This window comes from Scomber japonicus, chromosome 7 (assembly GCF_027409825.1).
Source record: "Scomber japonicus isolate fScoJap1 chromosome 7, fScoJap1.pri, whole genome shotgun sequence".
NCBI classification, from domain to species: Eukaryota; Metazoa; Chordata; class Actinopteri; order Scombriformes; family Scombridae; genus Scomber; species Scomber japonicus.
Window position 1 is genome coordinate 7206550 of NC_070584.1, and position 72089 is coordinate 7278638.

At 39.0% G+C, this 72089-nt stretch overlaps 3 protein-coding genes across 6 annotated transcripts; 1 reads left to right on the plus strand and 2 right to left on the minus strand.

The window, feature by feature from the left end:
• Positions 1-28276: 28276 nt before the first annotated feature.
• lrrc8db (leucine rich repeat containing 8 VRAC subunit Db) lies at positions 28277-33205 on the minus strand. The gene is made up of 2 exons (XM_053322141.1): positions 32975-33205; positions 28277-30834 (listed from the first exon to the last, which is right to left on the minus strand). Exon 2 carries the CDS (start codon positions 30830-30832, stop codon positions 28277-28279), a length of 2556 nt encoding a protein of 851 aa, XP_053178116.1. The 5' UTR covers positions 30833-30834; positions 32975-33205.
• A 3321-nt stretch (positions 33206-36526) lies between these two features.
• lrrc8c (leucine rich repeat containing 8 VRAC subunit C) lies at positions 36527-45532 on the minus strand. The gene is made up of 3 exons (XM_053322050.1): positions 45332-45532; positions 40837-40979; positions 36527-38868 (listed from the first exon to the last, which is right to left on the minus strand). The coding sequence occupies exons 2-3, from the start codon at positions 40972-40974 to the stop codon at positions 36631-36633; spliced, it is 2376 nt and encodes a 791-aa protein (XP_053178025.1). The 5' UTR covers positions 40975-40979; positions 45332-45532; the 3' UTR covers positions 36527-36630.
• A 5310-nt stretch (positions 45533-50842) lies between these two features.
• LOC128361951 (kynurenine--oxoglutarate transaminase 3) lies at positions 50843-57877 on the plus strand. Of its 4 annotated transcripts, XM_053322546.1 has the most exons (15): positions 50848-50920; positions 51873-51913; positions 52339-52429; positions 52901-52962; positions 53875-54019; positions 54495-54644; positions 54728-54814; positions 54921-55043; positions 55166-55286; positions 55565-55641; positions 55729-55818; positions 55906-56092; positions 56998-57071; positions 57184-57270; positions 57395-57877. In XM_053322546.1, exons 3-15 carry the CDS (start codon positions 52340-52342, stop codon positions 57449-57451), a joined length of 1350 nt encoding a protein of 449 aa, XP_053178521.1. In that variant the 5' UTR covers positions 50848-50920; positions 51873-51913; position 52339; the 3' UTR covers positions 57452-57877. The 4 variants fall into 4 exon arrangements, with proteins under 4 accessions (XP_053178522.1, XP_053178521.1, XP_053178523.1 ...); XM_053322547.1 differs by lacking the exon at positions 51873-51913 and having other exon boundaries at positions 50843-50920; XM_053322548.1 differs by lacking the exons at positions 50848-50920; positions 51873-51913 and adding an exon at positions 50938-51100.
• The last annotated feature ends 14212 nt before the right edge of the window (positions 57878-72089 follow it).

Below are 72089 nucleotides of genomic sequence, written 5' to 3' on the forward strand. Positions count from 1 at the left end.
GGCGAGGAGTGACTCCCGCTCAAATTGTCAGTATTTAGAACTTGTTTAGATTTGATTAGCTTTTGAATTCATCCCAAACCAAGGTAAATCCAACCAAGGTGTTTGTAATACCAATGCGAGTCAAGGGTACAATTGTATCTACGACTTGTCGACTTGTCATTCAGCTGAGCAAAAATAAACATTTGGATACCGTGAAGCCAAGAATTGATTGTGGCTTTGGGGAGGGTAACATTGTAGCCCATGTAGCTTTGCCTGAGGCTGAAGCTTACCAGTGCTTTTATACATAGTTTATTCCTACCTGTTCTCTCTCCATGTCTTGGACCTGTATGATAGTATCTGCTTCAATTCCCTAGTCTGAGCAATCTGTTTGAATCCACAAGGTTGTGAATAAAACAAACCTGCTCTCCTGCTCAGCTTAGTGTATAATGCAGGACCTCGCCATTGGTCATGAATTGACAAAGTCCACATAGAGCTATATCCCACACCCTTACCTGCTGGAAATAGCCATACAGCAGATATACTACCGTCAAGCAATGAGGAGGGAGGAATTTTTTTTGTTGGCATGGCGGCATGGAGAAACCTTCGGTGAAGATAAGCAGAAAATGGGACATTATGTCCAGAGTTCACCCCCTGAAAACCGTGCGGTTCAAGGTGCGGAGTGGACACTGGACACTTGGAGTGCAGGGCAAGCCAGGCTAACAAAGCCACAGCCACCAGCTTGGTCTCAGGGAAGCACTAAGCCTGAATATTTCATGAATCCTCCAAGCACAAAAAGACTACAAAACTGACCCGGCTCATTTGGAGCCGCGTGATCGCTGAAGGTCAGGACCCAAAAACAGAGAGGCAAGGACAAAGATTGTACAAGAAAAAGTCCAAACATCAAACATATCTGTGGCTTAATCATATCATTTTTGTTGTTTTGCATAATGTTGTTTCTCTATTGGCGTTGATTTTAAGCTTGGAACATCTACAGTAGTACATGTATTATTGTTGAACAGTGCTTCACTTGAGACTCTGGTACTCTCCAGAGTAGATGCACTTGGTTCATTAGATTGATGTATTGTTTTTCTAGTCGTAAATGCATAAAGTTGCTCTTTATTATAGCAAGCCTTGACGAGGTGGGTGTAAAATTCACATTCACTCACTTCTCCTAACAACACGAAAGAGAAAACAATGGGGTGGTTTATACCCTGCAGACCCTAAAGGGAGGCGTTTAGCTCCTTGTGACTTTGTGTGCAAAGCAACCCAAACTCCCCACGCTGGCGCATGGCAGAGAACAACAGCGAGAACTCAAGGGCTGTCTCTGACAAAAGGGAGCAGGATGGCGGTGTCTGAAACCCTCGTGTACCTCTTCTCCTATTCCCTCCCTAATCAATATCAAAAGCAACAAAAACGCAGGCGCGAGGAAGACACACAAAAACACACGCAAAAGCAAACAAATGCCTGTTCAGTGGGGGGAGAGAATTAGAGCACGGCGCCATCTCCTCATCTTACCTGTCATTATCTTCTTTAGCTCTTAATGAGTGCTCCTCTACACTTGGTCACATCACATTTGTTTTATACAAGTCCCTTTGAACAGCTGAGAGATATTGAGTCTCCTTTGATCATGGAATCCGTCTGAATTTCAAATCAGATATGAACCCCTCCCTCACTCCACACCCCCCCCCCCCCCTCTCTTCCCCATATCTCAAGCTAGGTCGTCTCCACATTTTCAGTCACTATTTTGTTTGTTTATTCACCAGCTAAGAAAAAAAGGAGAGGGTGAAATAAAAAAAAGAAAGAAAAAAAAGAAAGAAATCAGATAAAGAAAAAGTGGGGAGATGCGAGAGCCTCGGAAAAAGGAGCGTGTGGGTTGTATAAATTGTGTTCATTAATGTTTATGGATTTAACAGAGAAATAATAAAAGAATAAAAGAGAAACATTGCCACAAGATTCTGTGGTGTGCCTGGTTTTTTTCTTCTTCTTTTTTTTCTCTTTTTTTTTTTTGAAGGCAGCCGTCTTCTAATGATGACCCTTGGCATGCTGTGGCACCTGGGACCTCCCCTAGCATGAGGGAGGCTGATGAAAATTAGCCCATTCACATTTCAAACAGAATTTGGCCTGGTCCCTGATCACAGTGCCGGGGCCCCCCTCACGGTCCTGCAGAGAGAACACGCACCACCAGAAAAGATCTCCACCCGGCCAGAGCCTCTCCCCTGGCGATCATTGCGGGAACACATGGCGACATGACTGTGGGACGTGAGGGGTCTGGATGTACTCCGGCTGTTATTCCCTGTTAAAAGATTTAAACCATTGGGGTATGATAGGTCCCTTTGATGTTTGCTAAGCATAGAGCCAGGGAACAAGGGAGAAAGGAGAAGGAGAAAGGGGGGAGAGGTGGGGCGAGGTAGTGGTGATGGTATAGCGGTGAAGTGGGGCAGAGGCTTGTTACTAGAAGGCATCCATCTTTGTGGAGCCACACCAGAGGAGGGAGGAGATGTGTTGAACCTCTGTCTCAACGCAGCCACGCCAACAAAGGGAAGATAAAAGACAGAGGTTGAAGCCGGGGCCAAGACCCGCTGTGAAGCCAAGATTACTGCCAGCACAAAGTTTTGGCACTTCTACCACTTTAGCAACTTTTACGTTCCTAATTGCCCCAATTTGTCTCTTATTTATAGAGAGGCAGGAAAGGTTGGCATACATCATACACATAGTGACATTATTTTTAATGTTAAAGGCATTCTTTCACATTTCAGGAAATATGCTTATATGGTGTCTTTCCAGGAGTGAGACAGAAAGATCTATCAATCTCAGATCTGTACGTTAAAGAAAAACTATGGCTTGTTACAACTCAGGTTTCTTTTTAGTAACTCCAGCCAAGAGTGTTAAGATAAATGGTAAGATCTCATTATGCGGCTAAAAATAGGTTCAAACATACAAAACCCCCAGGGTAGTTAAATTTATTTGGAAGAGAAAATGAAGGCAAACAGTAAAGTTGTTAACTCAACTATTTGTGAATATTCAGAACAGTTCCCTGGTTCAACTTTGATATACCATACCTGCCATAGTTATGCACTCTTACAGTTCTCCTGTGATTAGAGATTATTTAGAGACATTTCAGGTGCACTTACCTTTAGTTTTACCTCCAAATAATGTGTAGGCTAATTTGGCACAATTGTTTGGCTACAACCTGTATGATCGTCTGACTGCGCACATTTCTTGCCTTGCTAGACCTATTGTTAATGTTGTTGCCAAGTTCCAAGAAGCAGTTACTTGTTGCACTATTAGTACAAAGTTAGTGTAACTAAAAAAAAAATTAAATGCAAGCTGTAGTAGGACATGTTTAGCCTAGCTTAGCAAGTGGAAAAAGCTAGCTTGGCAATTCCCAAAGTTTGCTAATTAACACAATGTACCTAATTTGTTCAACTTGTACTGGAACTTGAAGGTCCAGTGTGTAGAATTTAGTGGCATCTAGCAGAATGGACAGAAATGGAATATAATATTCATAAGTTTGTTTTAATTAATGTACAAACCCCTGAAAATAAGAATTGTCTTGTTGTTGTTACCTTAGAATGAGTCTTTTATGTCTACATAGTGAACAGTGAAATTAAAACACTGACTCTAGTTTCGTGGCCCCAAAGATTCTCCTACACATGCAATCTGCAACGTCACCACTAGATGCCACTAAATCCTACACACTGCACCTTTAATCTAAAAATGACAACACTTGGTTTTTTGCTTTACTACTGCTTCCAGTTTTTATGCTCAGCTAGGCTAAACATGTCCTGACTGAGGCTTTACATAGAAACTTAAGACTAATATCAAGCTTTTGAACTCACTCTTTAAACAGTTAATAAGCTATTTAACAGAATAGTCCTTTAAGTCAATCACATAATATCAATTGTGTGAATTTGTTTTGGTGGTCATGCCACTTCAAATACTAAAGTATGGATAGTGTTTAACATTCAGTACATATATATGTTATTTATTTTGCATCCATATCATACCATACTGTGGTATGTCAGTGCTGTATTGGTTTTTGAAGTTGGGAGGGAATGTAAAAAGGGAGTAAACAGATGGTCATTTTCACCCGCGCTTAACTGCAGTGCTTATATGACAAGAATTAATCAGCAATAGTATCCTTTGATCTTTACTATATACGTTAATAGTGAATCAATTACAAGAGTTCAAAAATTAATGTACCACAACTTTACCCCTTTAATGAATAATTATCTGAGCCTTACATTGGCCCTGCGTGTGTGTATGTGCATGTGTGTCTGCCTGTGTGTCTGTGTGTGTGTGTATGTGTGTGTGTGTGTATGTTGCATCCCCCCTTCATGGTACAGCATTTGGGAGACAGATGGAAGAAAGTCTCAGCAAAGGGAATACTAAAGATCTGAAAGCGTTTTAGAAACAATTAAAATCTTTGATGGATTAATCTGTTCACATCAAAAGCAACAATCCCTCTGTTTGATTTTCTTTTGATGACACAGTATAAAACCGATTGAGCCAACTGTTAGCAAACACTGATGTAAAGCACAGACCGAGGCGTGCTATATACAGTGCAGTGCTATACAATCATGGGACAAAACTGTCCATATTGCTCATTTGAAATGAAAATGAGCATACGCACACAGAGTAGATCAATATTTGATGGCAAGTGCGTGCTGGAAAATAAATTCTCTTCAACATTTTAATAGCTCCAGCTGTTTTCAGGTAAAAGCTCGACTCAACAGACAACTGCATGCAAAATTAAAACGGCTAAGGATTGTAGGCCAAGTGTTTTATTTGACCTAATCTTTTGGTTAAATGTTTGGCTCTGGGGAATCACCAAAGAATTTTTAATCAGAGGACAAAAAGTCTTATCAAACTGCCTAAGAAGCATTATTCTGACCTATTTCATCGCCGTCTTTGTGCATGTTCATTAGACAGTTAATCGCAGGAGGGAGCGCTTCATAGGGGAGGGGATTAGTTGAGTCAGGGTGGCTTTTTGACATTCTGACAGTGTTCCACTGGGTCACTCCTCCTCACTTTCCCTCCAGAAACTCTTCTCTTCAGCTCAAGATGCTCTCACAGTCTGTCACTCTCTGGGGAAAGAATTCATTTACTTGTCTTCAAATTAACGATTCAAAGGGAAGATGTGCACTGCTTCCAACCTCACATCGCATGTGTTGATAGTGTAATAAAGCATGCCAGTTCTATTGTAGTCACATCGCTGTTATCAAATTGTCATTTTTTTATTTTTTTCCCCTCCACAACAGTAAAAATGGTTAAACCGGTAAAAAGTGTTTTCACAGCTATTGTTTTGAAGATTTACTTTTCATTTTTTTCTTTTCTAATTTACACATCCTTTAGTGGAAGTCAAATCACATTCCTGCCTGCTCTGCGTCTGATGACCCCAGACTACAGAGATTTGCACTTGTGCCTTGTTTACATTTGTCTAAAAGCAGTGTAAATTGAATTCTGCTGTATGTTCCCGACAGTGACTACAAGTGTAAAGTGGCGTGTACAGAGTTGTACATAAAACTCCTCTGGGGCCCAACCCTCCCTCATTGTTCCATCAAGGCTCAGAATGATGGCTCTGAGAGCGGCAGGAAAATAATCAATAACTCACATGGCATCCTGCATCCAGGAAGATGCTGCTGTAAATTAACTTGACAATGGGGATGAAAAAGGAGAGAAAGCTCCTCTGGATATCTGTTTGTCTGCTCTCTTCCTCAGATGTGGCAAGGAAAGAAGTACCAAACGGGGAGCAATTGAATGTAAAGTGCTCGTTTTCTCGCCGACTTTTCTGCAAGCGCAGCCTACCCCCCGACCCCTTGAGGCGAGACCAGCAGAAACCCGCATCAGATCAGAAGGTGACATATCAAAAAACGTGTCACAAAAAAAGGCAGTAATGGTTGCCAAAGATGTGGCAGCAGTTCTAGTTTTCTACTGGGCGCTTTCTATTGCTCCCCTGTCTATTGGGGTTGTATGGTATCAGAGGGAAACGCACTCTCAGGCCTGCCATGCAGAAGCGGGATTTGATCTTGATGGCTTTGTGACAGTTTGGGATGAGGGATAGCGGTTAGTGCTGAACAAGAGACTCGCAGCTGATCAATGGGACCTTTCAGACAGGCCTGTGTGCAGAGAAGTTATGGGATGGTACCTCTGTGCTGCTCAAAAGCTCCCCTTTCCACTTTCTCACTTAACAACCGCTCTTCTCTTTTTCTTCAGTCTCCAAAAGCACAAGCTGACAACTTGCACACACAGCAGAGGGAACTGACCTGCCGCCCACTTGCAGTATTTTGTTCAAAAATGGATTAATTAGATAGAAAAGGCACATTTTACTGCCTTGGTGGAGGGTATAGGGTAGGGATTAATCCTTCTACTATTAGAGCACTGATTTTAAAGAGGGCAATTTACAAAGCTGTAAAACCATAAAGTGAAAGTATAGGTGGTGACATTGGTGTCAGCTTCACCAGCTATAAGGTCACTAGCAAATTGAATCAGCAGTAGCCTGTTAACTTTAATTCTATGAGATGGCTCAACTACAAAATGAAACTCTCCTCATGCTAGAGCTAATTACACTCCATGTAAAAAGAAGCACTCTTCATTATCAGTTATTATTACAATACAGGGACACCTACGTACCTGTTTTGTGACTGTCACATCTGTCTCATGACTGCAAATGAGATATATGTTTATTGATGTTAATTGTCACCTTTAAAGGACCAGTGTGTAAGACTTAGTGGCATCTAGTGGTGAGGTTGCAGATTGCAACCAACTGAATACCCCTCCACTCACAACCTACGTGTGAAAAACAAAAAAGGCCCTCTCTAGAGTCAGTGTTTGGTTTGTCCGTTCTGGGCTACTGTAGAAACATTGTGGTACAACATGGCAGACTCCATGGAAGAGGACTCTCTCTCTCTATGTAGATATAAAGGGCTCATTCTAAAGTAACAAACATACAAAGATTCTTAGTTTCAGGTGATTATACTCGAATTAAAACATACTTATGAATATTACATTCTATTTCTGCTATGTTCGTTCTGCTAGTTGCCACTAAATTCTACACACTAGACCTTTAAATAAGCGAAAAAATAAAACAAATATATAAACCTTTTCATTTAAATCAAGTTGTGTCAATAGTGTAATTTCTATTATATTAAATGCTGGTATTTCCATCTCCTGGTATTTTTTCTTTATAGAATTAGCTAAACTTTCATGTAAATTAAGTTCAAGTTTTAAGTTCTTTTTTTTCCACCTACTGGTTAGATAAAAACCTTGAAAGACCTCAAGTAACTGCATAATTTCAGCTTTTAGGGTAAGCTTGATACACATTTATTTTGTGAAATGTATACAATATATAATATAATATATATATATATATATACATATATATATATATATATATATATATATATATATATATATATAATATACCACCAACAGGCCTGGAAAGATTATTCATTTAAATCACAATCATGATATGAATCAATAAATTGGAACAAAATCTTTTCCTCAAATTGTTAGGCCCAAGTGACACAACCAGCATATTCTTTGAGTTATAGTGAGGATAGTTTTCCACATTAGGGTCACAGGCTTGCTCTTAGTCTGAAGAGATAAGACAGTCTTAAAGGTCTGTCCTACTTGCTCACACAGTGTAATCAAAGAGCAGCAGACTGGGCCACAGATGAATGACTGTGGAGCGACCAAGGCACCCAACTACTGCGCCATGATGGCAGGTCCCAGAGGTGCATGGTCACCAAAAGAGGAAACGCGTTAAGGATCAAATGCCAGCAACCATGAGAAATCAAAGGCGAAGACATACAGCGAGCCACCTTTTACCATTTAGAGGCAGCTGTAGAGGAGGTGCAGGTTTCATTATGGATGTAATGGAGAGCCGGCCAAGGTCAGAAAGCAATCATCATTCTGACACCTCGCCCAGCAGGCAGCGCTGCTCCTCGGAGCACTGCCAGCGCTAGAAGAGCTGTCTTACACATAACAACAATAGGCGATAGAGGCCAAAGGCAATGTCACAGGCCACCCCTCCATCGATAATGGTGCAAAGGACCTGTAAGAGAGCTTTCTCATAGCAGAAAACACAGCCTGTCAGTGCACAAAATTCTGGGGCTTCATGTCAGAGAGCGTAGTCCTGCAAGTGATCTTGGGTGTGGATATGTGTTGACTTGACATATGTCTAAACTGGCTGGAGAAGCAGTGAGTCAAGAATAAGTGTCTCTTTTGTCGAAGCCGACCAAAGCCCAGCATATGGCGGGGCCCCATGGTGGCGTAAAGTAAAGACAGGAGGCAGAAGAGCGCGAGGCTTGTCCCAGGCATGAGCTGCCATCCCCGTAGAGGAGACCTGTAATTAGCCAGGCTAATGAAGAATAGGGCTGAGACTAATGTCCCTGCTGACCTCTCAGCCCTCTTGGCAGGGTGAGAGGGTGGACTTCAACAGAGCAGAACATGATACTATGCTATCGCCATTAACCCTGACCCAGCACTCCTCTTCAGGTTACATCTGGTGCAGGACTGGACCGGTACCAAATCTCAGTGGGCAACAAGACTGAATACCTGGGTCCACAGGTAATGAATTGTCTGATAGGCCCTATTATCTCTCGTCTACCCTAACTCACTAACTGTAGAGTTAACCTTTAGGAGACTGTGTTTTATTTTCAGGCGGTGCTTTTTTTACACGGCTGCCATTGACTTAAAAATGCAATTCAAAAGTGCATCTGAAGAGTCCTCGTTTTAAGTCTGCACACTGTAGATATTCCATCATTATAAAAACTGTTGTTGTCTGTTTTGCACAGCATGGTTCCTCACACTGTGATTACATATCGGAGGAAGACACCTGTCACATGGAGCTGTTACTCGCTGTTACTAGCTGTCAAGGCTTCCTACAGATTGGTTGCTGCTCATATGAATGCGTTGGGGGAAAAAAAGAAGACAAACATAATCTTGAAGCGTATCATTTTGTGTTTGCGTATGCCCAAAACCCAATTTGAGAAACAAAATGTTACACCCTTAAGGAGGCAAACGAATAACAGACTCTAGAAAGTGATTTTCAATCGCTGTGGAGGTATTTGGAGCTACATGTTAAATCCTTTTCATTCCAACTTGAAGTTTTTAGGTGAAGCTGTTATATTACTGCTGGAGATGAGAGACAGGAGGTCTAAAATGCTGAATGAAAGGATTGTCCTGCGGTATATATCAGCATCAATTTAGCTGTGATGACACATTTGAACACCAACAAAGCAGCATGACTGTCACCACTCACCATTATAAACAGCAGCCCCACTGATGTGTGTCAAGCTTTACATGTGGGAGAAGGAAAACACACATCAAACAATGCAAAATAATGGACATCCCAGTAGAAAGTAGCACAGAGCACGGACGGTCATTATCACAATTCATGTAACAGTCTGTCAGAAAATGTTAAATTATAACCAAATTCATAAGAGCTATTGTAATCTTTTCAGTTATCTTATAAAGGGACATCTCATGTTTTAAAAAAGCAAAAACACTATTGACACCAAATGTATGTTATTAACATGCCAGATAAAACAATTATTTCTAATCTATTTATTGTTTTCTAGTGATTACGTGTCTACAGAGTATTGTGTGAGATTAAAAAATTAAAAATTCCTGTTATACAGAAAAATATACTGTACTGTGGGGAATGTGAAAAAAGAATGAAAAAAACACACTAGCTTTGTATGTATGTCTGTTTGATTAGACCAAGTTGAGGAAAGGGACAGATAAATATTGTATAAATGAATTTATTGTGTAATGTGAGCAATCAAATTAATTAAGGGGTCCACAGCTGTTGGAGGCGAATAAGGCCATGAATTTTTCAGTGCTACCACTTCTCCCTAAGATTTTACAATAAATATTTCTGGAGGTCTTGGATGAATTTTTCATGGCTGAGTGGGGGAGATGAAAGGCGAATGAGGGATCCAGAGGACGGGAGCTCTCTGCTGCTGACACACCACAGAGAGGTGCATCGGCTCCAATCTTTATCAATGAAACCCAACCCGGCACTATTGCTTTAATTACCCTGCTTTGTCAAGCATTCCACTATCAATAAAGAAAGGCTGGGCCATGTGGTTGGCTAAAGGAGGAGGAAGGGGGGGGGGTATCATGAGTTCCATGCCCTCCCACTTTAAGAAAGGAAATGATGTAAGCGGGATCGAACATGGAGCGAGTCTAGACCACCTCGCCGTGCTACTGCAATGCAACTGCAACCTGTGTTTTGTTTTAGGAGGCTTCCTAACGGTCATCCAAATCCCAGTCCCGTCATTTTGTCAGAAACAGCAGCAATTCGAGGCTGTATCATTTATTTATCTATGATATCCTTGCAGGAGACAATTCAATAAAACATCCAATTCCTATATCCATACTTCTATACAGTATATATGTAATAAAATGCCATTGATTTGCATGCTATTGTCTCAGTATGAGGCATAGGATTGGATGAATAAATCAGAATCATGCACAACTTGTATGTTTCCCCTGATTTGGTATTCAGGGAGGATCCTGAGGTAACAAATTCAGGAGAGACATCTGTTTGATGGGCAATACACCAGCAATATTCCACCTGGAATAGCATCCATAAACAGCATCCCATCTTATTTATCTATAGTGAAATACAGGGAGCAGAGAGCAGAGGTGGTGGTGTTGGAGGTTATATGTGGTTATGTACAGGATCTGATGGTTTTAACATGGCTAATGCCAGGTTCTAAATCATAACAGAGCTCTTGAACATCTGTTTATGTAAGTAGTGGAAATTTCTTGAAGGGTGATCATAGAAAAATAAGGTTTGGGATTTATTTTAAGGGAAATATTTATGTGGTATTAATTGATTTATTTTTTGGCCACTTGGGGGCAGTGCAAGCTTTAAACACAACATTAACATATTATCACCTTTTTAAGTTGATATGGGGAAAGGGTTAGCATTTATTTGATGTCATGTTTCATGCAATCGAAGAAATTTAAATATGCGTATAATGTATACTAAAGTAAATCTGCTTTTAGCTGCGTGTTTTCATAACTTCTAAGGAAAATATCTAGCTCTTTAGCTGGTAAATGCTCCACTATGTTCACCAGCTAGTTGCTAAGTGTGTCTATTTGGTTATGCGCAAGTAGTGTAAAGAGATTTTTGGCTGAAAAAAACAGCTGCTGGAAGTAAGGTTAATGATGGCAGTGAAAGGTAACCACAACAGTAAAGGTTTGGGCCAAAACAATGCTGAAAGACGTTAAAAATCCTAAGTTGTTAAGAGTTCAGCACCTTTCATGTTACACGTAGTGATTTGATCCAAAATACTGATTGGTGCAGCTTCAATATCACAGTATACAATGGTATTTTAGGCAATAGTGTGTTCCAAACTTTGTGGCAACAACTTGGGAAGCGTTGTACCACATGTGTACACAGCAAGCTCTGTAAATAAATGGGATTTTTAAAGCTTGATATAGATCAGGCATGTCCAAACTATTCCATAGAGGGCCGTGTGCCTGCAGGTTGTTGCTCCAACCAATCAAGAACACACGATATGGCCAATCAACTGTCTGAAGACTGAGATCAGTTGTTTAAATGATTCAAGTCCGGTGTTCTCCTGCTTGGTTGGAATGAAAACCTGCAGCCACATGAACCCTTTATGGAACAGTTTGGTCACCTCTGGTATAGAGGAACTAAATTACATTGATACTGGACATTTCCACACTTCATGATTCATGTCCAGTGCAGAAAATAGCACCCTTTATGATGTAGCAGTGTGGAGGTTGAGATGGTGGAAGACTGCGTAGTATGCTAGACTTCTATATATGTCTACATTTAACCTATATGCCTTAGTTTATTTATTTAAATCTTTCCCTGAGCTTTACTATATATCATGAATACCATTTATGGATATGGTAGAAAAGAATCGACACTGAAAGCTTAAAACCTTCGTCATTGAAGATAATCCACGTCATTCAGTTTCAACACCCAGCCTCTAGAGTAATCTGTCAATATAGTAATCTGTGTTCTACTACTGCTGCTGTATTGTTATCTATTAATAGAAAGGAAGGCAGGCTTACAATAACAGACAGCTCCACTCAGCACTTAGGAGGACCGATTGTTTAATTCTGTTATATTCTCTCCAATCAATGCGTTCACTTCAAAGCGATGGGAACCGCTTGCATCCAAAGTAGATTGATCAGTTCTAATACAAGTCATTAACATACAAGTTGTTAACAAGTGAGGCCTCTGTACTGTATCTAGGAATCAAGAGAGTCATCGATAAAGCCATTTTAAGACTTTTAATGTCTTAAAACCTTGAGTACACAGTCCTCCACTCCAGAACGGGATCAACCACTGTTAAACCGTTTTTCTCTCCTTCATTCTCTCTCTCTCTCTCTCTCTGTGTTTTTTTTCCCCCTTTCTTTCTCCTTCTTTCGTTCACTCACTCGGTCGCCCTAGCCACTTAGCTTGAAGCCTGTACTAAGGCATGAGACCACTAGTATACTTTACTGATGATAAATTTATAAGCCAAACTGAGGGGAAAGTATTAAACAACCTCGTGAATAGCCGGGGCTTGCTTTAACCGAGGCGGCGTATCCTTTTCATCAACAAAAATAACTCTTCAAAGGCAGTAAAAGCATGCTTAGAAAGTAAAAGGCCATTTTAGCAGACGAGGGCCAACAGTGGGAGTGGGAAGAAAAGGGGGGGTGAAAACAGAAAACAGTCCAGCCTCTGATAGCTCACAACTCCCCACCACCACCACCACCACCACCACCACCACCACCACACTCCTCCTCTTCCTCCCCTCCCTACTATCCCCAACCCCTGGCCACATCACTACCAGCATTGCACACATCCCACCCCTTAAGAAAGCTAAATCAAGGCTTTGAAAAACTTACAGTGTCTTTAATAATTCAAGCATTGGTGGGTTTGAATAGCCTCTTTAGCGTAGAAATATACAGTCTCCTGATATAAGATCAGTCCCTCAGGGCGCTCCCTCACCATCCTACTGCAGCATGCCCTTTCTTAACTGCACTATGGGCAACTACCTGCATGATTATATTAAGCAGAAAAATGGAATGTATACAGGATTGTGTAGGGTGCAGTTTCCAGAATATATATATTTTTAATAGATGGACTTTTTTTTTTGTACAGAAAAGCGCTCTGAACTTGTACAACACTCCATGAATCTGTGAATCAAGTGCAAAGTTTTGCAGTAAAGCAATTATTGCAGTTGACTAGCATCTTTACTGGGGTTGTGGACTAACACAGGATTGTAAATATTTAACTATCTTTGCACCCAATGCACATTCATATTTCATCAGGTTTCTTGCAGTTTATTCTCAAAGCAAAGTGTTGGACTGCATAATTATTTCAGTTTAGCATTTTTTCCCAACCTATTACTTCCATAAATACAGGAATTTGAGTTATAGCTCCTCAGAGGGCTAATTTAAGAAAAGCATGCATTAATTAATACAACCTAGATGGAAAGGAAGAAATCCCTAAGTAAGTAAGCTGTTGGCAGATATCAAGGATGATTTTCGCCTTCAAAGGAAATGGGGATGGATTTGAGAGGATGCAGCGGTTTAATCAATACTGTTGACTCCTGAGGTTGGCAGGTGTGGTGCGTACCTCTCAGTAGAAGCATTTCCATCATTCAGGAAGAAAAACTCACAGCGGCCACTCTGGAAATCTACTCCCCAACTTTCCAAGGCCCTTTAGTTGTCATTGGAAGTGTTTAATCGTAGTTAATTTCCTTCTTTGCCTTTAAAAATATATGGCAACCCCGTTGAAATATTCATCCCGGTGCGTCTCTTTGTCTATACTTGAGCCAGTTCGGCATACAGTATGTGACTTTTAAACCTTTTGTTGTACGCTTCCATTTGTGTGTATGTCCATTCTCACATCCGATGTGTGGAATAATGAAATAAATATCGAAGCGTTAAATATTTTAGTGCATTCTAGGAGTAAAGTGGAAGTGTTTTTCTGACAGACCTTGTCTTTTTTCACCACCCTCACCCTCCCACCGCCCCCTCTCTCCCTCTCTTTCTCTCTCTCTCTCTCTCTCTCTCTTCACAAATGCATTGTGTGCACTGGCCGGCCCAATCCATCACTCGGCGTCTGGCGGGAGAAAAAGCACTTTCCCAGGGTGGGTGTTTTTTAGCTCTGCCAGCGCTGCTGTTTCAGTGGGCACCCGTGAGACCTCGCTGATGGACACTCTGGTCATCACTGGTAGGGAGCTTTGGGACTCTCTTCAACCTCCCTCCTCCCCTCCCTCTCTCTCGCCACCTCAGCCTGTTCCACTCACCTCGTGTTTTCACCACCACCTTCCTTTGTCCCAGTAGTGTTGTGCACTCCTTTTTGACAATGATGACTGCTGTACCTGCCTGCATTCTCCCTTGCAAAGTGGCTCGGCCTTCAGAGACCAGCCACACTCCGTTCCGGGGCTTGGGCCTCTTAGGGTGTTTTGAGACTTGAACAGAAGCATGCAGCTTGGAAACTAAAAGAGTATTTTACTGGCAGGTGGCAGATAACAGGAGAGGACACAGATTTAAGATGATAATGTTGGTATTTTTGGTTGATATGTAAGTGAAGGATTACATTTGTCATTCTGGAGGGATTCTCAAATGGTACAGCCAGGGAGGGGCACCGAGACATACGTAGTAGTTCTCACAGTGGCTCCCCGTTCAACCCTATTTTGCATCACAACCATGCAAAAGCGCAAGAAGAAGAAGAAGTAGGGGGTTCGTCGCATGTATGTAATGTGCTCAGAACAATTAGCGTAGAAACAATGTAGAAATAAATCTATTCAAATTGAAGTCTGCTCCAGTTTTTACGCCGACAAACTGAGATTTGATTTCCAAAATGCTCGCTCGTCTCTTCTACACAAAGAAGCCGGCGGGGAAGAGGGTGCAGTCGCTGGAGAGAAGTGGGCTGGAAGGCAAATCTAGGTGATGCGTATGTTCTTAGAGTGCCCCTGGGTCTTCCATGGGTAGGTAGGATCTGACAAAAGAGATCTGTACAGCAAAAAAATCCTCCACTCTGCTTGAGCATGGGAAATTAAGCCCAGATAAAGATTCTCTCTTAAACATACTCCCTTCTCTCTTTTCATCCCTCTTTTTTTTCCCTCCCTCTGCAGTGGCAGAAGAAATTACCCATTGTACCATTAGATAAACCCAAACAGCCCTCTCCGTAAGACCTCCAGTTCCTCGTGCAGTCCCAGCTTGGCGTCCCTCGGGTGTTTGTTCAAAAGGAAAACTCTGCGGTGCCTCCGGGGGATGTTTAACTCATTGCAATGGCAAGTATTTAGAGAAAACTCAACAAGTTCGAGGCTGTCAAAGCTAGAATCCAACTGTCAAGCAGAATTATGTCTCCAAGGCATCTGATGCGAGGTAATGACCAATTGCATCATTTTGACAAACCCACCATCGATGAGAACTAGGGCAGACGGCGATTGCTTTTACACAAGTGTTTCATTTGAATTTGAAACAGTGCGGCTAAGTGCATTAAATGATGCTGATTAACTAAGATTATAGCTGCGGCAGGGATGTGATTTCTGTTTTGATACGGAGCATACGGAGGCAGAGCAAACAGTTTTTTTTCCTGTTTTTCTTTTTTTGAGTGGCTGATGAATAATTGAGAGTCAGCAGAGGGTACATCAATAAAGTGGTAATGAAGCATATTTGTGTGAAATTTTCTAATTCTCAAACTCTGTCACTCTTTTAGCAGTCTGTAACATCTGCTGTTGTGATTAAGCTCATTGCATGTCAATTTGCTCCTTGTTATTAAATGGATACTTTTTACATATGGCCACAAATGATTTAAACCATGAAACTGGAAAATAACAATACTGTTAATACCACTATAACTAATCATGACTTATTATTATTATAATAATATCATTATTATTATAATAATATCATTATTATATTATTATATTAATATTAGTACTACTAGTAGTAGTAGTAGTAGTAGTAGTAGTAGTACTAGTATTATCACCATAATCATCATCATCATTATTTTTATCATCATCATCATCATCATCATCATCATCATCATCATTATTATTATTATTATTATATATTATCACAGCTATCAGTGTTATTATTATTATTATTATTATCACAGCTATCATCACCATCATCATCATCATCAACATCATCATCATCAGTATTATTATTATTATCATTATTATTATTATTATTGTTGTTGTTATTACATTTTGCTATTTAATATTATTCCCTTATTTTGTCAAATTATGTATGTAAGTTCAAAAAAAAAAAGTTCTTCACCTTTGACCATGACCCTAACTTTGACTCTAAACCTGACCCTGAACCTGACCCTGAACCTGACCCTGTATAGTCTAAAATTACAAAAATACACAAAACACTTCCCATCCTCTATGTTGACGTTTGAAAAGCAGTCCTTCCAAAACTGAGCCTTTGGTGCCCTCTATCTTCAAGTTGAAGCACTTCAAATCTTGTCTAGATGTAAACTGATCAACTCTTCCCTGACGTATTCATACATTTGCAGTCATTTGTAGTTGCAGTGAGTTTTCTGAATCTAATTTTTACGGCACACGGCCACAAATGTGTGATTGGCATCGGAGTAAACATGAGAATATTCTGCCAACAGAGACATCCTTACAATATGTATGACTCCATGCTGAGATTGTAAGCGATGCTGAATGATTCCATTTGTGAAATTTAAAAAAGAAGAAAAAAAACAACACACAAAAGCATCACTTTGATTTTTTATTTACAACAGTGTCTACGGGTCACTTTCTTTTGGAGTAAAACTGCTCCTTTGTTCTGCCTTTTTCTAACACAGTTGTGGCATGTTGTGTCCACCTGGAGTACTGTTGACCTTCTGCGAGGCAGCTACCTAGTTAAAGAAGTCCATTTTCAAGGCTGCTCCTGCTCAAATCAAAACTCCATTATAGATTTTACCTCCAGGGGAACCTAGGGCTCACAAGGTCCTTGGCAATTTTACCTGAGGAAGAAGCTAAAAGGATTTGAATCTCAGAGGATGGGCGAAGAGAGGGAGGGTGTGAGGACGAGAGAGAGAGGGTGGGATACGCACCCCAGGACCCGAGCCCCCTAATCTTTCTCTGCCAAGCAGGGAGCAAAGCAGAGCAAAAATGGAGATTTAGAGATAGTTCAGTGGCACTGAACCCTGAACATCAGGGCCTGCAGAACTGGTGGAGGAAAGAAAAAAAAACACAAAAAAAACAAGAAAAAAAAAACACAAGAGGTGGAAAAGAAGAAGAGCTTGAGAGATTGTTGTGGAGAGAGGATTGCCATGGGGAGCTAGTTTCAGCTCCCAGAAACAGGAGCTTCCAATACATTTAACATATATGAAAGAACAACAGCTCTCTCTCCTCACACCATCCTTAACTATGTGTACTAACAAGACAGATGGAGGCCAAAGATGCAGACAGATCACATCAGGACATCTGTCACTTCGTGGCAACAGCCTCCTTAATAAGTGACAAGGCTTCCTCACCCGTGGGCACAGGATGGGGGGAGGTGGGGGGGGGGGGGGGGGGGGGTGTAGGGGAGGTTAGTGTCTTGGAGCAGTGGCTGTGCAAAGCAGCCGTCAAAGTCATGTGGTGCCCTTTTTTTTTTTTTTTTTTGAAACAACTTGTCCCAATTACAGCCAATCACATGCGATCCGTGCCCTTGATTATCATCCTGGGCAGTAGACATCAAAGCTGCCTTCTATGGGTGCTGACACGGAGGCTGTGCAGTAATTAACGGACTTTCGCTGAAGAGAGTTTCATCACCAAATGTTTTCAAAATACTGAACATCTTAATTTGCGAGGGGGGGGGGGATGTGTGTGTGTGTGTGGGGAGGAGGGGGGATTCAAGTCAGGAGAGAATGATGCCCTACAGAAATAATTAAAACATAATTACAGCTCATCAGCTGTGCAAGTGCTCACAAAGTGCTGTCGCTGAAGATCTGCCACTTTCCTCGGGGCATCCGCGGAGTAACGGGCCACATACGCACATATCCAAAAAAAAAAAAAGAAATCACAGCACAGTCGAGCTCACACCAAATAAATGCTCATGTCTTCTTCTCAGATATACCACCATAAGAACAGAAAATTAGCCACAACATTCCAAACTTGTGAATCTCTCTTTCTCTCTTGCTGGTATTACTTTCTGGATATTACATGAACGCTTATTATCCTCCATAAACACCTGCATTTGTTAAAAAATATGTTGTCTGCCAAGGACAAACCAGGCAGTGCTCATCAAACCGGAGAGAGAGAGAGCAGAATGCACAGCAGGTCGTTAAAACAATAACTTGTCTCCTCACTTGATGTGTCAAATTGTGCAGTGTGTAAAAAAAAAAGAGAGAGATGCACAGATTGAGGAGTCAGTCAACCTTTTTTTGAAATTGACATCGTGTTAGCTCTAGTCCACCCCCCCCAACTCCACCCCCCCTATCTCACCCCCCAGGTCGCAATATGGGTTGATGGCCATTGGTTTCTGTGATGACCACTTCATACAAACATGGCTGGCAGTGTAAAGTCCTGCAAGAGGGGGGAAGGGGGGGGGGGGGGCCCGGAAGAGAAGAGCATGCTAAGTGTTTGTGACGAGTGCTAAGGCCATTGCTTGATCCCAAGGAAGTAATGAAGGCTGGACTGTAGGCAGTGTGTTTTCTTCATCCACCTGATGGCAGACTTCTAACAACCCACAGTGTCAGGCCAGCTTAAAGTCAGACCTCCTCTCCGCTGCTCCTCCAGAGTTATCACGACATGTGTTTACCCCTCCCAGCCCGCCACTGTGGAGACAAATGGCACAATAGTCACAATCAAGAGCCTGGTTTGATGATGTGTGTCCTGTATGGAATTCACAAAACACATCACATGTTTACATTAGTGTATGCTAAGCACAATGTAGACTAAAGGTATGCTGGTTCAAGATGCAACGTAATAAGAGTACATGGTTATGTTGGTATAGTTTGGAGCACAGTTTAATGCTTTACACCAGAATATGGTGTCTATAGTAAGTCAACAGTGGTAATGTGAGATTCCATCTTAAAGGTAGGGTTGGTAATGTTGGAAAGCTAGCAAGAGAGCTAGCAAGATTTGAAAATAGCACCTCCTCCTGCCTCCTCTAAACTCAACCCCGCTGCTCCCCCTCCCGTCAGTGAGTCCGTCCAAGCCACGCCCCCACAAACTGGAACGCGCACACTGCTGCAGGAAGAAGGAGCGCTGCCTTAGAAGGACTTTGGCGCTACGAGCTAGCCATTTCCAAGTATTTTGGACAACAACCAAACAGTCTCATGTCTCATTTACCTGTAAGTAAACTGTATTATTATGTTTTTTGTTTGTTTTATAGCACATCAGTCTGTGCAGATTCAGATCCGGGACCCGGGTCTGAATCTGCTGAATCTCCCCAAGGATACGGCTGGATTCAGACCCATCAGCTAAATTACATTGTAATAATTGTTACGTGTTTTTCACTGACAAACGTGTATTTTATGTTTTTATTAGTCACGTAGCATATCTGCTATGTTTTTTATTGACAATTATACAGGGTGATGCAGAAGTGTTAGGAAAGTAAATTTGGGCCAATATCTCAATTTTACTATAAAACTTAGACACTTATGCTACTAGGCTAACGCTATGTTTGTTGTTTCATTGTTAGAGTTTACACGATGAGAGCACTGGCTCAGACCCGAGCTACAGTCCTGAACCGAGCACGTCTTCAGCTCCAAGGGGACGCGGTCGTGCTAGAGCCAGAGGAGGCCGTGCTAGAGGGGGTGCAAGGGGCAGAGGCCGAGGAACTTGAGGTCAAGGACGTGGAGCAAGCCGGACTGCGACCGGAGAGCTTTTACAAGATGAGGATATTCAACGAGTGGAGAATCTGCAAGCTCAAAGAATTGCAGATGAGCAGGTAGCCTTTCTAAAATAGCCTCTTTTTTCCTGATCTCAACATTATCAAGAACTGTAAACAATGACCTGCCATTTACAGTGAACACAACACTTCTGAGTTTATTGTCATTCATAAACTGTTAAAGAATATAATACTATAATATAAACACATGAAACTTTTAACTCTGGTCCGGCAACATACCAAAAATATAATAAATGAAATTACAATATTAGTAATAATAAAGGACAAGATGGTGAGAGTCTAATCTTCTTGATGAACTATTTTTTACAGGCTAGAATTGAACGACTGAGATTGGAAGAATCTCATCAGTTGCTTCAGATCAAGAGACCCAAGCCTCATGTTTGATATCCTGCAGGTGCTCCTCCACCAGGCCCTCCAGCTCCACGTCTACCTACATGGTGTGTGTGCAGGAAGTGCCGTGAGATGCCCACAGATCTAGAAAAAAAGTGCTGTGGGCAACAACCTGCTTCCTAACCCTAACCCTCACCTGGACGTATACATTTGACATTTTAAATTTGGTCTTTTATTTATATTTTGTCAGTTTTTAATAAAAGTTTGAAAATGATGAATGCCTTTCATTTGACTATTTCTGCAACAGAAGCAATATATTTTCTCACCACCACATTAAAAATAAGTGATTACAGAATAATTATAACAAAATTGGTATAACCCTTTTTATTGTTACATAAATAATCTGTACATTTTCAACATGAGTGTATCTACACATTGGAAAAGGTGTTTCCAGGTAAGGCAGACAGGTCAGGCTGTGTGTAGGGAGTATTTGTCAGCGGTGGTGATCTACTCCTTTGGCAGTGATTTACCTTTAGGAAGAATATCACAATTACACATCTGACAATAATGAATACATTTTTGAGATAATCAAAGAGTAAGAATACTTAGAGCTTTATTTCCCATTTATTTTGCACATAATTATATTAGAACTTCTTCATCAAACTACAATATTGTAAGAAAACTCACCTAGGCCTCTGCTGAGTTGGGTCTGCAAAAGCTGTATGCTTTTGAGCTTAGTGGGGGTAGCATACTAGAGGTGTCAACGAGGGGGGTAGCTGCAGTAATGGCTGGGCTGGGGGAGGGACAGATGTCTGCTCAAACCAGTTGAAGAATTAACATCATCTCATCACGTCATCTCTGTGAAGATTACAAAATTAGAAAATACTGTCAACATACATTTACTCTTCATTCATAGAGGACAAAACACAGAACTTTTATATGTAGAAATAGAAGTCTTGGGTTTGGCAGTTCGACCAAAGGAGCATAAAGATTGATATAAACTGTTGAGAAGATCCTCAGTTTGTTCCTATCCTCTCTGCATAGCATCTACCAGAGTATAGTCCATAGACAAGCTTGTAGCATGATCAATTACTCCACCAACACCACACACAGTTAGAGGTACAACTTATGCTAGCTGTGTTTTATGTTAGTGTTGATGGTTGTTGTTGTTGATGTTAACAACTCAGTGTGAAGTGCTGGACCTCCTAAGGTGAAGGACAGGTTTTATCCTCAGGCCATCATATTTCTCAAAATATCTAATCACTAACATTTACTCAATGTCTGTATAATGATATAGCAGATATCACTGATAACACATATTGTATGTGCAATAATGCTGTTTTCTGAAGTACCTCAAATGGCACTTTGAGGCACATAAAACAGAAAAAGCTAGATATGAAAGACAGATATTTATACCCCAAAGACATATTCATAGCAGCAGCAGCAAGTTGAACTCACCGGTCGGACAGAGACTCGGAAACAATAGTTGAACTGGAGGGAGAGGGGGTCTCATCAATCCGTGTTTAGACGGCGTCGAGGTTGATCGGTCCTTCTCATGGCTATGAAAACATAAATGAGCTACATCACCACAGTTGTAACGTGTAAAAGCCAATATACGTAGGTCTTTTTATCACAATAATAATGCAGACACTGACGACTAGGGTAGAGTAATATCTTTAAAATTAATATACTAGTATAATCTATTCAATACTGGCGTCACCGACCCGTTATAAACACACAGCAAAGCTAATATTAGCATTACGCTAATACAAGCTACAAAAGTAGCTACGTTAGCATAACTTACATATATATAACAAATCCTCCCCGAAGCAAAACAAATCATTACCTGTCCAACAGAAAGAGAGCAACCTCGGCATCACTGTTCAGGCCCTTCAGATCCCTCAGTTGTCTCCACCGCTCAAATGCTACTCCGATGTTGATTCTTGTTTGACCTCTTGCTTTATCCAGAGCCTTTTTATTAGCAGTCCTTTCCTCCTCCGGCTTCTCTTTCTTCCCCTTTTCTCTGGACGAGCCGTTACAAGTAGACGTGCAAGTGGTATTTTCTCAGCCATTGCTCTTAAATAAATATTACATCCGTAATCGGTAGTTCTGCAGAGAGGTGTGCTGGTTTTTCTGGCAACAGCGACAGGTGAAGACTGTGCACGCGCGCAGTAGGCAGGGAGAGAGGGGGCGGGGCGTAGACTGTATGCGGAAGCAAAACTAGACATGAAGCCACCTGATTGGTTTTTTCTGTTCGCACCGAACGGCTCGGATTGGTCGGGGTTTTATCAGTCCTGTGGCCGCTACAGAGCTCTGATTTTTTCCGTTCCTTTTTCTAAAGCCATAATGTATTGATACCTTTCATAATAGAAGGACCATTTCTCCCAGTATAACAAAAAGTGTTTCTGAACAGGATTACCAACCCTACCTTTAAACTCTTAAACCTGTACCTGTACCTTTGGTTAAACTCTTGTATTACTTGTATTAATCAACATGCAGTCATGTTACATGGACTATTCATAAGCAGCTAACACTGCTGTTTTTAACACTATAATGTAGTTATAAGCACACATACAGTAAAAAGCTTATTAATTAGTTGATTTGTCAAAACCAATAACTGCCCTAATAAAGCATCTATATGGTGTCATCTAGATGGTGTGTGCATATATCTATACATCTATATATCTGTATCTATGTCTAAATCTATGTCTATGTTTATATCTATGTCTATATATATCCATATATATGTTTTATATCTATGTCTATCTATATCTATACTGTATCTATGTCTATATATATCCATATATATGTTTATATCTATGTCTATATGTCTATATCTATGTCTATATATATCCATATATATGTTTTATATCTATGTCTATCTATATCTATACTGTATCTATGTTTATATATATCCATATATATGTTTATATCTATGTCTATATGTCTATATCTATGTCTATGTCTATATATATCCATATATATGTTTATATCTATGTCTTTATGTCTATATCTATCAAGATCCAGTTCGCCTCTGCTTTTTCTGTCTCCATGTTTTCTTTCTCCCAGGGCTGGGCAGGGCCTTCTGGCAGCTTCTGCATCCACCCTCCTCTGCACACCTGAGATTCATCAACCTCGTTTCCTGCTCAACAGCATTTATAAGCCGGTCTCTTCCTCCACTCATCGCCAGTTTGTTGTTTCATCCACTGTGGTAACGCTCTCGGCTCTTAATCCTGTATTTTTGTATACCTAGACCCTGTTTTGGATGTTTCTGGATTTACCTTGCTTTGGACTTACCTGTTTTTGTGTTTCTCCTCTCTACCCAGCCATTTGCATGCCCTCAGCCTCACCTCGCCCAGCCCTGTCATCTCCAGCTGCATTTTTGTTTCTGTTTGTTGTCTGAATAAACCATCCTTGGTTTCAGATCTGCATTGTGGGTCCAGTCTTTGTTCTGTTTAGAAAACTCCTGACAATATCTATCTATATATATCCATATATATGTTTATATCTATGTCTATATGTCTATATCTGTGTCTATATATATCCATATATATGTTTATATCTATGTCTATATCTATGTCTATATATGTCTATATGTAATTCTGTATCTATATCTATATATGTCTATATCCATACCAATACCTATGTCTATACCAATATCTATAACTATGTCTATAAAAGATGTTTTATTATCTTATCAATAATAACATAATAAAACATAATAACAGCAGTTAGTGATGGATGGATGGATGGATTGATTAATTCATTAATTTAAAAAAAAATATGGCACATTCAAGACCTTGTACTTTATATATATGTGTGAGTGTGTGTATATGAGTATGTGAGGGATATATATATGTTGGGGCATAAATGTATGTGCATATATGCCCATATGTCAACTGTGTGTACTGCATGTATCAGTTATTTGCACTAACTTTATATGGCAGTCTGAATTCCAGTGCCCTTTGATCACAGTCTGTCATATATCCATCCATCCATCAAATCCACCCATTATCTACACAGGGTCGGGTGGGGGTTACTGTAGGATGAGATATAGGATGACACATGACTGACAATCATTCACACAGGGGAATTTAGGTTTTCCAGTTCACATAAACTGTTTTTTTGTTGTAACTGTTAGGGGCAACATACATTCCTGGAGGAAACCAGAGAGAACATATACACTCCCTCAGTAAGGCCTCAGCTGGCCACATCTGCATCTTAATCCAGGACCTTTTAACCAAATGTTAACAACTGCTCTTCCCATTTGATGCTCCTTCATCATAAAATTGAACAGTAATAAACTCAAATCAAATAATCTACAAATCCAAATTAGGGCACTGAGATAACACTTGGGACAAATGTAATAGTGACAGACATGAAAGGTGAACATGGTGCAGAAACATCATTTCAACCTCTCACAGAAGAGCTGGACTCTGGAGAAAGTCATATCCAGAGCTTATGTTGAGCAAAGTTAAGCATATGATGCAATACTTTATGATGTGATTTTTTTTAGCTAGCAATTTAACAAAAGTCTATTCTCATGTTAGAGAATTTGTTAAAGAGCCATTAAAGCAGTATGTTAATTTGTTTAACCCTTTAAAAAAGAATTGTGCACATATAACAGTATATATAAATACATCACACATCTGCTTTACCTAATTAAGTCCATTTACAGTTATACAATTCAGTGTTTAATTCCTGAATAAAATGATTGCCTGGAAAGCAGTTTAAAACTAATCCAGCCCATATCTCAAACAGTTCAGTGCTGTTGAGCACTATCACATGTAGTAACTATTTACGTCCACCTGAGGGCAACACAATCCAACAAATGTCATCAGTATTACAATGAGATGCTCCACTGCCACATCCACTGGCCTCTACCACTTCCTGGTTATATTACACATATCATGTATAATATCAGAATGACACCACATGTATATCAGAATAAATGTATGAGGTTTGGTGTGGGGATTATTTGTGACAGTGTTTTTCAGTGCTGGATGTTCTCTCTTGTATTGACACTCTCTTTTATCACAGATATGCTGCCACTTAGGGCATACAATTCATGTTGAAATATGTTCTAAAAATATTCCCTTTTTAACCTCCTTCATACTTTACACTGAGAAATACATAACCACAAAGGACTACTTTGATTCTTGAATTCTTCAGCTGTCATATTGTCACATTCCCTCAAAATCAGCCTTATGTCATATGCTTTACAACATAGTATCATTCAAACATGACTTTCCATTTTTGCAGATTGTGTGGCAACCATCACATAAAATTCAAATCCAAATCAAATTGATTATAATATCAGCATTTATTGATTGTATCCCACATTTGTTCCATTGAAATGAATTGACCTCCCTCAGTATTTCTATATGAAAACATCATCACAGCTATCCACATCCCTTTCACTCACTCACACACACACACATACATATTATCCCACATGAACAATAAGAAAGAGAATTTAGACTACTCTGTGAAATGCAACACAGTACCAGTGACCTGCTCATCCTACACTTATGTTAGCAAGATTGATGAAACACTCCTCCAGTATGTACTGGCCAAAGTGAAATAAAGGAACATGTGAAATTCTCAGCATGTTAAACAGGTTCATGTGTGTTATACATCATAAGTGTGTTATATTACTTTGCATATTTCTCAGATACTTAATAGCAAAAGACTATTTGTTTGGTATTCTGTCAGACAGACGGGGGATAGAAGCTGCGGAAGTGTTGACATAACTGCATATTCACTTTATAGCATCTTAAAATACAAAATTAAAATGTGTTTTACTATATTCTGTAGTTATAGAACACTATAGTCTGTGGTAAAATGATTTAAAATGCATGTAGCCATGAAAGCATGATATATCATCACAATATAGTTCCCAAACTGAAAAATACCTCTATGAACGTACGGTGTTATACAATATTAATCAAAATGTGTAGAAACCCCATTAAATTTAAAGTAAAAGGTCTAATACAAAATATTATAGAAAGGAAATACAAGGATTTTTCCCACTTGTGATCCTGATGGCAGAGTTCAGCATGCTGGGCACTTTTTATCTGATAATACAGTGTTGAAACACTTACTGACATGCAATGAGATGATTATATTATATTATACATATGTGTTGCTTACCAGTGAATGTATAAGATGAATAAAATTTGTTTCACAGGGTTTTTAACAGCCAGATATTTTAGGCATCCAGGTTTACCTGCACAGTCATAAAGACACATTCAAAAAAATAATAATTCATTGTTGTTGTGCAAAACCAGCATTACAGTGCAATTTAAGCTTCTTTTCCTAGCTTTAAATAAGAGCAATTCCTTTATTTAAATATCACATTTTAAAACCACATTTACAAACTGCTGTGTGGAAAGAACAGACAAAAGACAAATAAATAATAAATACTTACAAAGAGCACACAAAATACATGAAAAAATGCATCATTTGCAAGAATAAAACATTACAGCAAAAGTAAAAAAATAATCAAAAAGGGTCATTGTGGGTTGGCTGATCACAAGAAACCATCTACTGTCTACTGAATACAGTTGTATCAAACATCATGGCATGACTTTTTCAACACTTAGAGAGAAGGATCTTGTGGGAAACTTTGGTGTATAAAATGAAAATGTATTGCAAGTATATTGAAAGTGGAATGCATCAGGTTATACATACACCAGGTTACACATACAGTTATTCAGTGTTTTTGTGCAGCAAATCTCATTTGTGTGGTTGTAAACAAATCAACAGTTTTTAAGAGTAGAGGAGTAACATTGAAGTTGATCAACAGTAGTTTCACTAAAAATGTTAACTCAAGGTCCACTGACTGGCTTCGTCCTGAGCTTTCAACCACTTCGAGCAGTCTTCCTCAGCAGCTGGGGTTTGCACAGTCATTTTGTCCATACATGATCATGTCGGTGGAGCTGGAGAGTGGACCTTGAGTCAAAAGTTTTGAAGGGTCAGTTAACCCAAATTACAGAAACATATATTTTCCCAGTTACCATGATGGCATCTAGAAATCCAGATTAGAGAAATGCGTTCCTTTCTGAGAGGTGAATGTAGTTTCATTTAGGATACTTACAACATTGAAGATTTCAACAGCATCTCATTCCAGATACAATGTCCCAATTATTTTGGATAATCTGCAGACCTCACAGTAGCAGTTTACAGCTGTAGAAATGTATTTTGAGTGGAAAGTAGATATAAAGCACTTAATAAAAGCAGTGAAAGCAGTGAGGTCAGTGGGTTATCCAGGGTTGTGTTGCTGCTGGTGAATTTTTGGGTAATAAATGTCATTTTTCAATGCTGTGAGCATCACAAACAAGATTCTACAGTCAAAGCTAAAATATATAAAACCAAAAAAAACCATCATGACCAGATGATTTTAAGGAGATGAGAAAATAGGTTTGTGGTAATTTAAGTGCACTGTCCCTTCAAGCAATAGGTATAGCAATAGCAATTTGGCTTATTTGCAGTTTTATTGAGACTCATGAGAAGAACCACACCATTGACATGTTTGTCTGCAAAATATTAAGCTACAGCCAGTTAGCCTAGCTTAGCATAAAGACTGCAAATAGGTAAACAATAAGCCTGCTGCTGGCCATACCTTCATATTTAGATTACAAACATGAAAATGGTATCAATCTTCTCAAGTAACTCTCAGCAAGAATGAAGATAAGTTTATTTTCCAACTACTCCTTTAAACTGTTCACTGACAGTTCAAGACCATCAACTGTATCTAGTCAGTCTGAAGAAAATACTATCACTTGTGATAAAAGGAGGAGATTGTTTTAAAATGATACAAAGTTTCATATCTAGTACAGGTATTATTGCATACAAATGATAAAAGTATAAGCAGAGTGATTTAATTGCTACTCATATTAACAACCAAAAACAGAATGAAAAAATTACAGACATGACACAAGTCATGAAAATCCAGGGTCCATCTAAAATTTCCTACCTTGTATGTGATGTGGTATGTCTACTTCATAACTTAACTAAACCATCATAAAGCATATTAGTAGTGCACCCTGAACTACTGTTTCTAATGGCATGGATAAAAAAGGACATGCCCGACATGTAATGTAGGATTTGACTACCGTCCGTCACTTAAACACTTGCATCCATTTGCAAAAGAAACACTGGATTCCTGATTGATGCTCTCTTTGACCTCCATGGGGAGCGAGTCAAAGAGGTGATCCTCCACAATCAGGCAGCTTCTGCGGATGAGGCTACACTGACCGAGCTGAGCTGGGAGACGATCCAGGCAGTTCCCTTTCAGTTCCAGATGCGTCAGCTGTGCTAGTTGGCCAATTTTCTCTGGAATGGAGGAGATGCAGTTGTGGCTGAGACATAATGTCCTCAGTTTGTTGCACTTGAACAGTTGCTTGGGAACTACCTCGACTTTGTTGCCCGCAATTGCAAAATGTTGGAGGTTCTGCAAAAAGCCCACTTCCAGAGGTATTACTGCTACAGAGTTATGGCTAACGTCAAGGTACCTCAACTTCAGAAGGTTGAATAATGACGAGGGCAGAGACTCGAGTTTGTTGTGTGAGAGATAGAGTGACTCAAGGTTTTTGACGTGGCTAATTGACAATGGAATGGAGATGATCTTATTGTGCCAAAGTTTGAGGCACGTCAGTCTTTTGAGGTGCTGGAAGCTGATGATCTCTTCAATGGTACGAATGTGATTGGATTTTAGATCAAGTTCCTGAAGGTTGGTCAAACTGAAGATAGCGTGGGGGATTCGCTCCAACTCACAGTTATGAAGCTCCAGCTCTGCAAGATTCATCATTTTCTTGAGACTATTCAGCACTAAGAGTTTTGTACCGTCATTATGAACTACCAACTTGATGAGATGCGGAGACAGATCTGTTATGTTTGTGGGAATCTTTGTGAGGTTGCTTTTGAGGTGCAGAATTTTTAAGTGTCTGAGGTCTCGGAGAGACTCGAGTCCGATCATTTTGTTGTTTTCAGAGTTCAGATTACCAACTAAGTACAGCTCCCTTAAACTTTTCAACAAGTATACCCAGCTAGGGATCTCAGCAACATCTGTGAATTTGACGTGAAGGCATCGGAGGTGATCCTGAAGAAAAATGAAAGCAGTCTGTTCAACTTTGGCCGGGCAGTGATACAAGTGCAGCTCCTGGAGGTTTACCATTTGTGAAATTTTAGCCGTAATCCTAGCCTCTGGAATTAATTCTAGTTTAAGGATTTCCAAATCTGTGAGATCAAACACAGCATCCGGCACTCCAGATAGCATGAAAAGATGAAGTTCCAACTTGTCTTGAGGGTTGCGAGTCACATGCTGCCGCAGCTTCTCGAAGGTCCACTCATGGTTCAGGCTGATCTCTCGAAGTTTGTTTTCACTCACCTCAGAGAGAAAAACACCAAAACGCTTTGAGTACAGCTGGTCATACTGATCGACCATGTGAAGGAGGAAAGCAAAGTCATTCTTAACATCAGGAATGTCACTGAAGCTGCTCTCCTCTCTGACTTTTTCAAAGGAATACTCCTTAAGTGGTCGCCGAAAAAGCCAGAACAGCGTGTATATACAGATTACGCCATAAACACATATGATAGCAATATAGCTGACAAGCAGTTTCTTTAGCATGAATGCCATGTTGTGTGTACATTGGAACTTAGTATATCCAGTCAAATGCTTTATTTCAGGCTCACATACGTGGTCAAAATCTATAGAGGCGACAAATGTCATTGTGTAGCAAAGGATCAAAATGAATTTCACTGTTTTGATGACTGTCTGAATGGCATATAGCCTGTAAATCAAGTCACTGTCCTCCACATGAGCACGGAATTTCCGGACTTTTTCAAACAGGGCCTTTGCTTGCTCGCCATCTTTCTTGTCCAGTATGGTCATGCAGGGAACTTCACTCACAAGCTTCTCTGCAGAAAAGGTGACCCCGGATTTAGTCAGCATTGGGGCGGACTGGTTTGGACTCCCCTCCTCGCTGCTTGTGGACAGATGTTTCAGAAGGGAGGAGGCCCCAGCCAGCCTCTGCTTGTTCTCCTCTGAGTCCTCACACGCAGTCTCAGACAATGCTTTAGTGGTCCAAGGTGATTCGAAACATTTTCCAAGGATTGAAACAAAATGCTCTATTTTTGAACTTGTCTTTGGGTATTTGAACCAGAAGTTGCTACTGACCATTAATACAATAGTATGGATTAGAGCAAGGTATGGGAAATATTTGGAGTACCAAGGAAGGGCTACATGGTAGCACATCTGGTTGACAAAAACATACTGCTGGAAATCCAACTTGGTTCTGACACCCGTGGGGGGAGGTTGCCTAAAAGTGGCTGGCGGTGTGATTTGAATTGTGGGGGCAATGCTATCAGGAGGCCTTTTAGCCATCAGTGGAGCGGCTTGCTCCCCGATGGCGCTCTCTCTGTTCCATAAACCATCAGCTGCCTCTGGGGGTTGGGGTGCCAAGAAGCCCCCGGCCTTGTCTGGAGTTTGCTCCAGCACAGGGAGACAAACCACTTGGTCCTTGGTTAACTGCATAGTTCCAGCAAATATTGCCAACATCAGCATGACAATGCCAAGATAATCCATGAAGACATCCCACCATGGTTTCAGTATTCGATATGTTGGCTGGATGTCGTTCAGGGAGGCTACTTCTGTGAGGGTGAACATTCCTGCAACAGAGAATGTGAATTGTGTGAAACATTATGCTTGATTTTTCCATTCTTTCTTTTTTTACTTGAATGTAAGAATTCCAGAATATTTCTTTTCAATCTTTTATATAGCCACTGTACTTAGGCTTTGGACACAGGCTTTGGCACATACAGTTAACTTCCTTTCTGCAGAAAAGTAGAGGTTTTGGGTAAGATTAGATTTTACTATGTCCTCTGTACTACATGTACTGAGCACTGACTGGCTGACTCATTGATTGCTATCTTCGTCTTAGCAATTTCATTTTTAACAAGCATTGGGTCACATCACAATTTCTCTTGTAAATAAATATTGTTATTGCAAAACTTTTTTCCTTTGGGGCATCTTAAACTAACAATAATAAGACTGTTGCAAGACACCTATTGGGCTCCAGTTTCTATCCTCACAGGCAGCAATGCTTTTGGAATGCTTTGGCAGTCCTGGCCAACTTGTAAAATCTGAAATTTCCACCAGGAGGCCAATCTTGGATGGATGACCAAGTGATAACTATTATAAAACTCATAAAACTCTGACATGGCCCATGATTCTTAAGTTTACAGAGTGAGTTTTGGCTTACCTCTGCCACACATGATGTGGAGTTGCAAAACCATATTCATGACAACATATCCATATACAGTATCTTTCATTTCTCTGTCATGATGAAGTATGTGCAAATGATTTTAACAGCTGATGTAATGCTGAGCAGTTCATCCAGACTCCAAACAGAACAGAGTTTATGCCTGTTCATAATCCATTATTTACATCTTGCAGTGGCTTGTTCACTGTTACATTTTGTGTGGGTGATACACTGAGTGACGAGAAATAGAGAGACATCTGCACACTGTAATACTGCTGTCTTGTAATAAAGCACGCCTTTGTGAAACTTCAAATTCTTTACTGACACTATGACAAAGAGGTGCTGATTGAACTCTAAGGTCACTTTCCAGCCTGTAGTTTGTAGCATTGTTGTATTGGGTCACATTAAATCAGATGGGGTTTGTAATAATTCTGGTCCTCCATAAGGTAGACAAAATATTAGTAACACCCTTTATTATAATGCAGTTCAATACAATACAGCCCACAAACACAGCCTCAAAAGTACACAGAGTGACCACACAACAAAAACTGAACATTTTAAATCAGATAGCATTTATTATAGAGCTATTGTATTGCACTGCATAAAAGTGTTTCTATTTTTCTGATCCTGAATACGCCTGGTAAAAAATAACTTGTCTTTTGGTCAGGACAATTAGTCAGAGGTATCAGTGAACAATGGGATAGTGATGAATAGAAGGATACATTGGTCACGCCTTCTAATTTTAGGCAAGGCCACATGGAGCAGCCACATGGAGCAGGCACATGTGGGTGGGTGGGGGGGCAGGACAGCCTTCTCAGATTGTTAAGGATTTATGTAGGGCACTGGCCTTGAACTGGGATGAGGCATGGCAGTTGTCTGTGGAGACAGTGTGCGCATGCATGCACAACACAAATATAAACTGTATGATCAATAATACAGTGGCATTCCTTTCTCTGGATTTAACCCACTCCACTCCAAATAAACTCTGGTACCTTCACCATACAGTATATACACAATAAGACACTATGTGAAGCCTTGACTTGTTGACTAAAAATACTGTTTGTATACTGTGAAACTCACAGACTATATATCTGTGTGTTTCCTGTGTATAATATTTTAAAGGCTATTGTCTATTATATTATTTTAAATAGCCACGCATAAAGTGAGAAAATAGCATCTTTTGTGCTGCTGCGACTCATTTCCATTGTCTATGATGAAAGCATGAAGGTCAGTGTTTTTAGTGAGGCTGCAGAGCAGGCTGAGACCGGCTACAGCAGCAAGACGCATCCATGGGCAGAAAACAAGAGGTGCACCTGATGTCCGTGAGGCCCCTAAACGCCGCACAAAAATCAGCGTTTCATATCAAAAATATAAAAAAAACAATCACGATCTATTCAGATTACGTTTATGCAGTAAAATCACAACTAGATCATATTGATTGACTATGCATTATCGCCAGCGGATATTATTGGAGCATAACACCGCAGTTCTAATATACAGAGTTAAACAGAAGATGGAGACCTGCATTCAAACGCACAGATACGCACCTTCAGCAGGTCTGATCCAGTTATGTCGATGCCAGTACCGAACAACGACGCATCTTATCAGCCATGTTTTTCTGTTGTGATGAAGCCGTTCATTCTTTGCATCAATTCAACCGTGGGCCCGTTTGCTGTAAGCGGCTTAGCAGACTACCCCCACCCCGCTTCAGATGGTCGGGTCCTCTGCCTCTGACTGGCGACACAGCCGGCGCGCCAGCACCAGCTGCTGGATGTTGACTCGTTTTGATTGGAGACTATCCACACATTCACCAAGGTTGATCCTCAATACCTTTCAACCTGCCCACCGTTTGTTACTGTTGTAACATACTGTGCAGGATGGATCTCCCCGGATGTTGCACAAGATTGTTGTTTTGTCACCAGGAGGTGATATGATACCCATACGGCGCTTTAAAAACTCCCCGAATAGACAGGAAGATGACCCACGGAAGTTAGGGACCGTCGTAAAAGTGCAAAGTAATATAATTTAAAGTTATATCACAGCTTTGTTTTCTGAACAGTTGAAGAGCCAGACGCAATAACTCAGCAGGCTTTTCCATTCTACATTTAAATTATAACATAAATGTTAAATGTCATCATTGGCACTAATGAACTAACTTTATTTGTATCTGCGCAGGTCCATTCTTTGCACAATGCTTAATTTATTAGGTAAAACACATGCACCCTTATATGATCCAATTAATGAATATAATAATAATAATTTTTGAACAGTTTCGTCTCTTTAAAATAATAATATAAAAAAATAAAAAAAATCATGGTTTAAACAATTTTTTTTAAACTTCTTGGTATCTATGTATACTACATCCATTCCAACCCAAGGGACAGCAGATGGTATACTTATAGTGGTAGGCCTTATCATTTTTTGCCTGTAGCAATACATTAATTAGGTAATAAATAGATTAAACATATGAAGCAGAAATGTCCACTGTAATTTAACCTGTATAGATTAATTCTACATTAATATAAGTTCACATTTACTGGCATTTTTATCTTGAGTTACCTAATTCTATTTTTATTTCTTAATTTAAATGTTATTGTACTGAAAACAAATTCCTTGCACACTTAAAAATAAATATTGATATTCTTCATTTTATCTAGGACTGACAGCATGGGCAGGCACAATCTCTTACAATGAAGTGGTGTGTGCCAAAAGAGCTTTTCTCCACTCAATACATTTTAAAAGTTTTGTCAAAGACACTCCAAACCCAATTTAGTTTTTCCTCTGTATGCCTCATGCATATAATAATAGACTAATCTTCTTTATCTTATTAATCCTCATCAGCCAGCAGGAGATGATTTATCCTACGATGCAGTTGACAATAGGACAGAGTGCATGGTGCTGTAAACACTTTCAAACATCAGGTAATACAACTGATAGAATTAGCTTTTTGTTAATTCAGCACTATTGCTTCACTATATAGGGCCAATTTATAAAAATAACAAAAGGCTAAAATCAGTCTTTGTCCAAATCCGTCAGTCTTTTTTATGTCTTTAGAGAAGTTTTTTTATGTTAGGACTTTCAAAACTCCAACCAAAGAAATTACATTTACAAATAAATCCATTTTTATTAGTCAAAAACGTAAAATTCTCTTAATACAAATACATTTTTTGTCATATGCTGCAGACTTTTTTTTGTATGTCAAGACCCGAAGAATAACACCAGTATGACATAATCCTTAATGTTTAATTAACTTTAAAATGAGTCTTTCTATAATACACAATAATTAAGGTATTACATGTACTTATGTAAGATACTGTATATCTGTGTTTTTGCATTTACTCTGCTGCGGCCCATGAGATCAAACAGTCTCTTGCACAAAATATAAGATTTTATAAGAGCAACACAAAGTACATATACAGCATTTGGCTACTGGCTGAGACTTAAGTGAGGTCAAGAGATTCAGTAATCAAATTAGTCTACGTAGCAGTGACAGGAAATATGCTTAAGAGAAATAATGTAACAGTCTGGGAAAATGTACTTTCTTACCGAGAGTTACATGAGAATATTGATATTACTGTCATCTAAATGCTTAATATAAAGCTGTGGCTATGAGACGGTTAGCTTAGCTTAGCACAAAGATTGGAAGGAGGGGGAAACAGCTAGCGTGGTTCTGTCCAAAGGTTTTAAAAAAAATCCACAACCACCTCTAAAGTTCCCTAATCAAAAGACCAAAGGAAATCACTATACCTTGGCAAGAAATATTTGATGTAACTCCCAGTTAAACAGCAGCTTGGTGTTTTTGCATTTAGCTTTTTGTACGAATAAATAAACAAGACTGTGCTAAAGGTTCCTGGGGGAGCAAGTTTTTAAAAAAATAAGTGGTTCCCATTTAGTTTGTCTTGTCTAGCTGTAATGTGCCAAGAAACACAGCCATGTGCCAACAAAAGCAGGTCAGAAGAAGCTAATAAGCTAGTTAACATGAATGTAAACAATGCAGGATTTAAATTACCTTTACAAATTCACTTTGCAAATGTTTTATGAGGTTAAATTCAATGTTTAGTTATATCTTCAGGATACAATTAGTGTGTTTTGATGAGTAACACTCAATGTAAACATAACTTTTGTTTACTTCTAAGAAAACTCCACAGGGTGCCTTCAATTCACATGTATCAAACTCAAGGCCCGTGGGCTAAATGCATCACTATCACGACACCTCAGCTGCCACTAGCCACCACAGTTAGCAAGGTTATTGACAAATGTAGGGGGGGACAAAATGTCTTGTTTAAAACTAGCCAATACAAAAAAGAAAAAAAGAGGTTGACAGTGAAAAGCATGCATGTAAAGTGGACTGGACTGAAAAATAAGTGTTCATTTTGCATGGTAGATAGATAGATAAACTAAACAAACCATTATGGTTATTTTGAATTTATTACTTACTGTTATTCTACTTTGTATATTTCATTTTTTCTAATAAATTGTATAATAGTTGTACACTTAAATAGCTACTTGCCCATTTGTTCATAGAATTCTGCTTTTAAAACTAGTTATTAATGATTAACTTATTACTAAAAGCAATACTAATCAAATCCAGAGGCAATTGTGTAATATTATAACAAGTAGATACATTTACAAAGTCTTACATTTACTACTGGCCTTTCAAGGGCAACCATAATGCTGATGTGGCTCCAGATGAAACTGAGTTTGACACCCCTGCATTAAAATACTGAGCTTCAGTGGTGCTGATGCAGATTTCTTTTACTTTTGGATACAACCAAGCTAGCTTTTTCTCCTGCTTCTAGTCTTTTTGCAAAGCTAAGCTAAGGTAAGCTAATCATCGGTTGGCTGTAGTTAAAAGCTTATCTGTCAGATATGATATCAATCTTCTTAACGAACTCTTGATAAGAAAGTGGATATTTGTATTTCCCAAAATGTTGAACTATTGCTTAAATAATGTATTATGGTCAAATATGAAATAAGTTAATAACAACAGAACATTGCTCCTGTCATTAAGTGCAGCCATGTGACAGAATATGAAAAAGAAATTCTCCCTCTCTTAGGAAAACTTTATAAAAAAAATAATAACCCTGAACAAAAAAAGGTTCTTAATAGTAATACACAAGTATGATAATGAGTTAATAAAAAACAAATGCTCTGAATGGGTAGACAGAACAAACAGCAGGCACTGTGGCTACAATAAGGCATCTCACTCAGCCTTCATTTGGTCCCTGACATCTGAAGGCAGAGTTTCAAACAGTGTGTCTTCCACTGCAAGGCCACTGCGCTTCAAAGCACGACAAAAACCCAGCTCTTGTGGCAGGACCTCAAAGTGGTTGCCTTTGAGCTCCAAGTGTGTCAGATGAACTAGGTAGGAAATCTTTGGTGAGAGGATGGACAGCGAGTTCTTGCCAAGCTTTAGCGTTTTGAGCTTCTTGCAAAAGAAGAGCTCATCAGGTAGATTTTCAATTTTGTTACAGGTGACAGAGAAATATTGTAGACTCTGAAGGACTCCGACTTCTGGAGGGATGAATCGGATGTCATTGTTGGACATGTCAAGGTAGCGGAGCTTGTTGCACAAGAACAGGTGCGAAGGCAATATCTCAATCTTGTTGTTGCTGAAGTAGAGGCGCTCTAGGCTGCCAAGCTTTTTGATATGCTCTGGGATATACATGACGCCATTGTACCAAAGTTTAAGGCAAGTAAGTTTTCGAAGATGCTGGAAGCTGATGATCTCCTCTATAGAGCGAAGGTTGTTCTCTTTCAGGTCAAGCTCCTGCAGGTTCGTGAGGCTGAAGATTGCATGTGGAATACGTTCCAGATCACAGCGCACTAGCTCCAGCTCTGTCAGATTGTTCATCTTTTTCAGGTTATTGAGCATAACTAGCTTAGTGCCATCATTGTGTAAGTACAGCCTCTGCAGATGACTGGAAACATCCACTATTGACTGCGGTATCTTGGTCAAATTACTCTTAAGGGAGAGAGTTTTCAAACACTTCATCTCCCGCAATGACTCAAGAACTATATTCTTGGCATCAGGGCATAGTGATCCTGTGAGATAGAGCTCCTCTATATTTCGCAGGCCGTACATCCAGTTTGGAAATTCCCTGCTATCATCGAACTTCACGCGAAGCACTTTAAGGTTCTCTTTGAGGAAGGAGGTAGCTGTTGTGTGCAACTTTAGAGAGCATTGGTAAAGAGACAGCTCCTGAAGGTCTTCCAGCTGAGAGATTGAGGCAGGGATGGTGACATTGTTGATTATTTCGAGTTTAAGAGACTGGAGCTCTGTTAACTCAAAGACAGTGTCCGGTAACCCAGGGAGCATGAACAGCTGAAGTTCAAGCCTGTTGTTGGCATTGGTCTGGAGTCTCTGGCGCAGTTTCTCTGCAGTCCAATCGTGGTTCAGGTTGAGCTGTTTCAGTTTGTTCTCACTGACCTCGGACAGAAAAACGGCAAATCTTTTCGAATAAAGTGGGTCATACTGATCAATCATGTGTAGCATGAAGGCAAAGTCGTTCTTGACGTCTGGGATGTCATTGATGCCTGTTTCTTGTCGCACATACTCAAAGGAATACTCTTTCAGTGAGCGGTAAAACAGCCAGTAGGAGGTGTAAAGACTTGTAAATCCATAGACAGCAACTAAACACAGGTAGCAGTAAGAAAGCTTGGAAAACAGATGAGCCATAGTGTGATTACATTGAAAGTCTTTGTAGCCGGTCATGTTCTGTATCTCAACTTCACAAAGTACTCTGTTCCGCACCTTATTCACTAGGGCACTATTATATGCAATGATGAGGAGGAATTTAAACACCTTGAACACTGTCTGGCGAACATACATGATGTAGAGGATATCTCCCTCCTCAACATGCAAACGGAACTTCTTTACTTTTTCAAAAAGTGCTTTAGCTTGTTCCCCCTCTTTTTTGTCAAGAGCACTTGCTGATGGCTTGTCAACTACAATCTTTTCCGGAATAGACCGAAGGGACTGTGTCTTCTCCAAACTGCCCTCTCCAGGGGACACAGCAATGTTGGACCTAGTAGTGCCACTCTTTTTATGGTCCTTTTCTTCAGGATTCTCCCCAGAAACTTCCGACAGAGCTCGTGTGGTCCACGGAGAGTCAAAGCACTTGCCAAGCATGGAGATGAAATGCTCTATTTTAGAGCTCGAGCCAGGAAATTTGAACCAGAAGTTGCTACACACCATGAAAACTAGAGTGTGTATAAGAACCAAATAAGGAAAGTACTTGGCATACCAATGCAGAGCCATCTCATAACACATCTGATTGATGAAACTGTACTGTTGAAGATCCAGGTTGGTTTTCAGGCCCTTCATTTCTCTCGGTACAGCTGAAGTATTGGGTTGCAGGTGTAACAATGACGTTGTTTCCAATTCACTTGTGTTCACTGATGTTCTCTGAGGAAGGCATATGATTTTGTCTTGCATTACCTATAACAAAAGGTAAAAAAAGAGAAAGATTAGCGAAATTACTTAAAATAGATAGATATTGTGAGACAACAATCAGTGTATTTATAAGCACTTAAATGACCAGTATACAGATTAGGCCACATTCAGTCTGACAATAACCCTGCTTGATATAGCTACATCATTTAATGAGAGCACTCTATTGATGCAGCAGTAGTGCCAATGCAGAGATTGAACCTGAGTCAAGTTTTGCCAAAACGCAGTGCGCCTTCATCAGCAAAGCGCTTTGTTGGCCAATCAAATGTCCATTCTTGGTAGACCACTTTGTGATATGAACATTGTATTTCTACTTTTTACCCTGCAACTGATGAGATAAGGATTAACCTCCAGAGAAGTAAAATTTGTCCTAATGTTATAAACAGTGATGTAGCATCTGATAAGTCTTTAAACTCATTCATCTACTACTCAAACTGGACTTCCTGGATCATTAAAATGATTCCATAAAGAGTCCAATTAAAACTGAAACTAACACAGAGTACCCTCTAGAGGTCTAAATAAATCAGTCTCCCCCCAGCTCAAAGTGCTCTCACGACAGAACCCGACCTTCTCTGACTGCGTCATTAGTCCTACAACACACACACACACTCTCTCTCTCTCTCTCTCTCTCTCTCTCGCCGACACACACACACACACATACACACACACACATAAATAAATCAGGAGGCCACTTATTGCAACAGGTGAAAGAAGTAATTCATGCTTTCAAAATGGGTTCAGGGGCAGTGGAGAAACCTGTTAACTGACCCGCTACATGTATAATAACCCATTTATTACTGTACAGTGAATGTAACATCGTAACCTGATGTCTCTGAGTACCATATAAATATACTGAATATGACCACAAGCTGGCATCAGTAAACAACATATGCCTGTTTACTTTAAATGTTAACAATGAAAAACAGCTGCTTCGCTGTGCAGCGCAAATAACAGGAAATGGGCACTTTAATTTAGCAGCGGCAGACCTGAAGGGAAGACATTTTGTGCACTCCTATTTAGCTGCCCGATATTCCAGACTCAGCATGATATAATCAGAAACAATTACAGTATGTTTTTCAATTAAATTGCAAGCAAAATACGATCATGAGCAATGAGTACAAAATGAAACAAAAGCAAATGACATTAAACTACAGTAAGGGCAATGCAGTTGTATTGCAGCACATTACAGATTAAATTGCAAAGTCAGGTCTGCTGAGGTCTCTGAAAAGCTGATCTGCAGAGTTTTACTAACTACATCTCTCTGAAATTCTCCCTCCTACTATAAATGCAGGGATTATTGTGTCAAGCTATGAAGTAATTACACAAAGTGTCATGTTGATAATGCTGTGACATATTAGGTAAACTTGGCGACATAATTAATTGTCTATTCATTTTAGTTTTTAGATCCATGTCCAAACACTGTTATGATAGGGGTAGGAAACAATGGCTTTAGTCCCACCCAGATAAAATATCCTGTTAACAGTTTTTCTAAAAGTGTTTTGGTATAATATCCAGAATTTACACTACAGACTACAGAGTTGTACGGCAGCTAAAACCTTTCCTGGTCCAGGCCACTGAAGTTAGGAATCTTATGTTTACTAAAAGGGGCTGGGTGAGTATGTTTCCACTGGTAAACGCCTGATGTGCTGAATGCTTCCTTTGCTCCACACAGTCCAGGTTGTAAAAGCAGGGAAATAGAGTTTCTGGGTTGGGGCCAATGTGAGACACAGAGCAGTAATGTTCCATCAGTGAGCCTATGGGCTTGCTCAAGTGAATTACATTACTCTAGACTTAATGAAAAAAATAGAACAGAAATTACTTTTATCTCATAAACATGATGCGGCTCAAATTCGTGTTATATTAGCATGCATTACAGTTCCTCACTCTCAAAGAGACTCAGACACAGACACATTCTAAGCCATTAGAAAACATAATGAACAGAGCAGTGTTACTGACCTGAAGAGTGCATCCAAAGACGCCGATCATGAGCATGATTACAGACAGATAGTCGGTGAACACATCCCACCACGGCTTCAGGACTCTGAACGCTGGCTGCTGTTCAGAGAACTGCCGGAATTCCATTACAGGAATCATGGTGCCTGTTACAATGAAATGGAAAATAAGGCAGCATGTCATTAGAGCAATATAATGAAAGAAACTGTTAAGTCACTGAGGGTTGAAATCAAGACATTTGTGTTTCATTCTCAGTCAAATATCTAGAGTGTGAGAGTTGCCACTCATTCTGACAAACCCACATAAAGTTATCATCCAACTCTTGAGTTTCCCCTCACATCTAAGCAGAGTGTTTCAGTTCACTGTTTTTCGGTTTATGGCTCACAAGTGGACTCTCTCCCCCGCTCTCATCAGTATCATTTCCAGCAGCAGGCGGCGGCTGTTTATAGTGAAATAACTCTGATAAACCCACTCATACAGTATGTACACTCCCTGCTCAAAATCAAATGGCAGAGGAAGTTAGAAATGAGCCAGTGATCATATCGGAACATAAAGCGGCTATCACCAGATATTTGCCTCAGAAGTTGATGATGCTAATCACAGCTAAAAGTAGAGTAAACATTGGCCAGAGACGTGACACAAAATAAATGTTAGTTACTTTATGTCTACCACATCATCTTCAAAGTGATAATATGTCTTAAAGATTTCTAATAACCAAATCCAACTACATCTAAACATTTACAGTTAGACTCTCAGTTTTTCTCATCCTTGAGCTCGTACATCATAATATCTTTATCAGGTTTCACACAGTTCAGTCTGGAGTCTGGAGAGGCTTTATACAACCCTAACCCTTATCACATATTAGTAGAACTGTCCCAAACCTGTAAAATCAACAAAGTTCCCCTTCTTATTCTATTATTCTACTACCTTACCTGACCATTCCTCTAGCTTTACAACTATTGTAGCTTTACAACAACGATTATCTGCATTATTCTAGATATGGTTTTGTTGATGCCTTAAAGACATAGAGTACACTTATCCAGTCCTATTGTTATATATTCTAATGACTTTGTTTAACCTGGCTGTTCCTGTAGTTCAGGATGAATTGTAATAACTTGGGCCATCCTTCAACTTTTTCTAGCACCATTATCATTATCAAATTTTAATTAGCCTATTAATTTGGTCTATGATGAAATACCTGAAAACCTAAAGACATTCACAACACTGTAAAGATTACACTGTGGACTACCTGCTAAATATCACCATTTTAGCATTTGTCATTTTGAGTACATTACCACATTGATTTCAGCATTTAGCTCAAAGCACCATTGTGCCTTTGTATAACCACATAGAGCTATTACCATGGCTGTATACTTTTGTTAAATCCTGACTTCAAAAACCCAAATAGTTTCTCATTGCCTGTCTAACAGGGCTTTGAACCCTGAAGAGGAAATACAGAATCTCCACTGGAGCGCCAACATTATACAAATGCGTATTACTAATGTAATTGTTTAGAAGTCAGTGCCCACAAATAACTGAATAAATTACTACTTTGGTAGAGCTTGTGACAAGTGTTTGGACATTAACTTCATATTCCAAGAAGTCCACTTGTCTGTAAAGTGGCCTCACACCTGGTTATTAATGAAGCACTGTGACTGACAACATTGAATCAAACCAGATCCAAGTCCTTGTTTACATAGCTATGAAACCCTTCAGAGGTGGTATACTGTAAAAGTCCTCTGCCTTTGTTAACAGTGGTGAGATTCCTGATGCTGCTTTCTACACCCCCTCGCTGTGGTCACCTTCTGTAAAGTGCTTACTACAGCTGCATGTATAATGTTTCCAGTATCTGTCAGGCGTTGTGCTGCAGCATCATTCAAACTGAAAATAACATACTCACTGAACATTCTGCATAAGCACCGGTGTTTTTTGTAGTGAAACATCTCAGTGTGGAATTAATTTAACATGTCTAAATAAAACCATGTTGTTAATGTGTTGGTGGGAGCAATAAAAAATCCCAAAAAAAGTTAAAAAAAAAAAACTTGGCAGCAGTGTAAAACATCTCAAACTCTTCCACATGCTAACGTAAGCTGTGAAAAATGTAAGCAGATTTAATGATTAATCTAAAAGGTGCCAGACCATAATTTACAGTGTTTTATCATCTGCAGCTTCATAATACCAAAGAGACAGGTGGTGCCAACAGCTGAATACATCAACACTCAAAAACTTGAGTTCATTATTAATGAATTTAACTGCAGGTATTGTTGAATAGGCTCCTAAAAGCCGAGGGGCTTTTAAAGAGATCCCATTTTTGATAGTTCAATTGTGTTTTTCACACAAAATGCTTTTATTGACTTTAAAGGGTCAGTTCGGGCAAAGCACATAACAACATTTTTCTCACTTAGCTCTAGTTGTCACCATCCACATAGATTGCCAAGAGATATCTGTGTCAGTGGAATTTTGTAGATAAATTGTTATGTAAATTAAAAACACTTCAATAGAAACATCTGAATTCAGAAATGACATCCCAATTACTCTGCAGCTTATCAGCAGCTGTCAACAGATTTCACTGGAACTACTTTTTAATGAAGAAATAGTCCACATGGTGAATATTGCCTTTGGGTTCTGCTGTGGTATAAATGCAATTACACAGGTAATACTTAGGTACAATTTTGAGGTATTTTGTTCTTGACTTGAGTATTTGACTTTTTGTGATACTTTGATCCCATACATTGCAGAGTCTAACATTGTACTTTCCCCCCTATATTTATCTGGTAGCTACAGTTACATTACAGATTAAGATTGAAACATATCATGATTTTTAAAAAAGTAGTTTCAAACCTTTTTCACTGTTACATGCAGTGTTCATGTACCACTCAGTGCTGAAAGGTGTTGATGACTGACTGGTTACCTCATGTTCTGATGGTTACTTTACTTTAGATGTGTTGTTGAGGATATCATTACCACCAAGACTGTCCTTTACAGTTATGTAATCATTTTTTCTGTTTTTGTTTGTTTGTTTGTTTATCTGTTTAACAAATCACATATTTTCTCACAGCCCTTTACCAAATTTTCTGAGGCCCAGTACTGGTCCACAAGCCTGGGGTTGGGAAACACTAGATCAAAAGCTGTATAACTGAGACTACCCAAAGCTACGTGGTTCAAGTGCTTCAAATTGGCTCCACTTCAATACCCTTTTCATGTAAATGCTGCTTATGTGGTAATACATGGAGATAAAATGAACAGTCGATTCCTCACTTAATCAGTTCATGTAGCTATTTAGATTATCGATCAGTCATTTTAGTCTCTTTTCAGCAGGCAGACAAAACAAGATATTGAAGACCTCATCATGGACTTCAAGAACTGATCAATGATTTTGTGACATTCTACAGACTAAAGACTCAAGAAGATAATCAGAAGATTGCTTGACAATGAAAAGCAATCATTAATTGGAGCCACCCAACAACACACTATGCTATTCAATGTGATGTATACTTTTACTTTTGATACTTCAAGTACACTTTCATGATGATAGTTTTGTACTAAGTGTTTTCATTGCTGGAAAATGTTCTGACTACTTCTTCCAGCCCTGGTGTTGTGTGTATTGTCCAGAGTAACAGGGCTATTAATTATGGAAACAGATGTTGCCATAATATTATAGACATAACTTTTCAAGGCTGTGAGTACTGAAAACAAGTGAGGGTAGAAATTTCAGATACTGATATCTTAAAACTATTTACAGCGCTAGTTTGAATAACACCCTTTAAAAACACAATAATAGGCTACTTTAATGTAAATATAAAACAAATAGCACACATAAAAGTAGTGTGAAGAGGCTTAATAGACAGTAGCTGAAGCTTATAGCTGGTATTAAGAAGACTACTTGGAAAAATCCTGTCTTTCCACTGGATGAGTCAGCCATTGAGTTGAGCTGACCGGGCCATATCCTTGTCCCTTCCTGACAGGAAATTTGTCTGAATCCCAGATATCCAAAAACAGACATGTTTGGAACACACCCAGCCCCAGGCGTACAAAAAGTCATGTCTCGTTAAGGATATGGAAAAAAACTACCCGCATTGCAGAAATGGTAGCCTAATAATGAGGCGCACTTTGGCAGACTTTATTGAAAAACGGAAGCTCTAGGAAAAAAGTGCTAATATGGGGAGAAGAGATGTGATTCATCCTGAGATCAGCACAAAACGTCAATTAAGTCATCTGTTTTGGGAGCTTCAGTTTTCCCCCTGAAATATTAAGAGGGAATTTAGTGATGCCACGACTGAGAGTTGAACGCTTTAAAGGCGACTTTAAGGCTTCTCTACGTGGATGAATGTTATTACACGCCTATTGACTGATGACTGTGTTTATAGAAGGGAAACTAACGGTGATCTCAGTGTAAAATAGTTGGTGAGACGCTCCGCTGACTGCATATTACGCTATTGTGATCTATCCGCCGGTCCAATCTGCTCTCTCTTATGACAAGATCATTATAGTGATTTACCTTCTTTAGATCAGAGCTGGAGTTGGAAGATCAGTCGTTTTTCATGCGGTGAGATTTGGGATCATGATGTGCGGAGGTCCTTCTTCTCTGTCCGTCAACCTTCCTGGATCTCCGTCCAGACCATGCAGGCATGTACTGTACGCCAGCGGGGCGTGGACTTGTGGAGAAAGCCGAGCACAGACTTTACTGTTGTCATCTATGTTGTTTATGAGACAGCAGAGGAGGGGAGGCCAAAACTGCAGTAAAGCCAAAATGAAAACACTATCTTTCATTTAGGCTAAATTAATAATTTATTTGCCCTCTCAGCCCGGTGAGCAGGGCCGTAGCTGGGATTTTAGTCACTGTGGTCACCCTTCTCTGAGCCCCCCACTAGGGGGGTTTGGGGGCTTTCCCCCTGAGAAGATTTTGAAGAGTGTAGTTCAAAATGATGCCTTTTAATGCATTTTGAGAGTAACAAAAATCAATTAGAAAATGGATTTTGCCTTGTCTTTGTATGGATTTGACAAGCTGAAATGTTATTTAGGTACTGGGGGAAATGATATAAAAGCTGTAGTGGTCAGAGTTTGAAGTCCTTAGTTTAACAAGCCTAAAGTCCCAATCAGACAGAGTGCTTTTGACTTCATTTTGGTTGATAAAGTCACATAGCTCTGGGCTCTGGGCAGTTCAGGTACCCACGAGTAAACGAGTGAAAAATACCCTACTGTGTAAATTGCAGGTACAAGTTGGATGGATACATGTGGACCGCGGGTCTTAAGTACAATGCTTAAGATAAAAATGTAAAAATATATATTTTTAGTAACACATCCACAACAATATACCCGTAGCTCAAGTTGATAAAAGCATTTTTAAATCATGTACTTTATTTATGGATGCGTACTACATCCGCTTAACCTGCAGTCATTGAAATGGATCCTGAGGAGTTGAGAAAAAGAATGTGCAAGTGGAGACTGTTTTTGTATCCGATGTAGTCGATTGATTTTAATTAGGGTGTGGTTTGGGTTTCGGTTCTTTTTAAAGTGGGTAAGGTCGGGTAAAGCATTGAATAGTGATGCTATTGGCTAATGGATGCAGTTTTAAGCACAGTGGTATGGGCAGGTGCGTGTTTGCAAAATGTAAGGCACACCATTTTTTGTCGAAGCCTACATTTACCAGAGAGCCACTTTGTTGTCTTTTTCAAATTGTTGCAAGGCAACCACCGAATCACCTATCCTTAGCCTAACTCACACATCTGTGCCTTTTATTTATATTTTTGATAGTTATTGGTCATAGTAATTATGGTAGGTAAAGTCATATAGCTATGAGTGTCCAGCAACAGCCAACACTTCTTTGTCCTCTGTGATTGATGTCTTTATTCATGTTGTCACAGCAACGGAAGACCTGCCTCTCAATTCATCTTATTGGACAATGGGGAAAAAACACAAATGAGGTCAGGTGCTTTTTGGTTCTGAGTTGAATTTTCTTCAGCCCCTGGGAAAACAAATGAATTAGCATTGGTTAATCAGTTAGCTGTGCTTTTTGGAGCTAGGGACACTGCTTAACTGTGCTGTATACTGCCCAGTTTGTAATTTTTTTTTTAATAATAATATTATCTATCTAATATGTCTGAAATGAATTATATACTAATGCATAATATGCCCCTTCAGGATAAAACACTGTAAATTTAATTCTTATTTATAATCAAATAGAAATAGGAGGTATTTTTCTTTATTGGTCGATGATCTCATTACTAACACATAACTTAGCCAGGCCTATCAATCATGGCATTGACCAATTTAACTTCGAGAAACAGGCTATATAACCGGAATACCCCTCCTTTGTATTGCCATTCTGTTCTTCTTAAATAATGTCAGAGGAGTTGTATCATCCATACAGTATTACCAATATGGTATTGGTAATGCCAGTCATGTGTGCTTTGAAAGTAAAACTTGTATTCAAACACAGTGTTGACTGATCTTGTAGTAAGTATTGCATGTATGAAGGTTACAGCACCCTCAACCACAGTGAATAGAATGAAAGGACCGTACTGTGTGGATGCAACTTGTTACATGTACATACAAGCATCTATGGACTTGATGCAGAATTTAAGAAGCATTGAATTCAAGTCAATAAAGTTTATTATGCCATACATTCCAGTGGAAGAAATACTCAGATTGTTGACTTAAGTAGATGTGGAACAACACTAAAAATCCCTTTTTAGCCAGTTTGGGTCAAGGCAGTGTTGATACCATTACGCCTTGTAAGTTTGAACTAAAGCCAGTGATGTTTGACCTCCATGTTCTATAACAGTATTTACTACAGCTACAACATTGTCCTGAAGATGTTGTGGATTTCTTCTGCAATAATTTCAGAAATCTAGAAAGAAGACCATCACAAGTGCTGACTGGTATCTTGACCCAGATGAGCTTTCCAGTAAATTCAAGGCCATCATTATCAACACTCCCAACAATCCTATTGGGAAGGTATGTACACATATATATATGTATATGTGTGTACGTGTGTGTTAAAAATATAGTTAGCAATCTGTCATTCTGACCCAGTATTACACACAGCAAGCTTTAGTTAAAAACACTCACAAATGCATGTCTTCTTGTAGAAAACTATTTGCACATGACATTCAAAAGATACACAAGTCATTAACAATAAATAACAAACAGTGACATTCTAGTTTAAAAATAGCAGAGTGGAATAAACAGCCTCTTCAATAAACTTGTCTTCAGTGGCTTTTAGGGTAACATTAACACAGTATTTTGTATGTGACCTATTGGTCCAAACTGGGTCAAAGTTTAACCCAGTGATTTTTAGTGTGTAAAAAGACTCAATTACAAGTAAAAGTCCTTTATTTAAGACCTTACTCAAGTTAAAGCACATAATTATAAGCTAGTTTGACATTTTGGGAATTGCACTCATTTGCTTTCTTGCAGAATTAGATGAGAAGATCAAGATATCGATCTTCTCATGTCACTCTCTGCAAGAAAGCAAATAATAATGTATAAGTGTTGATTTTGACTGCTGCAGCAGGTTGAAGTGGAGTTAGTTTTAACTACTTTACAAATATTTTAAGTAGTTTAGTTTAGTGGTTCCCAAGCTGGGGGGTCAAGCCCCTCCAAAGGGTCATAGGATAAATATAGGGGGTCATGAGATATTAGGAGAGGAAAGGGAAGAAGAAAAAACTAATTCTATTACAGACATTTGCTGCAATTAACAATTAATCAATCAACAATTAACCACAACTATTCTGATAATCAATGCTCCAACTAAACACTGCTTTTCATAAGCCGAAAAGGTTTAGAGCCACAGGTTTGATCATTGGAAATTAATTGTATTCTATTGTTTTTTTTAATATAAAATCTAAATCTGAAAAGTAATCAGTAACTATTACTATACACTCACCAAGCACTTTATTAGGAACCTTTACACCTGCACCATAGAGAGCATCCTGTCTGGGAGCATCACCACTTACATAGGGAGCAGCACCACACAAGACTGCTTGGCTCTTAGGAGGGTGGTCTGCTCAGCTGACCTATGGGATTTTTACAACAGGTGATGCAGCTCAAAAGCCAAATTGTTAGGATTGTTAGGGAGCCCAGCCAAGCTAACAACAGACTGTTCTTTCTGCTGCCATCAGGAAGGTGCTACCACCACCTGAAGGCCAGCACAGAGAGGATGAGGAGGATCTTCTTCCTTAAGGCCATGCTACTGCTAAATAAGAAACGTTGCACTCTTGGTGGGAACCCCTGCTGCCGTGAGCTGCTTGTGTTTGTGGCAACTGGTGGTGCTACATCCCATACCCCATGGGTAAGCAATAGGAACCCCACTGTTATATTATGCTACCATAATGGCTCGAACCATGCTAACAAAATGCCTCAATGTTTGACAGAATATAGATTTTAAATATCAAAGACATTTTCTCAAAGTAACTGGTAAATTATGTTTAGGTACTTTCCTTTCCCCTTAGCCTAATGTTGCCTAACGTGATATTGTATAATATTTCTAAATGTATGCATTTAAAATAACCAATAGGTGGTCAATGTCAGGATTAATCAAAACAATAGTGGTTCTATACAAAATAAGCAATAGGCAGCAATAGAATAAGGTATTCATCTAAGTATATATACATACAATATATCTCTCCTGTCTTTCCCAGTGATGTAATGTAAATGAATACTGGGCTTCATTATTCATCATGTATTTATTAATCTTCTTCGTCAGCTATTTGTTTTTTAATTTATTCTAGTTTATCATGATGTATTATTAATTTAATGATATGATGCCATACCACTTTTAGTAAGTTGTGTCTGATGTAGTCTACCATTCATGTCTTTCTAATGGAGGTCAGAATGATTCACTGGGATTGACCTAATGGTATACTATGAGGGAATTATCATCTGGTGTTTGTTGACATACAGCATTCAATACTTTCAGCGAGAGAAAGAGAGAGAAAGGTGGTCAGGCGAGCTAGAGAGTAATTATAGAGAGTGAATGGTGCTGGTGAGAGCAACACAGTGAATCAGAGCAATACCTTAATGTTATTTTATGATTCACAGCAGTTTTGTTCTAAAGCTCATACAGACTCACCATCTCTCTGCTCTGCATCTGTGTGTGTGTGTGTGTGTGTCGGTCAAACAGACACACTGACTGCAGAGGAGCAGCACACAGCAGCGCCTGTAATACCACTAACCTGGACACTACACTACTAATTCTGACCTCTCACCCTGTGTGCTGTTATTGGCTGTCGGATACACACCCAGTGGCCTGAGGTTGCCACAAACAGTGACAGCTATGTTGGCATGACCATCAGCTGCTTGACAAAAATAGGAAGCATGTCTGCCACTAATTGAGCTCAAATAGGACACCTCCCCAAATTAGAATTATTTGCACAGTTCTGTGTATAGTATATGTGTCTAGTCTATATTTGACTTTGCTTTACTTTTGTTTTTACTCATTTTACTGTAACTGTCATTTGAGTACCTAAGGCATTTCACTATACATGTAATATGCCTGGTTTTGACTTTATAAATGGATCAGTGGGTCTACAGTGATGTTCAAAAACACAAAAACAAAGTAAGCAACCATTAACATCACTTATGTAATCATAATTCTTAAAACTACAGGGCTTTGACAAAGATGTGACGTGACATCACCTCAGTGATGCTTTCAGAGTTACTATGTAGAAAGCCCCCTCAGATCAGTCTGCAATGAGAGTGCTGTGTTGTTTTATGTAATATGAGAAAATAACATGAAGGTCCCTGGCGGAGTAGGGGTTACAAAATAACAAAAATCCCACTCTACTGCAGTGACAGTAGGAGGAAAATAACATGTGCGTCAGATATACGATTTTTACTAATTATCATCTTCATTAACAAATGTTTAAGCAAATACCAAAAAAGAAATAATAGTAGTAAATTGTAATCTGATAAGCACTGAATGCGTATTTAGCTGTGCTACTGAAAATACATGCACTGTTTACTTCTGTTTATGTCCGTAGGTTACATGTAAAATTTGCCAATTTCCGACAGTCTTGAAGGCAGCATAACTGTGTGCAGCGTATGACGACATCTCCTCCTCCTCCTGACCGCTGTTTGGTACAGAGTAAGTTGTGGCTGCTGACTTTTAGCTTTAACTTCTGTTAGTGCATTGAGTATTTATTTTATTAAAGATGGTATATAGCAGAAAACCAGCTAGCGGAACAGTTTGTCCACTATGTAGACACAATTCTATTGAGCTACTGTTGGCTAAAGCTAGCTAGAGGGGGCTAGTGTTATATAGACGGTGTGTATTGAGGCAAAATACAGCACATGTCTTACTGACATATATCTCCTGCGTGTCACTGCTTAGGTCGAATAACATAGTGTGACTCCGATAGTGTATTCTTCATTTTTCAATCACTCAGTATCAAATAATGACATTGTATTTACAGTACAATGTGGTCTGCAGCTGTGACTGATGTTACTCACTGGCGCCATCTACTGTTGCAAATTTGCAGGATCAGTCAACCTGAATACCAAACATTGCGTGAATAATGGGCCTAATACTATTCTCTAGACTAGAGCCTACTCTGTGAAAACATGCAGCTTTATTCTAAATCATGAGCAACATTTGAATGCAGCAAAGGCCAGAAAGGTTTATGAAGCCTGCAGTATTACCTACAAACATGTATATCTGTATGTCTTTTAACTTTTCTACAGCTAAATGGATAGATGCATGCTTTATCCTTTTACTTAGCGTTTATCCTTAATGCAAACATTTCATTTTCTGGCACAAGTTTCCAACAAGTTGTTTTTTAATCTATTACTGTTTTTGTGTTCATGATTTTTGTCAATAAGATAAGATTTTGGAAAAGCAACTCGAGATACAAAAGTTTACATTTATGTTTTAAGTATAAAACAAAACAGAAAAAATAGAAAATCACTTTTGAGAAGCTGGAACATGCACTTTGTGGGGGCCCTTTCCTACCTATCTTCTCTTTTTCTACCTACATTTTCTGTTATTTGACTAATCAATTAACAATCACTAAAAGTTTGAGTCTTATTTTGTTTCCCAGAATCAGTATGGAACTCATCCCTCATGCAACTGACTAAAGAGGTACAAACATATAACTACAGAACAGAATAATTCAGATATGAATATGCAGTGCTCTGCTTTTGTAGTTGCATTGCCAGATTCAGTAGTTAATGTCTTGTCTATCTGTTCAAACTGAGCCTACTTTATCAAGTCTTTGGATCAAGGTAAACCAGTAATTCATGTTTAGACTGTCACTCTGCTCTCCTTTTCAGTCTGAAATATTTTTCTTCAAATGTATATTGAAAAGTGAAGTAATATACTCTCTCAGACCTATGGTGATTTTTGTGTTAAAGTAGGAGACACTACAACTCAGCTGCAGTTAGATTTACATGTAGTGACATACAACTGAGCAAACATGTATAGAACACTAACTATTAACACAGAAGTTCATAAAGAAAAATGATTATCATCTATTATTCATTCCATTTTCGTTTCTTTTTGCACAGCATGAGCATAGCACGACAGGTCCTGACTTGCTCAAGATTTGCATGTCACTCAGCTAACATACATTGCAGAAGAAGATTTTGTACTTCGCAGGTAAGTCCACTGTAAAATCCTTTAAATTAAGATCATCTGTGTAATCTTTTGTTTGTGATAAACAAGTTGTCAGGACAACCATAAATACCCATAAAGGACCATACATTAGGCACTATTACAAAGGTCTAGGATGGGTGTTGGGTGCACATGAATAAAACGTCCAACCAGTTAAAACCAACAGAGTCATAGCATTGTGTCATTGGAGAGTTTTCGGGTATTGCAGTCAATTTATGCAGGGACATACAGACAGACACCATAGTTACAAAACCACAGACCAAAGTCCTTGTATACTAACATACAGTGTGAGCTTAGAGTGGTTGATGATTGTTTTAGTCCTACCACACTGCTTCTTCTACAAGCAAGTAAGTACAGTAAGGTAGTTAGCAATGCAGAGAGTGCTAAACATTATAATGTAACTGCAATGAATAAGACGTTTGGTTGGATCTAATGTGTCTTGGCTTTGTGTTGCAGCACACAATGACGTCACGGCACACAAACTCCAAAAGAATCGAGGGACTGGATAAGAATGTCTGGTAAGTGGAAGAATAAAGCATGTTTCCTTTTGATTACAGGCATCTGATCAGATTACAGTTTTACACGATTGTCTTTGTCACGTTAACGTTGAAAATCAAACTCTCCAGAAACACAATGATTAGTGTTTGAATATAGTGTGTGTACCTGGATTTTATTAAACCGAACAAACACTGAGCCGTGATCTGTATATTGTACATTGTTGGACTCTGCAAAACAATGACATAAAATACATTTATAAACACCATAATTGTAAGCAGGATGGTCACGAAAAATGTTGACTGAGGATGACTTTGCAACATAGTGTCTGTCCCCAGAATTTTTGTCCTCCTTTCTTCTTTTAATGCATACAGTGATTCATTTTGGGTGTTGATGGTCAAAATCATCTTTAAAATCGGGAATATCTGTAAATATATACCGATGGACTGTGGCACAGTTAAATTAGCTTCTTATAAGCCACTGTCACCATCCACTCCTCTCCACATCACCACCACTGCGCCATTTATGTAGCACAGTTGCACAAGCTGATTGATACAAATGAATAAATATTGATGCTATATATTCCACCACATCTCCTCCTTTTCATAATTGATAACCAAGAAGCAAGGAAAGCACATATTGGATGTGATGTCTTAATGTAATGAGTTTGCTTCCAAGGGAGTCTTTTTGGAGCATGTTTGGAATGAGTGAATAGCTATCAATTAAAGATAATAAAGGCTTAGATGAAGGACCACAAGTGGGAGGTAATGTAGTAATGGAGTTTTCTGTTATTTTTGCCCACAATGGAAAAGCCAGATTACATGTGTTTTCATAACCTTTTATGACCTTTTTGATAAAATGTGCTCTTTGTTCTGATACATACATACATGATCTCATTGCAGTCCACTAATAGTTTTTTTTTACTGTTACTTCAGGGTGGCATTCACTTCTGTGGCAGCTGACCCGTCAATTGTTAACCTTGGACAAGGCTATCCAGACATCCCTCCACCTTCTTATGTCAAGGAGGCACTAGCGCAGGCGGCGACAGTGGACAGGATGAACCAGTACACCAGAGGCTTTGTAAGACTCATTAACTAAAAAGCGAAATTCATCTTGTTACGCAGCTTTATCGTATCAAAGATTTAGACTATTAGGGGTGCTTTCATTTTGACCCTCCATAAGCAGGTGCTGAGCTTGCATACTGCACTATAAAAACAAGCAATAAAACATAAAAATCATTACTGCTACAACTAGTAAGCTGTCATTTTGAATATATAGAGTGTTTATCTCAGATTTGGACAATGTTCAAAGAAATGTTATTACAACAATCACAAACAGCAGTTGATCATTTGGTTACTGGCTGATCTCCCAGTCTGATTTTGTGATTCAGAGGGGAAGATGTAAACTGTTTATGTTATCTTGTATCCACCAACCACTGAGCTCTACTGTGCTCACCGTCTCCGATTCCTTGAAATATTTGCTATGCTAAAAATCCACAATATGATGTATGTACTGTCTGTTTTAATGTAACTTAAATCTTGTGTTGATACAATAGGGTCACCCGTCTCTGGTGAAGGCCCTTTCTCAGGTTTATGGGAAGGTCTGCGGACGCCAGATTGACCCCTTTAAAGAAATCCTGGTCACAGTAGGCGGTTATGGTTCCTTATTCAGCACCATGCAAGGACTGGTGGAAGAGGGAGACGAGGTACGGAGATTGTTTTCACTTGCTGGGTCATACTGATGTGTTTACCACAAACTTCCAACATGAACCATCTTCATTCTCTTTAGGTCATCATAATAGAACCTTTCTTCGATTGCTATGTGCCTATGGTGCGAATGGCGGGGGCCAAACCGGTGTTGATACCATTACGCCTTGTAAGTTTGAACTAGTGATGTTTGACCTTCATGTTCTATAACAGTATTTACTACAGCTACAACAATGTCTTGAAGATGTTGTGGATTTCTTCTGCAATAATTTTAGAAGTCTGATAAGAAGACCATCACAAGTGCTGACTGGTGTCTTGACCCAGATGAGCTTGCCAGTAAATTCAACTCTAAGACAAAGGCCATCATTATCAACACTCCCAACAATCCTATTGGGAAGGTATGTACAGTATATATATATACACTCATGATGACTATGAAATGTAACAAAGGTACCTTTCCGTACAGTTGAATGCACCAGTTGTGAAGTGTTCTTTAACAGCTTCCATCATCTTCCTGCAGATTTTCACCAGAGATGAGCTGCAGATGATCGCTGACCTGTGTATTAAACATGATACTCTGTGCTTTAGTGATGAGGTTTATGAGTGGCTCATCTACAAGGGCCACCAGCATATCAAAATTGGTACGTTTTTAATATACTTTTATGTAAGTTAAGATTAGACTACTGTAGGCCTTATTATTAGAAACAAAAAAACCTGCCCTGACTAGCATTTATAGTGCTTATTTGCTATGTGCAATATGTTTAAATAAGAGTCCAAGTATGTATTGAGGATTGCTTTTCAAAGAACTTCCACCCAAAAAAAATCTGTTACTGGCCTAAAAAAAAAAGGTCAGACGTCAAACTCATTTACGCTTTTAATTTCATTGAGTTTTTACTATTATTTCTTTCTTTTAATATAGCCACTCTGCCTGGCATGTGGGATAGAACAATTACTATCAGCAGTGCAGGAAAGACGTTTAGTGTTACTGGATGGAAGGTGAGGAATCTGTGGATTTGAAACACCATTTCTAACAATCAATGATTAGTTCATGCACATCTAATAATTGAACGTTGTGTCTCCTAGCTTGGCTGGTCTGTAGGACCTGAGCACTTAATAAAGCATCTTCAGACTGTCATGCAGAATACTCTGTACACCTGCCCAACACCTTTACAGGTAAGCCTTCAAACCTTTCATGTATGCTCAATGAAATTGGTAAGAGAAAGCCAAAGTAATAGCTTGTCTATGTCTGTTTCTCATCAGGAGGCTGTGGCACAAGGCTTGCTCCTGAACTATGATCTGATGGGTCAACCTGAGTGCTACTTCTCCTCACTGGCAGAAGAACTCGAGGGGAAGAGGGACCGTCTGGCTGCCATCTTACAGGAGGTTGGAATGACTCCAGTCATCCCAGAGGGAGGCTACTTCATGCTCGTAGATGTCACATCTCTCAGTGAGTTGTTGCACATTTAACGTAGTGTTGCTTGCAGTACCATTTTTGTGTTTGTTTTTTTGTTTATCTTGTATCTAATTTCTTATTTGCTTTAAGAAGTGTTGTGCAAGGCCACACTAGCAGCGCTGTGAGGTTATATACTTTAGTTCAGAGCTAAATGGTAACGCCATAATATTTAATATGCTCACCATCTTATCTTTGCATGTTAGTATGGTAACATTTTGTAATTAGCACTAAACACAGAGTACAGCTAAGGCTGATAGGAATGTCTTTAGTTGTGGAGGTATTTGGTCATTAACCAAAGTATTGGATCTGGTGATGATGCTTGATGAAATGTCAGGGATTCCTTGAATGCTTCAGTATTCATTGACTGGGATCATGGATATCTGCACCAAATTTCATGGCAATCCGTCCAACCATTGTTGAGACATTTCACTCAATATCACAAATGTGAACTAATGGTGTCTTTTGAGGAAAAGTCAGCAGATCTACAATATCATTAGGATTCATCTTCTGGAATATATCAGTATTTTAACATAATTTAACAGCAATACATCAGTTATTTAAGTGTTGACCAAAGTTGTAGACTGACTACACCATTTTTGTAGTATAATATACATTATAACGTATTATTTAAAAGACTTAACCCACAGACATCTTCAAGAATACCATTAGACATATCTGTGTACTTTAACATACCCTTACTATGTAAATAAATTACTACAGTTTTGTTATTGCTTTATATTAATAAATAGGAGAGGTGATTTAATTAAAGAAATGTATTACATTTAAGATTTGAAACTTAATAAATCCTGTTATTTTACCATCTTGGAACTGGATCAGCAGTGGAACTGGCTGTCAAAATCCACAAGTGAATATTGACTGCTGCTTTGTGTTCATTGTAGATCAGGATCTGTCACATGTGACTGATGATGAGGCCTATGACTACAAGTTTGTAAAGTGGATGATTAAAGAAAAGGTAAATTAACAATATGCTACCCTACAGTATGCTTTTTAATGGTAAGAACTCACATTGCAGCCATTCAGTTTCCACTTGTTTATTCCTGTCCTTATTAATATGTTTGACATAGAAACTGGCAGCCATTCCAGTCACAGCGTTTGTTGGAGATGAGTCCAAGAAGCAGTTTGAGAAATATATTCGCCTTTGTTTCATTAAGGTAAATACAAACACTGATTGCAAAAACATAACTGATCTATAATCATCTCTTGTAATGCTTTTTTCCCCCTTTTTCTTGAGAAAAACAATATTTTTATAACCTTGTATTGTCTTTCTCTTAACAGCAAGATAGTACTCTTGATGCAGCAGAGAACATCTTGAAAAACTGGAATAAGATTTAATGGGATGCAGTGTCAGAAGACTTGAGGACGTTTAGACTGCAACATACTGCACAAACTGGAAATGGAGAGAAACTGGACAGTTAATTGTAAAATTATTTGTCCAGACTTTGAACTGTATCCTGTTTAAAGGGAGATGATGATGATCCAGGTCAAGTGAAATGAATCCTTTTGGCAAATGATGGGTGTGATGTGAGATAACTAGTGTGGTAACTAGTGAGGTTAGTTATTTATCCATTTTCACACAGTGGATAAATTATAAACAATCCCTTATTCATTCCTATTGTCACTGGTACTGTTTGATTTAATATTGTTCATTATTTTCATAGAAATTAACATTAGAGACATAAGAGTGAAATCAAGGAATTGTTTTGACTTTGAACATTCTGCTGTAATTTTTAAAATTTCCAATAAAATGATTCCAGACAGTGTTGAGCCTCTTTGATGTGTAGACATACAGATTATTAATGATGGTATCTGCTGCTTGCTCTTTGCAAAAAATAAAAAAAAAAGAAGTAGGAAAGAAATAGGCCTGCTCTATAGGCTATCTACACACACCGCAGGCTGGTAGATGTGTTCATATTGAGGTCATGACTTGTCTTCAGCTCATTATAGTGTATTGATACAGCTGGACAATATGTATAAATATTCTTTTGATATAATATGTGATAAAAGGGCTTTATAAAAGGATTTTCCTAATTAGACCAATGATTGAGGCTTGTAAGCAATTATTAGATACTACAGTTTCACGAATTGTGCTAAACTGTGATTGATATTTTAGCTGAATAGAATCAAAATGAGGTCTATTTAAAATGGCTTTTTAAGTTATTTATTGGTTTGTCATGATTACAAATGGTAATTCTTGGATCCAGTAGGAGGCGCTGTGGGGAAACGGAACCGACAGTGTACCTGCGCTCGTGAGTTTTGAGCGGGAAACCTGCTGTCTTACAAACCATTTCAGGTCATTGTGTAGTTCAAAAACATGAGGAAGTGGTCGCATAGGTTAGTTTACCAGCACAACTAGCTTATTTGGTAATCCTGCTTTATGGAAGAGGGCCCTGGTAAGGTAAGGCTAGCTAGTTTAGTCATTAAGAAAACAAACAAACAGGTATTATTCACCTTGGAATAAATACAACATAAACCTGTTTTGGTTTGCAGGTCGTGTCATGGTCAAATATCATCTCAGGAGCAGTAAACAGTGTTAGTCTACTTTTCCAACTGCTCACAAAGGCACACCAGTTCACCTGAAGACTCACAAATTAGCAGGTAAAACATAAACACAACAGTAAACCCGAACTGTGACTGTAATATGAAACATTAGTGACTACCTTTGAATATCTGTTCAAGGTTTCATTGACAGATTAAAGCAACTCACATCTTTTCTTTTCTGAATTTCAGTCAATATTTTATAAGTGATTGTTACATAACTTCTAGCTGACTTTGATGTGTTTGAATAACTTTTACTTCACCCCACATTTTGGCCTCGTCAATGCAGAAAAATGAAACGATTAATTGATTACTTGATTAAGATAATTGACTGCACCCCCCCCCCCCCCCCCCCCTTTTTTTTTAAATGGAAAAAATGCTGAATTATTTGGTTCCATTTTCATTAATATGATTATTTTCTTGTGTCTGTAGTCCTCTGACAATAAACTTAATGTCTTTAAATTGTGGACAGTTGGTCTGGACAAAAAAATGGTTAGGCCCTAGTCAAGTTTATCAGAGAAATTGTAACACACCTTGATCTCGGTAATATTTACACAGAAACATGCTGATGAAAGGCCCTGCACACCCACACAGGGGTTTTCAGTTAAAGTAACTGATTAAAACTCCTGTCAGTGTAAATCAGGGTGGATCCAAACTGTAGGTACCAAAAAGTACATGCTGTCAGTCAAGCACAGTCAGCACAGAGAGGACAGGAAATAGTGTGGGCAGGGTTTTAAACAAGGACTGCAAGAGTTGTTTATATGTAAACCACAAAGCTGTAAATTGTACTCAGTTTAGCAAACATTTTACTGTCATCAACCTCTGCCAATGTCCTTACACTTAATAATGCACGTCACCATACAGTGATAAAGCTGTTCATAAACAAACAAGAAAAGGTCAATCCCTCATTCTGTCTGACTGAATCCATCTTGGAGAGTTTCATTACTTTGCTTGTCAAAGTTCAGTCAGAATAAGTCTAAATATCCTCAGAGTTTCTGGTACAGGGCCTGGCCAGATGTTTAGATGAACGGCATGTGAAGGTGATTTGAAGCACATCCTCAACCACCAGTATCCCTCATTGTACTGAACATGTTTTGCTGGGTTTTTCAGGCTGAGAGGCAATATCTCCATCAGAGCAGTACAGCCAGGTGATATTTTGATGTATTGACTTTCATTTAGATCATATTGTCCTGTTATTTGATGGGAGTCTGTTGACTAAATGAATTATTCTGTAAATTGCCATATAAAAACTAAATGTATTTGATTTTTAACACTTATTGTCTTATTTTATCTCACAAAGAGAACATATAACAGGGTTAGCAGGCTCTGGTTCTCAACTTTACCACTGGCTTTGTGAGTTAGACTAATCATTTCAGTCCAATATTTCAGTCATGTTTACACAGTTTTTTAGTTAATTGCAGACTATTAAATTTGGTGCACCACAGAATATGGTTGTCAGCAGTAACAGAAATCCTATATTAATAATTTTTAGAAAGTTTTGTGTCAGTGTAACTCATCAAGCAGTAACCTGAGTAGATGGTATGCTTAGTTAAAAGACACTGAGAAGGTAACTGTTTTATACAGCTAGAATAGTAAGGAGAGAGTGTGTGAGGATGCAGATTTATTTGTCCCCCCCCCCCCCCCCCTTTTTTTTCATCATCCGTGTGCTTTTTTCCTTTTCCTTTTTTGTGTGGATTTTCTGGGTACATTTTTGCTTTGTTTCCTTCATATTTCTTCAGCAACATCCCCTTTTTAAAGTTTTCCAGACATCTGCTCCTCCACAACAAGAATATTGTCCAGTCGTGTACATGTACCTACAGATTGTAGCGTATTTTTCTGTCATATGGAAAAATGAGTGTGCCGTGGAAACAGGAAGAAACTGACCAAAAAATTAGCAAAGTTTATTCATTCAAAAGTTCCAAATTTTAAAAGTAAGTTAAGTAAATGTAAGAATGATTCAGCGATAAAGTCCCAACATACTAGATCTAGTTTGTGGTACAGTACAGGTAGTTGTATGAAATATATTTTTGAATATATCTTATCGAGGTGTGTAATGCATGTTATTTATTAAAGAAAGAGGAAAATTCCAATCAATCAGCCAATAATTAAAAAACATCTGATTTAAGTCAAGTTGACACATTTTGGTGTAGTCGTAGTTTAATGCAGCTGTAATTTCTGCTGTTTAACAGAAAAGACAAAAGGCAACAAATAACTAAGTACCTATCTGTTTTTTCACTCAGACACAATTATCACATTTGTAAGTTTGCAGGCTGCTTGTTATGACAAGTCACTTTGACGCAGGTGAAATGAATAACATTAACGATGGCTCTAATACATGTAAATGCCTCAGTCAGCAGTAACTGCCTGGAGGTCACTAGAACAGTCTCACCTACATGGAATGCAGTCATCATTACAGTTCCAGCTAACATCTGCACTTTTCCTGCAGTGACTTGATAAAATGCTCAGAAAATGGGTTTATTCATGAGTTTAATACTTGTAAATGATTCATCAACACATTCACACTGCAGCTTGGAGAATGATGTTTGAAGTACAGTCAGCTGTGATGCTTTTTCACCACTTGAGGGAGACAAAGTACATCTGACTGAAGCTAATCTTTGGCACTACACAGTGATGCAGTATATAGTGTAAACTTGGATTCTCTTACAACAGTGAAGAGAAAAAGAGAAAAGTAATTTTATTTGTGTTTGATATTTTTAATGTTTTTTTAGTAACATAATAATTAACACTTAAGACTTTTGCATCAATGAGGTAGAAATATATAAGTCATGCTCATATCAACAGTGTGTGAATAAGGATGTGCTCTTATTCAGAAATTGGACATGAGTTTTATAATGATACAAATATATATACACATACTGATTATTTATCAATGAACAGAGAGCTGCTTTGTAGAAAGTGCTTCTGGACCTAAAACACTTTTCAGTTGTAACAAGATGTGACAGAACATGTGCAAGTTTAATTGGCAGTTCCCACTGCCTTTGAATAAATGAAATTCTCACAATAGCTCCTATACATGTACATGATGATGCATAGGAAATGGCCTATTACACATAGGAATGTGTAATAGGAAATGACTGATGAGTTAACACATGCTATGGTGCTAGGTCATGACTAAGCTACGTAAACTTTGCCTATAAAAACACTGCAGATTGAGTTTGTTGTGTTTCCTCATACAGCATCCATCATGTTTCAGTAAGGATTCTGCAAGACATCTTAAAGATCTGTAACAACAGGAATAACAAGTACAGGTATAATAATTACAAGTGAGAAAATCCAAGTTAGAATTCAGACTGAAAAGTTATTGTGCGATCTTCAGGATGTGACATTTAAAGATGAGCATTAAGCGTCAGACATAATAATATATATTTTTTCCCCTTGAAATGTTTGCTGTCAGAAGGCCCTCGTAGCATGATGCCACTCAGACAAATGATAGCGGACCAAGCCCGGAGCATGTTCTTGTGTGCTTTGCAAATTTGGTGTAAATACCCAAGTTAAAATCTATTTCCAGCTGTCATAGTCAACAGTGGTATGCCAGCACTTAATCTGGGGGAGAGGAGGAAGCATTATCTGATGAAATGCTTTTAATTGTAGCCTCAGAGTTAATAGTTAACGTTCCAAGCTACTCGGCATGAAATTGTGCTGTTGGTGAGGACGAAGGTGCTCCGTTCTGCCGGAAAAACAGGGGGGTTGAGGTGAGGACGGGGGGGGGGGGGGGGGGGGGGCGTTGATGTTCGCCCCCTCCCTCCTCAACCCTAGATTAACATCTATACACCATGACCGTGTGAACCTTTTTGGATGTATGCAGGTTGGTGATGTCATGGCAACAAGAAGTCAGGAAGAAATTACACCTGTCGGCTTGCACAAAACTTCTGTTTCCTTCAATTGTCTCTGCAGTTGAGTCCTTCCTCTTGTCCTCTGCTGTGTCCACAGACTCATACTGTAGTTATAGAACGTACAGCTAGCTATTCCACTAAATGACTATCTGGAAACTGCTCAACTTAACATTCAGTAATTTTTATATAGTGCCAAATCACAACAGAGGTTATCTCAGGACACTTTTCACATAGAACAGGTTTGGAACGTCCTCTTAGTTTTACAGAAGTGAACATTCCCCATAGAGCAGCACACTAGCAGTTTAGTCCTCCAGCTAACTTAAATGGGGATAGAAAGATCTAATTGTGCAGCTCTTGTGGACTTTTGAAGTGTGATCAGACCTAATGGATCAAATTCTGATCTGTAAGTAAATGTAAAATGAGTCATTTTCGTGGGGTTTGTGACTGAAAATGTATTATTATAATATTATTGGGCTCAATAGCATCACGTGATGTGGTGATTACATAGTTTCACTGCTATGTCAAATTAGCTTACGAGCCCAGTGCTTCAAACTCCTTTTTAAATGTGAAGAAACTTTGAGCAGAAGGTTGAAAGAGAAAGAGAGAGGAGAAGAGAGACACAGAAAAGCACAGCAACAACAATAATACCAATACCAACAATAACAATGATAGAAATATGACTAATAATAATAATAATTATTATAATTATAATAATAATAATAGTGGGTGTCAGCATCAAGCAGTACCAGGGCAGCAGATGCTTTGAAACCACGACCCATGAAATGATTGAGATTAGTTGTTAAAGTGGTTTGTTGTCATTTTTGTTTATTAATTAAAACATTAATCAGCTTAAACCTGTTTTTAATCTTTGCAGCAGATGGCACAAGTCATGTTTATTAAAAAATATTTGCACGAAATGCATCTGGAGAGGTTGACTTTGTAGCATAATGTGAACTCTCCTGTTAGATACATTTACTGTGCTATATATAGAGTTTGTGCTGAAGCTGCTTTTGTTTGATTTCATGAGATTTTTATTGTCTTAGTCACACACAGTCTAACTGCTTATTGCATTTACTGATTTCACCTTTGCTCAGTGTTTGTTTTACATAATGACATCCAGCGTGAACCCAACCATTATGTGCCATGTCACGTGAATTTTTCATATTCATCCAGTGCCATTAATGTATAATGCCACATACAGTAGTTGTAATGTAATGTGAGATCTGCCACTGACTGCAGTTTAAAAATGTGAATAGGATTATTATGTAGGCTGCCGTTCTCAGACATATTCAGCATGCAGTTACCAGATCCCAGAGGATTAGATGTCCGTCGCTATAATACCGTCATAATTTATGTTAGATATGATTATTGTGCCAATAATCTAACATAATGATCCTGTTATGAAGGAGGAATTAGGTTATTGTTGCCTTTTTAAAAAAGACACCAGATGTTTGTGTTACGCTGTGTTTCCTCTAGGTGGCCACGTTGATCACATCCTGCAGTTTCTCCAACCAAACTTTGCCACACAGGGTCTGACGGAGCCAGCAGCCTTACACAGGCAGCAGAGAGCATCATGATGTGAAAGTATGTACACATTCTTGAGTCATTTGGTTAAAGTCTTTTATTAGAGAAGTGAGAAATAATAGCTTAAATACAGAAGCAGTATTCAGAAACTATATTTTTGGTACTGAACCATGTCACAGCAGAATTCAATTAACAATAGAGGTAAAACAATAGCTCAAGGGATCCCAGATGGGTCTTAATGAACTACTTAAAATCATCATCTAAACATGTATATAGGACTAATTCCGCTGCACATCACAGCATATGTTATATCTCCTGTGAATGGGACCGAGACATAAATATCTGTGAGAATTTGAGGGGTGCACCACTACCACCACTGCCTTTGCTGCTGCAACCCCCCCCCCCCCCCCCCCCCCCCCCCCCAAATGACGTCCGCTCTCACGCAGGCCATATGGCGATGTGTGCCCAGCTCTTATTGCCAGCCCCTGCTCGGTGCGCGCGGCCTAACAGCTTGGTGGACACATAATTAATTTGCTTTGGCGTCTGCCATTTATTTTCCAACCTACATTTTGTTAATTGGACAGAGGAGGTTAAAATCAAATGGATGTTCTCCGGGTGTGTTAAGGCTACTAATTGAGTGGAATTTACAAGAGTGCGGGGTTGCTTGTGGGAGTAAAGGGTCAGGGGGGCGATGTTGGGGAGGATTGTGGTGAAAGCATCATATGTTTTTAGGACTTTCACTTAAGATTGATCACAGATGACCACAGCCAATGATATGACCTGATAAAGAATGCAGACTCATGGACATAAAAGGACAGATCATTTCTCTTCAGAGAGACATGCTTTACATGTGTTGTACTGCTTGTAATTTGGACTCTCTCTCTCTCTCGCTCTCTCTCTGGTCCTGTGTTGTTTACAGCATAATAGAACCTGACACAGCCCACCCCCCTTTTTTTCCTCCGTTGCGTCATTTTTTTTGCCCCACGCTGCTATTTAATTCACTAAAGCAATAACTGTCCAAGTCGAATCAGACTTTGAATATGAATCTAATCACGTTAATAGACTAGTAAATGCAAATGTCATTAGGAGACAAATGCGCGGCATAAATCTCGACAATGCCTGTTTTTTTTTTGTGTTTTGTAAACATCAAAAGATGATGATGAAAGTTGTTATCTAAATGATCGCACAGATAGGAAATGTGTATAAAGAGAAACTGTTAATTAGAAACCCTGAATATGAAATAGCTTCTTCTCATTGTGTTGTGGTTTCGTTTTAATGTGGCTCCTTCATACTGAATAATTAAAAATGGCAGTATACTCAGATAGCAAATAATTAGCAAAGAAAGATGAGACACATTTAGGAATGTCAGATGAAACTGTTATCATACTCTATAGCAGCTACTTTTTCATGTCACAGAACTTTTTTTTCTATTTGAGCCCCATTTTTCGGAGGGGGGGTGCGGTTGAGGAGCTTAAAATGATGGGTTTATAAGTGCTGAGGCATGGAGACAGTGCAGTAGGGGTTAATGACAATACAAATTATTGCACTCATTCAGGCTTTCAGGGGATGATCCAGCTAGCCGGTGCCTGCAGCTGCTGCAGTGGAAGGGCTGTTCGTAGGGCTCGATGCCCCCCTCGAGCTGAGCAAAACAGGGCCACGTCGTCCATGGCAGCGGTCCCTGCTGTTGTTAATCACCTGCCCCCCCTCCACCATAACCCTCACATTCTCACCCGCCCCCCCCCCCCCCTGCACTGATTTGCAAGCGCAGATTAATCAGAGCACGGGGGCCTTGATGAAATTTTGCTGTTATTGTTCCCAATTTTAGCAACATCTTTTATTGTCTTCATCATTCATTTACAGGCGGGGAGAAGGGGGAACTGTGTCAATTATGCAAATGACGTTGCACACTTTTCTGCAGATTACTTCATTCAGGCGCCATTGTCTGCGCGAATTTAATTATTAAATATTATTACGCTCATGTTTCCTTCAATTTTCTGAAGCTTTGTTTTCAATTTGATCTCTCCTCCAGCTGCTCATCCCTCCGCTCTGAGCCAGAATCAAAGCCAGTCTGGCACGCCAAGGCCAAACAAACTCCCCTCAATTTAATGATTTTGAAGTTAGTACCTAGCTCTCATCTGCCGGCTCAAAAACTATGATTGGGAGGAAAAAGGGTAGAAAAAAAGGCAGACCACATCCAGTTTAATGACCAGGAATTGAATTCAAGTTTATTCAAAATTGACATTCAATTATGTAGCACCTAATGATATTTTAATCTCTTTTCTTTAATTCCCAGGAATTGGCTTTTCAAAGGCTTTGTCTGGCAGCAACACAGACGGCCTGAATAAAGAATACAGATTGGTATTAGATCCCAGTGATGATAGGGAAATTAAAGCTTTTATAGTTCAGACATTCAGAGGAAAAAGGCAGCGTTCCCTTATTAGACATTTCAATCCCCGTTTCTCGAAGCCATCGCTGCCATCTCTCCTCTGACATGATAAGTCGGAAATTTAAATATTGCCAGCATTAATCAATTTGTACAAACTCTTATTTGAAAATACTTTTTTATTATTTTTAGGTTGTGTGAAATGTGTTACGTGTAGATGTGCTGATTATGACTCGATCAATCTGTTGATCCCTTTGGGTTGTTTCTAATGTATATTTCTAATGTTCTAATAAGCTTTTCTTTTGAGCTATTCTTCTCTGTACGTGCCGCGTGGACAAAGTGGTTAGAGCTGACCAGATATCCACATGACTTCACATCATCTTCAGTACCATGTGCACCCACTAGTGGAGTTACAAGTGAGGACCTGGGCCCATATTTGTCAAGTCCTTATAGAATTGCACTGAGAGTTAAGTGAGGACTAAAAACTTTCACCCCAGGGCAGGACTTGGGTCAACTTCCTTCCTTCCTTCCTTCATGTACACCAAGAGGAGTGTGTGATGTCACAGTTTTACAACACTCAAAGCCACAAAGTAGAAATTTACAAGTTATCCAAACTCTTGTTTTTTTCCCTTTTTCTTTATTGAGTTCAGTCTGTAGTATTACACTGGACACCTTTGAAGTGCAGAGTGTAGACTAACACTTAATGTGAACTGGCAAATAATCTAGGAAAAGATAAATGCAAAAATGTGATGCCAAAATAAACATATTTATATGTGTCATTTGCTTACATAGGCTGTTAGGTAAACACTGTGTTGCCTTAAATCACAGTGTAATTTAAAATAGGCCTCATAATTCGACTCAGCTGAAATAAATGATCATAGTAAGTGCTATTCAATCACATTGTTCTTGGATATATTATGCAGTGCACACACAGCAGTCATGGGATCTAGTTGAACACTGTCTATTTCTGTTTACACCTCATCCTCTGTTAACCTAGTGTATGCACCTTACAGTACATGTGACGGGTAAAATACCTGTGTAGGAAACTACATGAGGGTGGAGGTGAGGGTAATGAATCGGTTCTCATCGGTTCGCTGAAATTGTTTCTTGTCCAAATGATCTTTTTGTAAGCTCAAATTCTCCCAAATCATCTCTTGATAACTCTTAACAGGTTAGAACACCCCTAGGTGCTAGGAGTCGTTTCCATTGTTAAGAAAGCTGATGAATTGCTTTTTCTCGTAGCTCTAGAAGAGGGACCAAATATGTGTCACTTGGAGGCCATTAGCCATTTAGGACTGATTTCCTTCTCTGGGATGCTTTATAACTTTGGCCCTGAACTTAGCTATTGATTCTTTTGGCTGCATGCCCTGTCCAAGAAATCCTATAGGATTCCTGTGCCTCTGTTTATCTCATGCACATGCCTGTCCTCGCTACAGGTCACTGATAGAATTATACACCAACAGCACCTTTTGGCTGCACCAGCTTTAAAGGGATAGGACAGGGTCATGAGACAGCCTCATGAACAGTCTTGTGAAGGGGAGCGGCTGGTTTGTGAGGAGGGAGGGTGGGGGGTGGGATCAGGCCTGAAAAACATAACCCGAGGAGCACTTTCTCGCTGATTACTCATTGACGTTTTCCTGCCTTGTGGGATACTTCTATTTCTGACAGTTGCTCCCGCAGTGGGTGTGTTCAGCGGCATGTCCGGCGCCACTTGTCATGTCGGCCATGGCTGTGGCTGGGAGGAACAGCTGTCTGTGTTAACGAGGCCATAGCCACACAGACCAGCGAGGCGGCGGTGCTCGAGCAGACCAGAGCACCACTCAGGCTCCATAAGGCCCCGGGATACGTAAACAATGACTTAATGAGAATGCGTGCCATTACTGTAATTAACACAGCTCACGTCAAAGCACTGTCAGCTTTCAAGAGTTTCAGGAAGGTCTTGCATTACATTGAAAAGGCTGGCATGCAATGACCAGAGGCCCTCCCTTCAACATTCACAACACCCCCAATACTGAGCATAAATAGACCCAATAAAACAGTGCATAAAAAGATTACAATTCACCGTCTGTAATTAAAACACAGAGTGTAAGTGTCATCATGCAGAACATTAAACTTTTATGTTGTGTCATGTGTGATTAAACACATTCAAAATATAGATTAAATATAGATATATTCTGATTGAAAGTTTTTCAATTATTTTTTTGTTTTTCTCAAGAATAAATTATCTCGCTAACAACTCAACTTTATCAAAATGTTACTTGTCCACTCACAGCATGAAATGCATATGCAATAACGTTTCATTATTGCTGTATATTATATTTGTTCTCACCCCCCCACCAGAGCAAAACTAAGTTGAATGACAAGTAATAATTAATTTTCTAAAGCCTTTATTTTAGTGAATTATTCTATAGGGAGAAAAATGTTAGAAGTAAAGGGACTCTTAATCTTGTTCATCGTTCCATCGTCACATACACATAACACATAATAAAATGCAAGTATGATCCTGTTAGTTTTACAGATTGGCAAGAAGTATATTTGACTATTCTTCACTATATTTTTAAACGTGGCATTGACCAAATGGTTCATCGATTTAATCAAGACAATAATCAGCTGATTAATTGATATGGAAACATTTCCTACTGCTGCTGCTTCACATTAAAAGCATTAAAGTCCAGGGTGGTGTTAGTCGTGAAGCAGTCATAGAAAATACAATGTATTTGTGACTGAGGTTAGCGCCGACTGCAATTGTTCAAAAAATGTATTTACAAAACATAACATGGTCATTTTCTGTATTTTTTGACAGCGGATCATGTTTAGGTGTTGCACGCAGTAATGGAACAAGAAGAAGGAGTCACAGTGTTGGATGAAAAGCTGCAGGCGGCATATTGTACACTACTCGCTTTGTGTTCAGGGGGATTATTAACTGACTTCTATATTAAAACAATGTGGATTTGTTTGGCTGCACTGTAAAAGCAGCCACTCTTTAAGCTAACGATAACCACAGATTTCACCAAATGTAGCAGGACTAAGATCTTAAAGATATTGTATAATGCAACCAGTTAAACTATCATTAAACAAACCTCACCAGCTTAGGGCCAGTAACTTGGTGAAATACATGACTTTCCCTTGTTGATATTCTGGCAGTGAACATTTTTGAGTGACCCTTCTATTATACATTACGCTGCTGTAATAGGAAATGCATCTTATCAAGGAAGAAAAATAGTCTTTTATCCACAATCAAGTTAAGTCAAGTTTGCCTCTTTTGAGATAAGATTTATTTACTAATTAGGCACATTTATGATTGATTGGTCCACTGATATTTTATGTGGATCTATCTGTAAGTTTCATTGCTTTTGCTAAGTGGCCTTCAATACAATGACCTGTATCAGGTTTGGCTCCAGCCATTCGTTAGCTGAAAAGTCTCAGCAACTCAAAACTCTTTTTGTACTTGCGGAGTGAAAACTAGGCTGGTAAAGGTTAGCTAGTCATGTCCCAGTGAGTTAGAGATATAAATAATATCATTTGATGATACTGGATAGATGGAACAAACTTGACGAATAAAAAACAGCACAGACTCTTATTTATTTTAGAGGCGAAGGTGTTTTTCTCTATCTCTTACTAGTTTTGGCAAGGGTATCCTCCTCTTGGCTCATCCAGTGGGGATGGCATCAGACAAGCATCCTATCACAATGACTTTTTTTTGTGTTGTAAGAAAGTCTTAGTACAGACTGGAAGTTGTACTTTTGCTGCCATCTAGTAGTTTAGTTGTCACCTCGCTGCACCCGTCCAGTGGCAGTAACACTTAACGCAGTGATCGGTGTAGCTAGAAGAGAGTTGAAACAAATGAATAGACGTCAATCAGTGCTCTACTGCTACGATACTTCATCAATCTTTAATGGAATACCAAATCCACAAGTAGATAGCTCTCTCCACACCAGATACAAAATGGTGAATAACGATCGACAGCATCATTCATAAATATTTCAGAGTGCTTTTTACTTTGGAATCATGGTCACTGCCAAATGATGCAATATGACAAAGTCTGTTAACCGTGACAAACTCATCGGCATTGTCGCTAATGTTGTGTTTTTTGGCAGACGGAGCGAGAACTGTGACCTACCTTTGACGAGCTGAGAATCACCTTTTCAAGACTTTGAGGTTTAGAATTTCATAGAAGTGACTGAAGATTCTCTGTAACACTGGTTTGATTTGATGCCTCCATTGATTTCGGATGAATTTGCTAAAATGGCAACAAAAGGTATTGTATGTTGTACTGTGGCAAAGTAAAGAGGTATTTGAATGTGCTGTTATTTGGGCAGACTGTGGAAGCAACACAGTGAGTCGTAACAGTGTTTTTGCAGCAAGGCAAAATTATTAACAGTTAATCACGGAGTGAAGTTGTCAGCGGGGGCGGCTGCGGTTTTCGTAATGGCCTAATTTCTAGCAATCGCAGACTAATTATCAGCATTTGCAACTGTTGTGAATTCTCTTTGTGACTATGTGGCAACGTGTAATATAGAGTTTATAGTCCAGGGATGAGTTTTTGTGTTGTGTGTGTGTGTGTGTGTGTGTGTGTTTGGAAAACTCCACGGGGGCATAACTGCCCCATAAAGCTGTGACATAACTGCACCATAATTATGAAGGTAAATTCTTAATAGAAGCTTGATTCAGTCCACACACACATAAAATATCTAAATACAAATGAACACACACGCACACACACATACACGTTTTATGAAAGAACTTTTGATTAAACCTTAATAAAATATTGATATGAGCTCTGCTGTGTACATTTAAGGTGAGAGTTAAAACAATAAACATCTGATGAGGCCACAGCAGGATTGTAGTGGACACCACGCTGCAAAATATCAATGTAGCAAATCATGCTAACCTAAAAAAACAAACACATGAACACATTTGAATATATTCTCAAAAACAAAGAACCACGTTGAGTCTCTCCTTGTTTCATTTTACATATCCATAACTGATTTGAATTGAAGGTGACAAACTCTGAACAGACTTGCAGGTGGTCATTACTGCACCTTTTGTAATTTAGCCAACCCCAGCCCATTAACATTTCTATTATCTTGTAAATGCAGAATTTAAATGTAGTATGTTACAGTGTTAGTCTATTCATGTTTAGATTCTTTCTGTTTAATATCATCTTTACCTAATTAGTGAAGCTGAGCTGCTTATGAGACGAGACAAGAGAAAGACAAAGAGAGACAATGGCAGAGAGGGAATGGAAAAATAAAATCTCTGTGGTTAAAGTACAGCATGTCCAATCATTAATAATCACCTATTCTTTATTGATATATATTATAATTACACTAGTGATTATCAGTCAAGCTGTAAACAAACAAACAATGGCAACCCTTCTGTCAGCTCTGGTGACCAAAAGCTGAAACCAGTTCTGAACAATTTTGAAAATGATATCTAATTGTGGATCTTTTGACTTATATTGCTATTGCGATATGGTTTGCAATATTAGAGTGAATGATAACTTTTTCTCATTCATATTTTCATTGAAAGCCATATTAAAATGATCATAGTGTAAGTTGATGGTGTAGGTGAGGACATCTCTGCTACCACAATATTTCATTTAAAATGGTATTTTGACATATTTATATGTGATTCATTGTTCAGCCCTTCTCTAAAAGTGAATAATTTATGT

Coding starts and splice junctions, on each gene's coding strand:
- lrrc8db (XM_053322141.1), bottom strand. CDS start 30,832: ATGTTCACCCTCACAGAAGTAGCCTCCCTGAACGACATCCAGCCAACA.
- lrrc8c (XM_053322050.1), bottom strand. CDS start 40,974: ATGATTCCTGTAATGGAATTCCGGCAGTTCTCTGAACAGCAGCCAGCG. Junction 38,869..40,836: donor TCTTTGGATGCACTCTTCAG/GTCAGTAACACT, acceptor CTTTTGTTATAG/GTAATGCAAGACAAAATCAT.
- LOC128361951 (XM_053322547.1), top strand. CDS start 52,340: ATGAGCATAGCACGACAGGTCCTGACTTGCTCAAGATTTGCATGTCAC. Junction 54,815..54,920: donor TGTTGATACCATTACGCCTT/GTAAGTTTGAAC, acceptor CAATAATTTTAG/AAGTCTGATAAGAAGACCAT. Junction 55,287..55,564: donor CCACCAGCATATCAAAATTG/GTACGTTTTTAA, acceptor CTTTTAATATAG/CCACTCTGCCTGGCATGTGG.